We start from the raw sequence: 72,089 nt of genomic DNA, 5'->3' as shown, positions 1-72,089 counted from the left end.
TAATGTTCACATTTTTAAATTTGTATTTTTATTGTTTTATTGCCAGCAGCTGCTAAACACATTCGCATGAGCAGCTTCTCAAGTGCGGGGCACATTTAAAGTCTGCAAAGCCCAAGTCACCTGAACAGTAGAGATATGCTAACATACCGAATATAACTCTGTCCAAAGTAATATTAAGCCCTCACATTGCCCTGACAGGTGGTTACTGCTGGAGCTCTATATTGGAAAGCCATAAATCACGCTCAAATGAATTTTGCTTTGTTCCAACTGCTGCTTTGAGAAAAACAGCCAGCCACTGACAAATGGGCATTTGATTCACACCCTGTGGTGCAGTTGACATTGTCTGCCCCTGTAAATGTTTATATGATCCTGAGCATGTTGAGAGTCATAGTCACAGTTTAATATAATTCATATCCAAAAATAAACAAATAAAATAATAGCAGTGATCGGTCATCAACACAAGGTTCATGTACATTAAACTGATTGCTAAACGTGTTATACAATATGCGGAAACTTTGTTGAATAGTTGATTGTACTAATTATACTCTGTGAGCACATTGACAACACAAGCCAGAATCTACCATTTCCTGCATAAATATGCCTTTAATATTTGAAAACACCCATACTGCAAGACAGGGCCACAACCAGAAATAAAGACTGCTTTAACTAATTCCAAACGGACACATTTTTGGTGCTGGCATACTCAATAAATGAGGACTGTGTGTGATCCATCAGTCTTGCTCCTAGTCCTTGAACAGAAAGCCAATGTGCTGTCCCAGAATTGACCATTTCTCTAGGGGAGCTGACAGCTGGGGGGAGGGAGGTCCATGTCAAACTCGCTTATCAAAGGCTTGCTTATCTCCGGCAGTGCGGACAGGCAGCCGGCCGTGCCGTCAACACAGGACCCCCGTGTGACCCTCCGATCCATGCATGTGTTAACACTGAAGATTCCACGTTAAGGTTTTGGCATTGAATGCTGTTGGTAGGCATGTTAACAATCAAATGCCACTTTTTTCAGAAGATGGGGGAAAACTACTGTAAGCATTTTCAGGTACTGAAAATAGCACTTGCCTCTTTTAAGCTATGTAATATTAGTATCTTAATTCTTAAGTTGTGATAATCGATAAATATTTTAGGCATATGTCAGAAAATTCATGTTGCATATAGAAAGTTTTTGTTATCAGAGAAAGTTTATAATTTATTTGACCCAATACTTTAGTCCCATGAGTGCACCGGTATAAGGAGCAACATCTGAATCAATAAAATCCACTTATAGTTATCTTCATCTTCAGTATCTTCAAAATATGCATATTCATATAAAGAAACAGAGAATTCAGCAGAATGCTCACACTAATACAGGAATATTCGGTGCACCTCAAAAGTCATGTTTGGGGCAGTGCCGTTTCTGGTATTCAGAATTCTGTGAGTAATATAACTCAGGAAAAAACTAATAAATAGTACTTATTTTTTTAAAGCTTGGTACTGTGAGAATAAGCACAATGTATGCCATAAATGAAAGATGCTCTTGCCAGTTCAGTTTCCATTACCATATATTTCTGAGACCTCTGGTGTACAGTATGCCATTTCCAGGGAAACTTCAACTTCATATATTAATGTTTGTTCACTCTAATTCCTGTTGTCAGTGAGAAAGAGCGCTGTTCTGTGTGAGTGTAGGTACATTAAGGCATCAAATGCAGATGGTAATATTTTTGTACAAATATCTTTTACAAAAATGAAACAAGATCTAAAACCTGAAAATGAGTGGACATGTCTATAGATAGGCACATTGAACACAGTAAACTGCAAGTCTTTGTTAGATTTGATATCTGTTCATCTGCCTTGTGCATTCATGTCAATGATTTCATGCCCTTGACAGTGATGTTGATGTCAGTGCAAGTGGAGCAGACCTGAAAACAGGATATAAATGCAGTATTTTTAATGCATTCCATGGTTCTGTCTCCAAGGGCACTCCCAAGGGGCAACAGAACTTGCATTCCACAGTGAATGACAAAGCCTTTTTATGTTTGCTTGCGAAACAAAACATTTATCCGTATCTGTGTTTGCATGCCACTGCCATATGTACTGCAGAGGCCGTAAGTGTATTTGCCTGTTGGCTGTGGGATGTTTTTGCCATCCGACTGGGGGAGAGTTATTCCAAACAAACCTGGAAGGTGTTCCCACATAGAAAACAATCCATAGCTCTCTGATTATTCCATATCTTAATGTTGCCATATGCAGATTCTACCAAACCAGCGTTGATGTTGTTTTGTTGCAAATGTTTATCTCACAAGTAAGGACACATTTTGGCATGGCAGGTGTTGCACATTACCGGGCAAGTCAGTTATTTCAGGTATGCCCTTTTTTCAGGGAGAGTTTCGGGTGAAAAACACCACAACATGGTCAAACCTGCAGAGAAACATTACAGCATCCCATCTGCAGCTAAAGAATGCTAATTTAACATTAGCGTGACACTCTTCCTTCTGGTCTTCTCCAGTCCTTACACATGTATGTCAGGAAACATATCACACATTCTGTGTGAGGAAGGAATGTCCCAGGCCTGTAAAAATGATAATGTCAGGGTATGATCCCCGTTGAAATTAAAATTTCCATCTGTGGCAATGAAAGCAAGAGAGAATGAAAGACTAACAGCAGTGTGCTTTCACCTTACGCATTAAGTAGGTTTTGTATTCTGTATACATAGTAAATGTCCTACTTTATGCATAACAACATAAATAAATTACTAAACCGTTACTAATTACTAGCTGTTACTAATCTATCAACATGCTCTGAATTTGTTTGTGTATCAATGAACACAACAGGTGTACAATCTCTCCTGAGTGCTTATTGTTTTATTTCTCAGAACATTCTCAGAACAGTAGATATGAGCCCTGTTGTGAGAGGAATGCTATGAATTCAGAATATTAATTTCCTCACCAGGAAGCCATATGTCTGCCATCTCTGTCTATTTGATCTGTAATGCTTTCTGAATGCTAATTATCTCAAGGGTCTATGTGTTTGGGCACTGCACCTGTATGCACAGTAGTATAGTACCTGCTGGTGTACATGAGTGTACATTTTAAACATTCTGTATCAAGTCAGTATGTTTATGTATGTGTGGACATATGCACCTGGATTCTAACCATCTCAAGAATGCCTGTGTCAGCCAGTTTATATCAACATGTCTGTGCTTGAGACAAGCAACCATAACTCTAAATGTGTGTGATTGCGTGTGTGTGTGTGTGCGTGCGTTTCAATGTGCATGTGATGGGGCAGCTGTGTACCATGTGTGATTTTATGTACAGATGATTATATACGTGACCTCAGACAGTCCCTGTCTCTGGGGCCCAGCCAGCTCCAGAGGGACTGAGTGATGGTTATCCAGCTCTTCCTGGTGGGTGGGTGGCCCAGTTCCTTTGATTCTTTCCCTCTAATTGAAGAGGAAGTGATTTTCCCTGGCACTTCCAGTGAAAGATAGCTACTTGAGTTAAGCCACCTGCCAACCAGCAATGTTTCATTAGAAGATGTGTCACTGTTCAACACTAGAAAGTGTCGCACAAGAGGAGAACAGCAAAGGACAGACAGCAGACACACAATATCAAAGGTTTGCAGTTGAAAAGTATGTTCATTGATCTTATCCATTCATTTATTTTTCAATTTACAGGCTTCGTTTTAAGGCCAGCCTTGATTCTGTTTTAATTGTGGATTTTTAACAGATTTTTAAACATCTTCAGTATCAAATAGAGGCCATCATTCTGTAGTCTGTACCTCTTATAAAATTTTTAACTTTTATCCCCTTTGCTTTGTCCATAACTTTGATTTTGACAAATATATACAGAAATGACTTTTTTCAGTATCAAAGAACTTTTGCCAGCGATTACTGAACTTGCTAACATGATAGACAAACGATTGATTTCAGTCTGAAGAATATAGTGGGTATACAAATCTTCTTCTGGTTTATATTCAAGATTTCAAGTTTTTGAAAATTGCACGAGCTGAACCTGGCTGCTCAAGATTTATTGATTAAGTGAGTTTGGTGTTGCAAGATTGGCTTGTTTTGTAATTCTTGCCCATTGTTCTTACATGTCACCTCACTTCTAAAGTTGGTATGTACAATCCAACTGACTTCCTTTAAAGCTTGCTGTCATTTATATGAAAATGGCAGACTTCATTTCCTCTTACTTTTCTAATGAAAGTTTCTTCCTTTTTACATTAAACCATGCAAAACATTCTTTAAATTGCTGGCCATATAAATGTTTCCCTGTCATGAATGCAAAGACAAAGAGAATCTCAAAACCAAACGTGTATGTATGATTCCTTCTTTCTTTCACTAGTTCATCACATTCATGTACAAATGTTCCTTCAAACACACTTGGGGCCTTCTCGCACATTTTCAGCTGCCCATTATTGAAACGAGCGGCAGTGTGCGGTAGGTGGTGGTACTAATCTTTACCATCAACCCCAGGTGAGTGCGATAATTTAAGAACAGAAAAACATTCGGTATTCAAAATGGTATTTGTGTTGTAGGTTGCTACCTAGCAAGTATAATGCTACTAGCCTACAGTTCATTGTATATTAGTTTGCTTGCTAGCTAACTAGTTTCTATATTATATCTCAACGGCTAGTTACAAGTTGCTAACATTCAATGGTGCGCTGAAAGCTTACCAATGGCTAACTAGCTACTTAGCTGACATAATTTAATAGTGAAGCTAGCTTAGTTGGCTGCGGATAGCCAGAGACCTCGTTTAGGTATGGCACTCATCATATCTTGGACTCATAGCCTTTTTGTTGTTATTGATTAAAAAAATATGAGTAAAAAGTGATATCTTTGTGACTTTAAATAAAGAGGAAGAATCTTCTGGAACCTAGGTAAGAAGAGGGTGCATTACCACAAAAGTCATGGGTCAAAGGTTCCAGTTCTGACTGTCTGACTGAACTAGGCTTGCATAGTCTTTTTCTTTTTTTTTTTTTGGTCACTAAAAGATTTCAGTCTTTTTGTTTGCCGATTTCATTCATACCAGGCATGAATTGATTCTGCAGCCACCAGTTTAACTCACAGAGTTAGTCCAAAATCCTCTGAGCTGCACAATCGTTGTGTGGAAGCACAATGTGAGAACCACTGCTACAGTCTCATAAACAAATTGTTGCACAACAATGAAACTGCTCGCTCAAACAGAAACAGTTCAATGGTTTAAGACTCCATAACCCTTTTAAATCCCGCCAGTATTCAACTCAACTGCAGGAGACAACCCTAACATTTTGGGATTTACATTTGCACTCAATAATTTGCATGCACTTCAGCAGGACCTATTATGTAGGTCAGTGTTTTTGTTTAGGGATTTTTCCCTTGACAGACAGTGGCACTATTCATCTATTTCATTGCAAAATGATCAGTGTGTCATGCACCTGTGAATTAGAAATGTAAATTAAACCCCCAGGCTGCAGGAAAAGGTTACATCTTCCTATTTCCATACGTAGCCCGAAACACAAATTTAAAACAAATGTTTGAGGCCTAAGTACTCCCTGTAAGTTCCACAGTATACCAGCCCTCTCTTCTGTGTAAAGGTATGTTTGTGTGTAGGCCTCATTCTGATACAAAATTGATTCTCTGTTTTGCAGAGGTAACTTTTCATTGCTATTCAATATATATGCAATATATATGGTAGTAGAACAGTGAAAGATACAACAACAACCACAACATTCATAGATTACAGTGGTGATAGAGAACATGTGCTTCATCAAAAAAAGAGAAATTCTTATGTATGATTGGGCCTTTCAAATTGGACAGGTAATGAAAAAAGTAAAATTTGGGAATTTTCTGATAGAATAGTTGCAAACATTAATATTACTGGGAAGTTGAATTAAAAAAGTATTTGAACAAATATTTATTGTATTTATTTTTAAAAATGGACCTATTTTAATCTTTATTTTTTTAATAATTTTTTATTTATTTGGTATTAAGAACTGTGAACATATTATTATAGTATTGTTTTGACATGACATTTTAGAATTATATACAATTATATAATTGTACATATACTGTATGTATATTGTATGTATACGTTACGTACCGTATGAGCCTACAACAAAGCTGACTTAATTAGTCTAAAGATAAGTTCATCATGAACTGTTCTTTTCATTAAATTTAATTGGCAGATTTGACTGAATATAGATCTAAATCAGGGCTAAAATTCTTGATTTATATCAAGCAGACAAGTCAATTTCCCTTACAATTGTGTTTCTGAAAAAAAATATGACAAAACATTTTACCTGGGTTTATGTCTTATTAATACTCCTCTATTAAATAGTAATACTCTATTTAAAGGTGCCCTTTAAAGGTGAATGAGCCTTTTTGTTTTGAGTTAACATTTAAGGCATTAACATTTTGAGGCACATGTGAAACAGTTTACTACTAAACAGCAGGCGCTGGCACCACAGCCGACAAAGCCTACAACAGTATTTACTGTGCCACCTCCTGAGGGCAAGTCAGACGCTAGCACACACACTGCCTTTTCAGTCCCGACTACAGAGACATCGCTGTCATCTGGCCACACTGGCCCACAATGTAGCGATGGAGCCTTAGGGCCAGGGTCAGGAAATGCATTTTTGCCAAATCATTCTATGGTGGGTGCTGGGGGGGTCAGGAAGGGCCTGAAGTTACACAGCAAAGAAGTGGAGCAGCCATGTGATGGTGTCTCGCCAGAGGTTCGGGTTGCCCTGACCCTGCAGAAGGACGGGAACCACACTGACACGAGTGTGGGTACGAATGACAGACTCATATGCGTCAGGCCCTCATGACCCTGATAACCTAACTGACACGCTTGTCATCTGACGTCTGGCTCTGTGACGTCGGGCAGCACAAAGCATGTTGTGCCATGCTTTTCCATGCATTTATTCAGGGAAGCAATGCAACATTCATTTTAGTCTTATAATCGAGGGGAAAATGGTCACTGCCAAACAGTAATAATAATAATAATAATAATAAATTCTTCTACTCATAGTTTTATAAGTCTTTTATGGCGGAATGGTAAGGACTAAATTTAGTTATGTGGGAAAATACACTGGTAACAGTTCAGTCAACGCTACATTATCAAACTCGATAGACCATTCACTTAGACCAAAATGCTCATTTTTACACAGACCCACTTCGTTTTCCCTTTAGGATTCTTTTCTGAGCTGAAAGTGGAACAGTTTCTGGAACACAGTGACACAAAGGTGCACACTTTAAGAAGAATGTAAAAGTTACATAAAACGTGGCAGCACGTAAAAAAAATGCAACATGTATAATGACAGGCTTAAGATAATCTAAATTAACAAATGGCTGATGTAGCAGGTGTGCATCATATAAATTGACTCTAATCCTCACAGCACAAAGAAAACAAAGGACTGTGTCTTCATAACTAATAGATCTGTCCCTGTCAAAAAGTATTCAGTCTGTCTGATCTCTTGAGCCTAGAGCTAGCAGCTCCTGCTCAGACAGTGTGTGGGAGAGAAAAAGACAATTCTAGTGGGGCTGCCTTATTCTTCCAAAAGCACAGACTGTACCCATAATGAGAACACAGACACCAGCATCCTGTCTGGAGCCCTTTCTTCAGGGAGAGAGAGCAAACTGTGACTGGGGGATTTTGGTTGCTAGGCCCAATGTTCCAGCACTGAAGGTCAGGCCATTTCCTACCAGTACTCCTGCCGCCTTAAAGAAACTCACTTACACTTAAGTCCCTTTTCCTTTGTCATACTGGAAACAGCAAGTCAGCCTGTAGGTGGCTCAGCCCAGAGTAATATCTGAAACACCTATGAACCTATGGCCTTACAACCCATCTGGTGCTGGCCTGACTCCAGAACACACAAGAGGTGTGGTTTTTTGACATGAATGTTACGCTGTGTCAGACAGCTAGCTACAAAACTCATAAAAAAGGTATGCAATGAGAGGTTTTGCTCAATAACTCAGACAGAGTTGTGACAAGTAATGTTGGGTAACATTTTCCGTGAATGGTCCTTCATACAAGTTATATAACAACTTCTTAAGCACTGCATAGCACCTTCATAAGCACTGCATAGACATTCGTAAAGGTTTAAATTATACATGACATATACTGCCCTATGCCGCTTTTAAACTGCTACGCTGTAATAATCAAGCTACTTCCCCAAAAGTGAATTTCATAAAAAATACAGGTAGCTGTCTACTGTTTACCACACAGCAACATTTTTACTGTTAATTCAACACAGTTCACACATACCAACATTTCTATTTGTCAAAGGTTTCTGTGGAACTGGCACATTCATCAAAAAATTCTTTATTATCATTATTATCAAGCAGTGAATATAATGTTTCAGTATTAGAGAAGTATAATTGCTTTTTGGAAACAAGTAGAGAGATTTCATCATATTCTGTATGCTGAGATTATATGGATGTATTGTGTTGTCCAGAGGGAGATTTTTAGAGGGAGTGCTAATGTTAAGATTCAGAGTGCATCCACACAGAGTTCTCCCCTGATGGGCGATGGAAATGGCTATCGGAGCAGCTCTGAACACTGTGACTTTTACGCCCCAGTTCACATCAAACTTTAATTGGAGTTCAAAGGCCAAGGGGATGCCAATTCTGGACAAAATGGATGGGGTATTGGGGGCAGGAGTCACGGCAACCTTGGAATGGCCCACAGAGAACTGTCCACATCAGGTATGTCTTCTCACTACAGCAATCTTATGGTACCTGATTTTCCACAAAGAGGTTTTACTTTCTCTGATTTTATGATTATTGAACTCTGTTTTTAAACTGCAGCTTTCACACATGAGGGTACTCTCTCCACCTCCCCCAGGCTGACAGTTCTGCTTCTCTTAGACCTTAGAGTGAAAAATGCATGACCAATCATCCCCAGACATATGTGTGACAACAGGCTGGAGTTGAGAATTAGGAAAGGCTTCAGAACTGTGCTATAAAAAAGATTGTAAGTGTTTCTCACAGAAGACAACATTATACAATGCAATATAAAGAGGAGGCATATTAAATGGCAACTGTGGTGTATCAAATGTACTGTAATGGCCTGATTATTTATACTTGGCAGGTGATATGCCACTTTAAAATATGTTTTCAGGCTTCTGTTGCATCACTGCACATGATGTACCTTCTATACAGTACATACTAGTACAGCTTCTACGAATTAGCTAATATCCATCGTCTTTTGTGTTCAAAGAGTTGGATTTTTCCAGAAATGTTTCCGTATCTGTGCAGCTCCCGCACACCCAAGTCATTTTAGTTCAAGTCATTTTCAGCCTGCCCGTAAACTTAGCATAACATAATAGTAACAGTTATCCAGTGGCTCAGCTTTCCCCGGGAGGTGTTTGAAAAGGCCCTGTTTCATTAATGTAGCTAATCCATCTGCAAGGTGGGGGGGCGGGGGTGGGGAGGTGTGCTCGGTACGCCTTTCACAGGTGCAGAAGCTCACTGTTTGTTCAGCTTTCTTCAGGGGACAGAGGGGTAATTACACATTTAAACCCCTTCATATTACACAACAGCCCACTTATTGTACTGTCCAAAAAAAAAAAAAAATCTACCAAGTTCCAGTGATTGGGCTTTTAGAGAACTGGATTTATTTCCAAACAGCTGAGTCAGTGATTGCAGTGTTGCATTCATGCATTGTTCAGTCCAGGGAGAATTAGGGTCTCTTTTACACGGGGCCTCGCCAATGACTAACCAATAGCAATTCAGATCCCAGCAAATTAAATAGACGCCAGTTTCACACATTTGTTAGTATGAATGCACTGTAAACAATATGTCAGCAGCGTGGTTGCTTTGACCATGCCCCTGGGAGTGTTGGGTGTTTATCTCGCAGTGAAATGTTTATACTACAGCACCTTTGTCTGCAGTCCACTCTCTCCACAGAGAGAACTGAAAGCTGAGAATAAATGGCTGTATTAAGTGTCCCATTAACAGCCTCTGTAATACCGGGAAACCTTGGTTGTCAAGATGCCCTTTTTGTGACTGTGTTAACAAAGTGTGTCCCCTTTCACAAGAATACTCAACAGGGAACTCAGCACAAGCAATTATGACAGTGTTGTCAACAACGACCCTCTGAAAAGCCCATTGTAGTCTTGCTTGATAGGATAAAGATTTCTGTTTCTGGTTACAACGGTCATTTTCAAATTTAGAAAAATACTGAAAGAAAGACGTTATGTTTCTGGTACATACAGTAATGACAATAAAATATGGGGTGGGGGGGGGTGCAGATTGCACTTTGCCGGACCATTTATTTGGAAATGTAGATGACAGGAATTACGTTTTAAAAGATGAAATACTTTGTTGACAGGGACTATTGATAGTATGCTGTGGTTGAAGGGAAGTTAAACACTGTAATTTTCATAAAGACTGGCCAGAGTTCATTAATGCGCACTAACTCCTTTCAAACCTCACACCCTTCCCTTGTATGCATTTGATTTAATTTATGCGCCCATAACGACTTATCTGACAGTCTGAATAGTTGATTGATGTGAGCTTGTTCTGGCTATGAAAGCCAGAGAATTAAATATGCACAATACAGCCACTTAGGATAAGGAACTAAGAAGAGAGAAATTAGGTGCATACAGTATGCAAATGGTGTGAACGGAAGGGGCTTGTTGCTAAGGGATCAAAGTGAGACGTAGAACACAGGTGAAATTTTATTGTCTTTTCTTTCCAAAGCTGAATTTTTAGAATGTTGATGAGCTTATTTATTTATTTATTTATTAGCCTTGGAACGGGGAGGTTAATCATTTGGCTGCATATGATAAGTATAATCTATTTTTAGTTTGTCAGTGCATTTTTCTGTTGACCTGATTTGATGTGCATGACTGAATTGACCCCCCTTCCCATGGTTTATTCATCATTTTGCTATTATTAGCAAACAGTCATTACCCCTAATTCCCTTCAGAATACACGTTATCTTATTCAGTGCAGTCCATAAGTATTTGGACAGTGACACAATTTTTCTTGTTTTGGCTCTGTACTCCAGCACATGGATTTGAAATGAAACAATGAAAATGAGGTTAAAGTGCAAACTGTAAGCTGTAATTTAAGGGTTCTTACATTCATAACCAGTGATCCATGTATGAATTACAGGCCTTTTATATATAATCCTCCTATTTTAAGGGACCAAAAGTAATCTGACAAAATAACATAATCTTAAATAAAGTTGTCCTATTTAGTACTTGGTTGCGAATCCTTTGCATTCAATGACTGTCTGTGACCCATAGCCATCACCAGATGCTGGTATATTCCCTAGTGCCTGCATTGCAGCCATCTTTAGCTCCTCTTTGTTTTGGGGGGATTCTTGCCTTCAGTCTTGTCTTCAGCAAGTGAAATGCATGTTCAGTTAGATTCAAGTCAGGTGATTGTATTGACCTGTCAAGATTTGGATCATGAACAGTTCCTTTCTTTCTCCACACTTATTGCTTGCCAGCACTTTGGGACAGGTCAATACTCTTCTTATCTGTCAATCATAGTTTGTTCCAGATCTCTACAGTTCTTTTTTAATGTACTTTTTGCTAACTCTAACCTGGGTATTCTGTTCTTGAAGCATGCCAGTGGTTTGCATCTTGTAGTAAACGCTTTCAGGTTATGTGGGTGTAGTCTTCTCTTTATTTTAACATTTGACACATCTATGCCTACATCCTGAATAGTGTTCTTGATTCTTTGGTCACCCCCTATAGTGGTCTCTCATGGTCTACCAGGTTGTTTGGTATTGCTTATCAGTGCATTCTTGCTTCCTAACAATGCACCAAACAGTTGATTTTGACACAGCCAGTGTTTTTGCTATGTCTCTGACTGATTTATTCAGATTTTTCACCCCATGATGCCCTGCTTTACTGGCATTGACACTTCTTTGGTCTTTATGTTGAGGCACAACAGCGACAGACTCTAAATGCAAATGGCACAATCAACTTTAAACCTTGTGTTAGCTTATGCATGAACTAATGATGCAACAACATACAGCTGACCAAGAAACAACTAAGCAATTATGTTTACTCCCCCAAAATGGCGGGTATATGTATAAAAAGGGCTGCAGTTCCTACTTGGTTCACTTGATATGGATGTAAATGTCCTCAAACTCAAGATGACAACCTGCACTTTAACCTCAGATTCATTGTTTTATTTCAAATCCAATGTTCTGGAGTATGGAGATAAAACATCAATAACTGTCACTGTCCAAATACTTATCGACTGCACTGTATGACGGTCCTTATGCATATTCACAATTTAAAATACCCATTATAAAATACCATTGAGGAGGTCATTTTTGCTGACTAGTCAGTAGTGCTTAATCAGTTTTTTTACACAGACTGTATAGTGTGACATCCAGTTAATAACGACAAGTGACTAGCTCCTTTGTCTTTGAAGTAGTCGTATTATGTTGTACAGGTTGAGACACATGCCTGCTATAGGAGGTTCCTGCTTCTATTTTCCACTTCACACAGACTTGTTTGTACCCAACTCAGCTGTTTCAGCTGGGCCTTAGGCTAAAATACAATGAAGAATTCCATTTGCCGTTTGATTTTAGTCAATCTGTCATCAGCACAGAAAGATGAGATATTCATAAACACAGGAGATGGAACATTTCATTAATGGGGCTTTTGAGTCAGATAGAGAGCGAGATAGAGATAGAGAGAGAAAGGGGGACAGAGAGAGAGAGACAGAGATAGAGAGAGAGAGAAAGAGAGAGGTCCTTGCCTAAAGGTAGATGGGGAGAAAGGTGAATGTGCACTGAGCAATAACACTTCTGCCAACCTGTCGGTTATTCAATCTGAAGGCATTAACCATGCTATTAAATCCACTCTTTGGACCACAGCTCCTCTGTACTAGCGTCTTGGTGGAGGGCATTGTTCAGATGATTTCATGTGACGGGTTTCACACTATTAATGGGAGATCAGCTGACGCTCTGTGCTTTCCCCCCTCTGAGTCGCCTTGGAAGGCACAGCATTATTAACAAGAGCTCCTTCCGCCACCCTTGGGATGAAGGGGAACCTGCTGGAAATTATGATGGATGACGGGCTTTACACCGGGGAACAGCAGACAGATGCCGCGGAGATGATCTACAAAAAAACTAGAGCTAGAAAAGATTGGATCGTTACCCAGATTTATATTCCTCTTCCATTCCCCGTTCTAAGGCTTGCCCGGTTAAACACTCAAAGGCCCGCACAGGCAGCGATATCATCTAAAGTGTCATCACATACATCATAATCTTAAGAGCATGTCCGGATGGCTATTGCAGCAAGAAAGCCGGATTGATGAACGCACACAGACCATACAGTACGTGTAAAACTTTCCGTACAAAGAGAGAAATGATGCAGACCTGCCGTAGCAAATCAGTAATTCTGAAGTGCTGGTATTATGGCAGGATAAACCACTGGGGGTATGCCCTTCACTGACCTCCTGAGGGCACTGTGCCAGGCCTGCTGTTCTGAATGTGACCCAGCCCGGCGTAGAATGCCAGTTTAGAACGCTGCTTTAAAAATGAATGAAGCGACTATTAAACAATCTGGAACCACAGAACCAATAGCCAGGAATAAGAATATTAAAACGAGTAATTTTTTTTTACAATCTGCAGAATTTGACAAAACAAAATAAGAAAAAATAAAAAAGTAAATACAATAAAATGAAAAACACCAAAAGGGGCTTTGGGATATACAAATACACACTGAAGCAGGTGGTTCTCAAATTAAATTTGCTGAATGAACTGCTTGCGAGAGATTAATAGTTTGATAGTGCTATAATGGGCGCAGAAATGTTTTTGGACAGAAGCCAGAAGAATGTCAACAACACGCAGATTAACTGCGATACATTATCCTAACGATAAAGCATCATGCACATTGGCGGAGTTGTGCCAGACTGCTGTAGTTATAGTTTCTCGGTGTGGTACGGTTGTATATCTTCGGGACTGTAACACTCACCACATTAAAACCGCTGTTTAAAAAACAAAATGGTTTAAAAAAGGCCCTTCGTTCCCAAAAAAATGTAAATCCAAGTTCATTTTGTTTCATTACTACCCGACAAACCATTGCATTTAAGAAGATTAATACATTTCAAATGCTGTTTTAAACATGCACCTGTAGAGTTTCTGTTCTCTTTTCAATTCTGTAGGCTCTATGTGTACGATGTTACACTTGAATTTTGAAGCTGACAAGTGTTTTCAGAAATTATTTGTTTTTTACCCAAAGATAGTATTAGATGTGGCCTATAGTTTAAACTTGGTCTGTGAAAAACAATAAGGCCTAAGTCAATGACTGCATACATCTGTGTCGCTCGCCAATGACAAAAACAGATTCTGGTATGTCATGCCTCACCACATATAGGGTGGAGAGGAAGAACAGTGCTGACCACAGGTTGCCAGGCTTCCATGCAATCTCTAGGCGTCTTCCTGTCCTGCTCATTCCAGTCCATAGCCCATATGTTCCTCACAATCACTGACAGATGTGGCAACGCACACATCTGTCAGTTTGCCTCTGCTAGGCAAACAAAGGAAAAAACATGCACTTGAATCTTGGCTAGCCAAATATCTACACATGTCCTTTTCACAGAATGGCTGTGATGACTGTTAGCATCAGGAGATTTCCATTTCTCATGGACTCCCCCTTCACATGTACTATTTTTATCAACTGGAGAACAATGCATCTGGGAGCATTTTGACTGCTGGGTTGTAGCATACAAGTGGAAAAGGCCACTCACATGGAACATGGTTCCCCATGCAGTGAGCTTGTAAATGTTAATCACTTTAGCAAACATTTCCCTGTCTCCTACGGACAACATGATATTCCATGCTGATCCTAATATTTCAACTTCATTTCAAGATGTTCATGCAACATGCTGCTGAGCTCACTGCGTCATGACTCACACTGTAATGACTGTTTTGAATTGTGGACGGTTTAGCAATAGCCAGGCTGTCACCTTGCTGAAGTGGTTCTTTCTGCAGAGAAACTGCACTAGGCATGGTGGAGATCATGAAAACGGTATTTTATCTGGGCCTGGTCCACAGACAGCAGTTAATCAGCTAAAATAACCAGGAGTTATAGTTGTTCTCAAAAACCCATTTTGTGATTTGGCTTTTATTCAAATATTCAGAAAAATGTTTGTTTAGACTGGTTATTCTGATGGCCTCCGAAACTAGATATATGAATATTGGTAATTCAGAACAGGCAAATATGTATTCTATTCTTTTGAAACATCAAATGTGTCATTTAGGGCAGCGCTGTATTGTACTATTTTCCAAGAACTGTGAACGCTTTGACTTTGGTCGATAATAAAATATGTAATCAGTTGTTTTTTGTTGTTGTTGTGCTATTAGTCCTATATAATTTCCTTATCTATGTATTCAAATTCATTGAATAGAACAAAGAACAAATTAAATAGAGATTGTCAAACTCTACTGACTAGGCTAGCCAGGCTACAGTAAATGTACAGTATGGATATAATTATTTTCAAATCTGATATCAAAGATCCCATTGAATAACTAAGTTGCGTTCTTATGCAGCTAATAAAACAAAGTCTGAACATGGATAAAGATTGTGAGCAACAGAAAATGAGACAAGAACATCCTCCTTCCAATTAAACCCAGGAACACTGCCCTCTTTTATGTTTTAAGCCACATGTCACAGATCAGCAAATAATTACTGCCTAGGTGGCAGCTTTGAAAATTGAATGTAAAACACTTGAAATATGTTGACAGACAGATTCCCATTAATTAAATCCACTTAATCGTTTTTCCCCCAGAGGGGGGAAAATCCTGCATTTCCACCTAGAAATGCAGGATGGATTAGCAAACTTTTTTTTATTAGTTAGATAATGTAAACCTACATTATCCTCTACTTTTCATGAATTGTCTCCTAGACAAAAATATTAACGTACACACATTAAATACATTTGTAATCTGCTCCAGTTTAAAAAAAAATGAACAAAGCAAGACAATGCAAAATGCATACTGTATTATACCTGATTAGACTTTTTAATTAAAAGCAGAAGAAGGCACTTCAGCTCCCTCTCATATTAAAAAAAAAAAAGAGTTACATCTAATGAGGCAGTCAAATTATGGATTTACTGTACATATGGTATGTTGAGATTAACACTACTCTTTCTCTAGCTGTTTCTTTTGCATAAAATGTGTGCGTGGTACATCGGTTATCGCCTGGCTTTGTCCTCATTTAGAATTTGATTAATTTCAGCTTTTGACCCTTAGCACAGTGCTAAGTATTCTTTTGATTCAGGGCCTAATGCAAGTTCAAAGCAGCCCAGTCTCCACTGTGTGAGACCCACACGCAGATCCACCACTTAAACTAAATTACATACAGCGCTGAAGTGCCCCGGTAAGAGCTTGATCCTGCGCAATCATGTCCCCCTAAGTGTTTAAAGCCAGAATGAAGCAAGCGCGGTGAGCGGCGGCGTGCGGATTCAATCAAGTCATTTCTTCCGTTGTCAGGAACCATTTTGATTGACAGGACCTGAGGGCTTAAAAATACATTTGACAGAAAAACAGCACCGATAAAGAGTTCAGATATAAGACTCAGATTCCTTTTTTGCAGGTTCAAACTTCATTCTCTCTCTCTCAGCACTAATACAGCCATTAACGGCACTGAAAGTTCGCAGAACGCGATCGGCGCTGGCGTGGCTACAAAGGCTGCTGCTGAAGTCAGTTACGGGCCGGGGCCCGGGGCCCGGGGTGTCTGGCTCTCAGCGAACGGGGCGCAGCAGAGGGAGCGGACGAGGTCACGCTAAGCAGCTCAGCAGATGTCAAGGCTGCCGAAATGAGAAGAGCAGACTGAGTTACACACCCTGTGGGACTCCTTTATGTATATTTTATCAGCGCCAATATGGCGTTAGTGTCCTTTTTTATATCTTGCACACATCACTCATTACGGCTGTACCCCTCTCAAGGTTATATTAATAAAACAGGATTTACTTTCACGTCACCATAAGGATGTAATAATATCACTTGTTGCAGATGAACATCCCCCCCTTCTCTCTGGGAGATCTTGGAAGCTCTGTGCTGTTCTATGAAGTTCTTTGGCCACGTCTTCTGGGATTTATAGATACGCTCGACATCCCTTGAATGTGCAAGGCAGCCAGGCTGGGGTTTTGATGACCCTGTGAAGCCCTGTCTGATTGAATGTCGTAAATTGTTGAGGTTTAATATTCAGAACGGCAAACAAGGATGAAAGTGGAAAATAAACAACACGCACACTAGGCTTACCAACCTCACAAAAAAAGCAGCTATACTGCTGACAACAAAGATTTTGTTTCTCTAGCGCTGCAAGTGTTTAATTCAGTGTGCGCACACAAGCCAAAAATATGAGAACACAGGAAAGAGATGCATTCTAAATGCCTTTTTCAGTAATTTTCCAGTTTCCCTCTGAAACCATAGAGCATGCTTGACCCGGTCCTGCTTATTTTTATGAGCGCAATGCAATAATAATGATCTAAAGGATGTTTTGTCGGTTGTCTTCGCGACTGAGGCTTCCAATTGCAGATGACACAACCAGGTCAGGAAGAGCCTAATTCAAACCTGTTGGCCGCAGGCTACACTGGCCTGGGGAAGGAGGTCACCCCAAGATTACGACTCACAGAAATATGGAAGATTACTGCAACTGATGCCAATGGCTGCTTTGAGACAAATCTTCACCAGGAGACCCTCCAAACATCTCAATATTTGGTTTGCAATAAAACTGCACGCTTGCAATGATCACCGCTTGGGAATTTCACAAAAGCTCTGTCACACATTTTGTATCCGTGTGTAGCTTTATGAAAAAATAAAGCCAAGGGGAAAAAAAATAAAATCAACACTCCCATCGGACAAATGAAATCAGCCTTGTTGTAAAGGACACTGGCTTGGCACGCATTTTGATGCATCCAACTAAAAACTTTTTATTTCTTCTAAGACTGCAGATGACATTTAAGGTAAATGTTTTTATTTCTTTAAATATTTAGCTCGTCTTAAATTGGCGTGACTTAAAAATGAAGCCCAAAAGAATTGCAGAGCATCAGAGGCCTTGCTCTGGGCCTTCCCTTCGGAGACACACAGCACCCACACTTTAAATGCAGCGCTCTCCACGTTGAACAGGATGCCTCTGATACCTGCTTCCCCTGGCACCGTCCAGCTGTATGGCTCCAGCTGACTCGCTCTGTCACCGGGCTGCTTCTTCCCTCTGCCTCACCATCTGCACCATAACAACTGCCTCTGTCTGGCACTCCGCTGCAAAGCTGTCACTCAAACATCTGCTCGGAAGAGATGGGACAAAATGGCCCCTGATTATGCACTGCCATTCTCTTCAACTGCAAGCGAAATGCTGGGACATAAAAAATGTTCAGAAATGTGAATAAGAGGCTCGACCTTGTTTTATAAAGTCTGTTGAGGTTGAATATGAAATATAAATGTGATAATATTCTGCAGATGGATCACAACCCCTGTCTGAAGCTTATTTTTTTTAAATTATTATTATTAGTCTTTCAATGTTCGTTACATTCTGCCATGTTTGCTGGAGCCTTAACTTGCAACACGAGGAACAATATTGTTAGCCTTGCTCACAACTCATCGAGTGACAATAAAGTTCTGCAAACATTTAAGACTGAAACGGCTGACCTTCCACAGAACATTTTCTTCATGTTGCTACCTCAGTCTGAGCACGGTGCTGTGTTAGCTTTCTTTCATCATCACTCCATCTAACGTTCTTTTACCAACAGAACGTAATTATGTGCTGCATTCCCTCCCTTTCAGTGCAGTCGGTGGAAAGAGATGAAACTGGTCTGCCATGCGGCAGACTTATGAATCTGCTAACACAGAGTCATTTTATGGGGCATAGCCTTACATGTTATAAGGAGGACTCCTATAAAGAAGGAGATAAGAATCCAATGCATTATATTGCTGCAGAGAACACTATATTGGAGACATAAATCATGCTCTCCCCCAGCACATACATATTCTCCCAGCTGCCCATGTGCAATTCACAAATGTCCTTGACATTAAATAGGTTTTTCTGCCAGTTTGTTCATTACACTTGTTATGTACAAATGATTTATGTGGCCATTGCTATACACAAGTGGCAATTTCAGAGGTCTGTAGATTTAAAAAGAATATGTTTTTTTTTCTGGCTCTAAGGCTGAGAAAGGGTTCCAGTGTTGATTTCTACAGCCCTGTGAAATCCATTTGTGTCATATTGACCTGTGCAGGGTAAACATGCCTCTGAAGATTGAGCTTACGACTCAAAAGCAGATTAGCTTCTTTGAGCCGCAGACCTAAATCCCTGCCATGTCTCAGCCCTGAAAATAGATTAATTACCATCAGTGCTTTTGTTGCCTTGTTATTTCTAAAAACCTAGGTGTAATAAGGCTGTTTTCATATGGCAAGCCCTAATGGTACCATAGAGTGATTCTAGAAGTGACAAATTGGTTTGCATGAAAAGAAAAGACTAGATGATAAAAAAAAAAATAATTTCCATGTGACAACCTACATCATTAAAAATCCAATGTATGCAGGTAGATGGTTTAATATTTTGGGTGTATCACATTATTTTAAAATGTATAAGAAATTATATCTATATCTATATCTATTTTGTGGTTTGTTTTCAGAGAGGTGAAAAGACCTAGATGTTTCGGGCCAAATAAAAGCTTTTGTCATAAGCTGAGTAGACGGTTTATCATCGGGCCTCTATAGGCAAAGCACATTAAAAAATATGTTTATTTAATCGCTACAAAGAAGCCCAATGGCATCACTGTGGTAAACATGTCTCACAGAGAAAGACCTATTTATCACCCAAAAATAGCTTGTTTAAGAGTTGGAAAAACTTGTGGCTTCAGACAGACAGCTGAAGAAAATTATCTTAAATGACAATTTTTCCAAAACTCACCGCATTGCAAACTTCAATCAGGGCATGAAGAACGAGGCCATGTCTGTTCTGAAAATCTTTCCAAGAGTTAGACAGATGTGCTCTGACATTAACTTAAAGACGTACAAATTGCACCTGAACTGATATCTGACCAGTAAAATAGAGAAAATCCATCTGATGTTCACGTTTCAGTTTGACAGTCTGACAGAAACCTTTTTCACACTTACGTGAAAAGGCTGTGATTTGCCAGCTTGATGGATAATCCAAAATGCCAGCACTGAAGCATAAAAGATGTCACCAACCCCACTGGCAAAATGACGTGTCTAACACTACCATTAGTTAGCCATGTTTGTGTCTCTCGGTTTATCACCCCTGTTTGCATTGCATGGCCACTAATAGCAAATGATCCATCATGAACATTCAACAGATTTGTCAGTTACAAAGCTTGGGTTCTCATCCTTCCTCAGAAACCAAATCTCAGTACTCTTAACAACCCAACAGTCAGCACATAGATATTTTGTTTAGACAAATGACAGTTTAATATAGGTATGCTGCCTTTTCATTCCCATAACACAACTTCAGTATTTTTAGACACTCAGAAAACAAATATTACATTATAATAATTTTTCCACTAATTACATTGATACAAGAAGCAAAACACATGGTGTGTATATTTGCATGTATTTCTAGAAATAAATACATATTTACTTCTTATATTAATTAAATTTAGCAAGCTGCAGTAGCTAGGGCATGTAAGCTAAACCTTTTGTATCTTACCATTGAATCAACCAATTTAGCTATCAAAGAATTTAAAGTTTATTAGGTATTCTTACAAGTTATAATGGATTTTGTGTCCTTCCATGCCATAACGGTGTCATTGGGTTGCCAGATGCTTAAATTTGGGCGGGATTGTCCAGCCTGCAGTCCTGACCAGGCAATATAAATGTCCGGTCTGAACAATTGGTAAAAAATGTACCACTATTTTGAAATGTTTTTCTTCCATTTCTACTGTTTTTATCCCCAACCTGCCACCCTACCCTATCACCCACTACCCCCCCCCCCCCCATTTGTACAGGTGACATATTTGTCTTTTTCATTCGATTTATTTTTATATTCTAGATGCATTTATATGAAAACAAAAGAGTAGACAGGTGAGACAGATCATATCGTGCAAAATGCACATGCTTGGCCTGTTCAATGCCTCAGAAGTCACGGGAGATAGAAGACACACCCACGCACATGCACACAACCAAACAATCTCTCATCTCAAAGCCATTCCAACACTACATCTTTCTTATGTTTAAAACAGAAATCCCTTTAAGCATTCATTATGCTCCTATGTCACTGAATTACCTCATTTATCAGGTTTAAACACATTACTGTTTTTAATCTACATTGGTTAGTCTGTCCCCTCCTTGGGATTAAGCCTGGTTGCTCCATTCTGGGCTTGCTCCGGGGAAGGTCAGACAGCTTAATCCTGTAAAAACAGCTACGGCTGCTCCTCCACCGAGAGACTGTTCAGAAATCATTGAAACGCTGTGAGTTCATTTTGAGGCCTGGAAAAGGTAAGCCGATAGACATCTCTGGAAGCACTTGGATGTAATTTAAACAGGAATATATAACGAGAAGCACATTTGCAGAAATGATTTTGCCATAGAGGCACACCGATATAGTATGGCATTTCTCCATTCGAGTTCACTAAGATCCATATCGTTAGTAACTCTTACGTATCTTTAATGAATGATCTCACCCAGATTTCTCATTACTTGCCTGCTCCACCATCAGAGCAGATGTGTTGTCAGAGGCCTGATCTGTGTGAAGTGCAAACTATTGCAGGAGCAAGTTCCAGCAGAACACATCTTCATAATCTGAGCAAACATCTGACCTCATTCTGTGGAGGTTACCTCATATTCTGTACAGTCTGGAATGAAAATACACGTAAAAGAGATTTTAATGCAGATATGATTGATGTTTTTATTTACTTTGTATGCATGAGAAACAATAAAAAGGAAATCCCCTGCAAACAAAAAGAAACCAGTGCCCTTTCAGTGTCAGTTGCATGCAATCCTGATCTACATTGTTTTTTAGCAAGCGAAAACATCCATAACTGCAATGAGGGTGTTTTCATTGTTATCACCTTGGGCAGGTGTGTGACAGCCTATACAGCTTGGACTTTGGAAAGGGAAGTTGACTTGCTCTCATAAGCATGTTCTTTCATAGGTACACCCATATTGTCTTTCTTCAGGTTTACAAACTTGTCTGGCTGGTCTTATGTTTGCCATTTTATGAGGCCTATGTGAGATTCCTTGCTGCAATAACAGATTAATTTAACAAATAAATAAATAAAACAGAGCTCTCTCCTCACAATCTTTAATCAGTGAACTGCCATGTATTATACACACATCTACCATGTCCAGACACTAAAAGCTTACTGGTATTGTATCATTTTTATACCATGATTTTTCTTTCTATGGCCTATGACATACACTACCACACAAATCACTGCTGTGACATTTAAGTTACTCTCTCTCTATATAGGCAAGGGTCTCTCTCTCTCTCTCTCTCTCATTTTTGCTCATTTCTTTGACCAGTTTTTATAAACATGTCCTCATTAATACCTAATGCCCTTAGGCCCAAACGAATTACAAAGCTGAGAGTGTTTTTATTCTGTACACCGACAGAAAACTGCAGCTCTCTTCTGTCGGATCCATTCAAATTGATTATTCATAACTAAGTTCATACCACCCACTGTGAATACCCTCATCACCTTTATGATAAAATGGAGAATTGAGTCATAGTGCATGAGGCAAATCGTGAGAATAATTGCATGTGGGTCAAGACCACTTTAATCATCTCCACCCACGCACCTCTGCTCCATGTACAACCTCAAACAACGGGCTATTTCCTTCAGCGAGTGTACTGTTACTTCAGGGTGACCTGCAAGGAAATGGTGTCCCTTTGTAACAAAGTGTCAATGAAAAAGAATATCTGGACAAACAAACCCTCATATTTCTGGAAAATGAACTTGTGAGTAAAGTTCATTGGGTCCTACAGTACATCTACAGTATGCTATTTTCACTGAACGTGTGATTAAAAAAATATATATATTTGGGGTTTTCTTGCAAGCTTATGTAATGAATTCTATATATTAGGTATTCTGAGTGGAGTGAGGTGTATGGGGAAGCAAACTTTGAAAGGGAAAGTTTGTACTAACTATTGCAATTAAAGCAGCTGACCTGAAATAAAACCTAATGGCGTACACAGATGTAGCACGCTTCCCCAGTCTGGATAATGAGAACTTGATTCATCCACTACGCCTGCTTTTATTTCCCTTCAGAGAACAGCAGTGCAGAGGCCCCATAAACCTTGCAAGAGAAGGGGAGGTGTACTGCTATCCCAGTGGAGCTCCGCTGAACAGGGTGGCTTTCCTATAAAGCGCATGACTTCTAAACCAGGGAGCCTACAGCAGTGCATTTCGTACCCAGCTGGAATTCCAGATAGCCTTGAAGAAGAGCATCACAGGAAGAGGAAACAGGCAAGAGGAATATTAGGTGATTAGGGGTATGATTTACAAGGGCTCTCGTTAGAATGTTATTTTCACTGAACTCAAAACAGCACAGCTGCCATAGACATAACACTTCTGGTAAGATAAAGTACTGTGTTCTTTCTTCAATGTTCACATTAAGAGTGGCTCCTTTCCCCATACTGCATACTGCATTCGCATGAATTGACAAAATCTTTTTCCTACTAACCCCCCAAGTTTAACTGAACTGAAAGGGAATTGACCTACATTTTGATGTAAAACTAGCATTCTAAAAGTAAAAGGATGTGACAGTCTGACATTAAACACAGAGCCCTGCATTTTATAAGCCCCATGTAAAACATGCCTGTGTCTGATAATGAGCTGGAGAGCGATGGAACCCGTTGTTTGCTCTTGCCTGTCTCATACATCAACCTGGACACAAACACTACTAACTCATTCAAAGCATGGGGCCAAGACCAGAGCAACCAGGACTGCAGCTTCAGAGGAAATCTCAACTCCATTACCATGAATCAAGGTTCTGATTAATGGTTTCATATATCTTACCTATACATAACTTCTTTTTTGAGAAAAACAAACAAGCGATAATAAAAACTTCTAAAGATATCACTTATAATTCATGCAGTTAACCATCATGTTGTAAAGCAATTTCTCATGGAATTTTAAAACACACTATTCCCAGTTTTTTGTTCAAATTGCGTCAACTTGTAATTGTAATTGTTCAGGTTTTTTATGTTCCTTGTGCTTTGCTCTGGCCAGGTTTAGCTCTAACTATATGTTTTGATTTCATCATCTATTGAAGGTCAGCAGTTTTTAACATTCAGGCTAAGTTACATGTCCAGTAAGTAATCAGCTGTTAAATATTTGCTATTCATTTAGCAGTCAAAATTTAGAGGCTGACTATACAATCATTTCTGACAGTCTGATCAACCACTAAAATGCAAAGGAAGTAAGCTTCCCATTGTACATGTCTCTGAAAGCTGTAAGGCTTTGACAGTTAAAAAAAAAATCCTACCAGATCCAACCGAGTAGTAGCCACAATACACTCATTTTAACATATTCCTTCCCGAACATGCACTATACTGAATACACCATTACTAATACATGGTCAAGGAAATTTACCTTGGTAACATGGTAACAAGTGTCAGTGTCATGCAAAAAAAGTAATTTTGGGTTATTTTTGCATTTTTAAAGGTTTGTATGTTTTATCATGCTTGTTTATTGTACATTGTGTTGTATTTTATTCTATTATGAGAGTTTCGTAGATATTGTCCAGAAGAAATAGAACATAATTTTGTTCAACGGAGTACAGTTCCTGAGAAAAGCCAGACACTAACCAAGAAAATAACGTCTACTGCTGTGGATCTATCTCCCAGCTGTATTTTATTTTCGATGCAGCTGAATTAAAGTTGTGTGACATTTTACTAAGGGAGAGAAATATAAGTCAGGGGAAATTGACATTTTCTTATCAGACTACTATATAATCTGTATTTCAGTGTGTGACAAATGAGGTCATTTTTCCCACATATGGCAATCATTATAGGATTTAGAGTATTTGAAAATGTTAAATGAAGGTAATAAAAGCAGTAATGTTCTTAATCGATCACCTGCAAACATTGATTAATCCATGAAATGCACATACTCACACACAAGGCAAAACCAGAAAAAAGGTTATAGCCGTGTTGGGAAACAAGTGTGCATGTCTGCTACTGAGAAACTCAGATAATATTACCTGAAGTGGATAAAAAAATGAGTGCTACTGGGATACCACAAAGCAATATGTCAGTCCAGAACATTCTGTTTGGATGTGGTTCATCCAATGTATGTGACCAACTGTACAGAGCTAATGGACTCTTTTTAATACAGTTAAAATGACCTTCATTAGGGCTGCTTGGTGGCTCATCCAGCAAAGATACTATTTCAGTGAGTGGACAGTTCCAGTCTCTGGAATAGTCTGGTATTAGAGCTGCACAGTGCCAGTTGGGGCCAGTAACCCCTCAGGGCTTCCCAGGAAAGGTGTCTCATCATCACACACTACAGATCCTCTATGGTCAATCGGGTTCCACAGCCTGCCTGCGTAAACTGTGTGTGAAATGTTCTTCTCGGTCTCAGTATCTGAAAACTTTAGCAATGAGCCTGAACACACAAACCCAATTAGGCATACTAAATCTGGGAAAATAGGGGTAAAATAATACAAAAATGCCTTAGTTCACTATAAAATAGATCACCATGTAAGGGTAAACAATTACTAACACAAGGGCACATCAATAGCTACACAAAAAAGTACGTGTTCAGAAATTAGATCAGATAAGTAACGTATTGTCTTTTTGCACTACGTCATTTCATTGATTTTCCTCTTGAGTGAATCGTACTTGATTGGCTTTGGTTTAAGCAGTGCTTGCTTTATAAGCCAGATTACCACTGACTTCCCAGACAAACATGCATTGGTGGCCTGTTTGTATGTGTCGAATGAACAAAGGTAATCTGAACTATACTACAAGGAGTGCATTGGTTCGTTTCAGACGATTAAATAAACCCAGATACTATTTCCAGACTGCCTGGCCCCTGTAGACAGAAGGGCCAGTGAACAGTACAATAAACAGCAGCTAATACCATCAGCTTAGCCTACAGAGTCAGCCAAGTCTGTCTAATACACTCATTACCATTCATCACTGGCTTGTATTCCACAAGGATGTTGTGAAAGATTTCTTATGATATATTTTTCCATGGTGACACTATTTAATTCTTTGGCTGCAGACAAATGGCTGAGCTATGCAGTTTGATTTGCTGAAGGTCTTCATTTGGATTTCTTGGATTTTTAGGTATGCCCAAAACCACAAAGCACATTTTTGTGTTCCAAACAGCTGCACAATCCTCTTTCTTTGGGGCAGACAAGCCTTTAAATATGGTGCCTGTGGCTGTAACTCAATTTACAGTACATTATCTGTTTCAGTCAAAATTGAGGTAAATTGTATAATGCGACTCTGTTTAAAAACTATTGTACTGAATAGTTATTCTACAACGTATGCTGGGAACCATTTAAGGACAGTGGCTCTCTGTGGTTGTGGGCCCTGCTGCATTGGCCACAAATATAAAATCTGTCCGTGTGACTTACAGTTCCTTTGGACCTTCCGCCAAAACGTATTGTCCCTTTGATTGCTTTGTCTTCAGTTGTAAAGCTGAGATGCACACAGACCTGCAAAACTGCTGAAATGGCACACGTGAGGCAAGATTGTCAACAGGGAATATTCTGGAACCCTCGCTACCACACTACAGCAAGTACCATGTCCTGCAAGATGGAAAATGGCTCACTGTGCGGGAATTTATTACCATTGTCTTCCCACTGAATTGCTGCGGTGAAGTGTGTTCTCTTTTAAAATCTATAACCGCACGTCCCATAAGAATGCAGAGCATGTTCAATAAGACGTGGAGTGTTGCTGAGGGTGATGATGCTGGACTAGAGCATAGTAACATTTCTACGTTCACCGTGAACGTCTCCACGGCATTTTAAAACCTAACGGCATTGCAAATTAAAGGTAAGAGAGCGAGCGAGGGGCAAGGGGGGAGGAAGCAGGATGGGGGTTGGGGGGGGTGCCAGATACATCTCAGCAAATTAAGTGACAATAATGAAGCAGTAATAACCATAACAAAGCCATGCAATGTCCTAGATAAATAAATAAATAAATAAATAGTTGTCCAATCAGGGTCCTGGACGTGACAACCATCAGCACACGGGTGCTCAGTAGACCCTACCCTAGCTTCTCTCTCCATACTGCATGTCCATCTGGTCATTATTGCCATGGTTCCCAAGCTACAGACAAGTGGGACATTTGTGATTAGGATATTTATTGTCTGCAATATGAGAAATTACAGTTTAAGGTGCAACCTCCCCTCAGACTCTAGCAACGTCATTAGTTCTTACATACAATACACCCTTATACCCTTATCACCCTTACCTGTAGAATCCCTATTCTCTTTGTACTGTGTGTGGCTATATGGCATTGTAAAGATTATGCTAAAAGCTTTTTGATGGCCAAAATCGCTATGTCTTTAGCTACTTAAAAGGTACAGTTTTTTTATTTTAATTTACATTTTCCTCCTTTTGAATCTTCTACAATCATTTATCATTTAGTTCAATGGGGTTACAGAAGTGCTAAGAATGCAGAAACCTCACATAATAATCTTTTCTGCTTTAAGAACCATCCAGCTGTTACTTCTAGTTTCTTCAACGTATGCCTTGTGATTCCTCATCTAATTTCAGCCGTTTAAAATTTTATCAAAAGCTTTGATGAATACAAATTTGTTAATTCCAACACACATTATAGTGCATAGCTCAGACAAGATCAGATAGGTTTATTCACGTTTTCATCTTTTATTAGATTTACTTCTTGTGGTGCTTTCTTGCCAAGCCTATATGCCAGAAAATGTCATCTTACACATGGTTGCTAGAGGGCTACAAAAAGCAGCAGGTAAACAATTAAAAGCAGTGGAACAAGCTAAATATCCTTAGGGCTAAAAGTGTTAATCTAGCACGCACACTAAAAAAATAATTTTCTTCTCCAACAGCATTAAGATGAGTTAAAAAAAATAGTACAAAAAAGGTTTCAGAAAGTGTACGGACTATCAGAAAGACACTTCACCTGTTCGTATTTTTTTAGTCCCGACTATAATAAATTAAACACACTATATCAAGTGTACTATTTGTAATTATAATATCGTGAAAGAGATGAGCCTCATTACAGATGTTTTACATTTTAAGTTACACTAATTACATTACAAATTATGTTATAAATTCATAGAGCCTAAATTCAGTTTTTCTCCTGTTTTGTTTTTCTGTGATTCTATAGCATCTTCAACTCCTTAGAAAAAAAAAATACGATGCAAAAAAAGACGTTTATATAAAACACAGTAGTTTCTTTGGCAAGACTGATCAATATAAGAAGGAATCTTAAAAAAATGGCTTACTGACCAACTGTAATCTTTTTTTCATATTTCATCAATTCACATTTTTGCAAAAACAGAGGGTTTGTGATTTTGTTGAACAGCTTTCCATGTATTGAGTTTTCTCTGTTTCATGTTGATTTATAAATGTTTCTAGGTTACTTACGGGAGAACAAAACTGCGCATAGGATGAGGATAGCATTAAGCCAACACATCTGCATAATGGGAGACTGGTGCTTCTGGATAGTAACCTGGAATATTATTTTTATTACTGAACATCTAATGATGCATCTCCTTTATTGTCTTGAGTTTTCCTTACAGCATGCATCTGTCCTAGTATCCTGCAGGTTTACATTTCAGGTAACGATCACGACAGCATCATTTGCCGGGTGGTCATGTGACTTAAAGACTGATTTCCAAGAGCAAAGCAATAGATATGTTTTCTGTGTATTTCAGCATCCATAAGACCATGACACATATTTATGGCTTCTTCAAGGCATGCGGCCACATTTTATAAACAAATACATTTTTGCTTTTACAGCTTAATCTATATTACGCATTTCAGTTTTCCCCTATCTCTCAGTGCTGATAGATTTTGTTTCCCATTGGGGGCTAAATGATTTTTTTTGATATACCACAGAAGGCAATTTCATTCCTGTCATAACAAAACATTATTCCTTCTGGAACCCACAGTGGATTGGATCACATGGCGAATAAGAACCTGACACGGATTGACCCTGCGAACATTTGATACCACAAGCTTTGGAGACTTCTGGATATGGCCCAGACAAGCTTCAACTGCCTGTAGAAAATCGAGGTAATCCCGCAGAGCTGACCTCAGTGAATCCGTGTGCTAATTGATAGCACTTCTCTCCACAGCCTTCAGCTTGGTCATTTATTTTGAAATAATTTCACTCATAAGTTCATAATCACAGAAAAGAAGATCGGCACAGGAATGTGTTGATAAATGGGAGTCTAAAATGTGATGATAGGAAAAAAGACAAAATAAAAAGACAACTTGCTTACAAATGGAACATCCATGCGCAGACTTGCTCAGCAAAACACATAATAGCACTGATTCAAAAATAAATTATAGGAGAGCAGGCAGTCTGCCTTCCTTTAGTAAATATATTTTTTTACTTTGTTCAGAAAGAATTCAAGTAGAGAAGAGTTACAGACAGAGATGGGATCACAGCACAGAATGTGTCATGGCAGAGGATTGAACCTCAAACTGCATGGGGGGGAATTGCTATAGCTTGAGATGACGATGGAAAAAAAAGACTTGAATTTAAAATGTTCACACACACAAAAAAAACTGCACAATACAGTATATTGCGAAAACAGAAAATAATGCAATGAAAGAACAGATCTATTAATGGCAATATGTGCACTAACTGTAGACTAGCTTGCTACCATGCCTGTTTTCATTAAGCTTCTTATGTAGAGGAAAATGGAATAAAACCACAGTGCGTTTCTAGTTTAATACACCATGGAGTGCTGTGACTGTGGACACTAGAGGCACACAAACCAATTCTCAGAATCCGTTGGCCTACTTCACCCCAAGTATACTCACTATAATAACTGTAAGGCTGGACATTGATAGGCATGTGTATCAGCTAAGCACATCATTGCTGAAAAGACGTGTCACTGGTCACATGTGTAATGATAATTTGAGGGCAATTTTGCTTTTTATTATGCTAGTCCTCTAGGTTTTAATTACTGTTGCATTTATGACTGGTTACATTTCAAACATAATATATACAGTAAATATATATATATACATTGTAGCATTGTTCTGCAGAGAAGGAATGGGACTACTGTATACAATAGATATGTTATATATTATTATATATTTTGCATTGTCTCTTGCAATCATTGTTCTTGTTCATCATCCACTCATGACTCAAGACCAGAAGATGCTTTTTGAGAAGAGGAAGTGAAAGGCAATACAGGGGATTTTAAACTCGCAATATTTCACTACAGAATACTTAGCGGCACTTTATGGAAACCATAAATCCAGTTTCTTAAATCTATTTAATGGCTTTTTCTATAGCCCAGCATAACCCCAGGAGTTCAACTGCTGCTTCCTCAACTGCTGACCATGAGGATATCCAGTAAGGCTACCCACAGAAAATGGAAAGAAAGATGTAAACTTATATTACTTACAACATATAATTTAATTTTATCTACATTTATAGCAGTACATGAATTAGCTGACCTTTATACCCATAGAATAGTGAATATATCATTTGCTGCTTTGAGGAGAACAATAAATTATGTGGAATAAATTGAAAGTTTTTTTTTTCATTGAGTAGAACCACTGGGACTATCATTATGTCTATTCCGTGGTCTTACAGGGTTTGTTTAACATTGGCACATTTCTTTCACCTTGAATGTCTAGTGACAGCTTTAATGCCCCCCAGGTCCCACACAATTGTAGTTTTTCATCTATGTTATATTATTTGCAGACACTTCTGGGGTTATATCATAATAATAACATTTTCACCCTCTTAAATCAAAGGTTTTATCCCTGGAATACTGACAGAACTCTCAATGATGCCATTATGACAGTCTGATATTTCTGCAGCGTATATAGGTACTGAAATCTGTATGGGGACAGGATTATATACATTTAATGTAGGTAAACAAGATGTGAGGCCCTTTGGACTCTCAGAATTGCATTAGCTCCACCTAGCAATCGGAAAAGGGGACCATCGTTGCTCAGAGACTATGGATTTGGGCTCTGAGAAATTGCTTTCTAAGCGCAGAATTTAAAGTGTCGGGGCAGAACACCGTTAGAACAAGCTCAATGGGCCCATTTGCAAGGATTTACCTTTACGGCAGTATTGATCCTCCATAAATCACTCCTGAGTGGCAGACGGAGCATTTCGCCATCTGTGGATAAGATGACAGAGCGAGACGAGGGAGCTCTAGAGCGTTAATTAGCCGCCCACCAAACTACAATTCTTCAGGAATTCTGCCACAGTTTTTATGCAAAACAGACTCGTAACACCACTGAACACCACTGAAGCTTATGTTTTTTTTTTTGTTTTTTTTTTCAGACTGCCAATATAATTGATTATAGGGTTTTCACTATACCATATACAGTTATTGTGTATCATTGTGTATTGTGTATCGGCTAAGGACATGTTAAAATATGTGCATATTATACATGGAAAAACAACACCAGCATTTAAATAAACAAAGATAAGTCATCTGTATGTCAGTGATCTCCTCCTTAGGCCAAACATCTTGAAATCACGAGGCATTGTTTTTAAACCTACATTTGTTCTACATCAGCATTAGCGCATATAATATATAAAATATATTAAAATGCTTATTTTCTGGATTTTTTTGTTCAGAAATTTAAGTTAAGAATGCCATGGAAATATATATTTTAGAGGCAAGAATCTCACAATTACAGCAATTACAGGTAATTCAAAGAAATGGGTCCAAGCAAAACCTTCTGAAGCTGTTATTACATATAATTACCAATGAATCAATAATTGCAGCTGGAATCAGAGATCTGTTGTGAGCTAAATTAAATAGTAATTATTGTATTCCCTTTGGATATGAAACATGTTTAGTCATATTCTGTATACCATATCATCATTTCGATAAAGCATCTCACCAGCCTTTTTTCAACAAGCGCACAGAAATTGTGGTGTCGAATTGAAAGTAAATAAAGACAATAGTTGATGGATTGCAGGAAGTGCCTGTTGTGCTATGAATATATCTTACATTGTATGACTATTTTGTTGGAGAAGCAATTTCCATATATTTCCATTTCGCCCCATTCCATTTTCCATCACACATCACTGTATGTTCAATTTTTTATTCAATTCTATTTTATCTTCCCCAGAATATGCATTTTACCAATCAGACAAGCTCTCCATTTTTTCACGCAAGTCTGCAAATTGAATTTGATCGGTAGACATCTGAAATTATGCATATGAAATTAAAAATGTGAATAACTCCTACAATATACAGTGATCTGATTTTCAATAAGATAAAGGCTAATTAGGACACTTGCTGCAGGCTGCAGTTCATACGGGGCACAATGGCTTACTGGCTGCATGTAGGCTTCATTGATCAGACATTCACGGGGAGTCATAACAAGCACAAATCCATATCAACATGAAAGACTGGGCTTCTCAGGCAACTCCCTGGAATGCCCACTACACGGATTTTACTTGTTATGAAGGAATCCCATGACTGTATAGAACAAAATAAGTGTCCATATGAGGACATTCCAGGGATTGCAGCCTGTCCACATACGCTGTCAAGTTAGTGCACATATTCCTTCGCAAAGTGTCCTCTGCAAGTGTTCTTTTCCATTTACCTCAGCTGTAATTAAATTCTGCGTCTTCGTTTTTCTTTGATTGAGTACATCCGCCAAATTGTGCAGGGCGTAATGGAAGAGGAATTCTTAGTTCATCTGTTTTATTTGCAATATGAAATCCATGTGCACAAACTGGGACTTTCACCAGAGACCATTTTAGATATTTGCGGTGGGGACAACACATTCAACCTCTGTGAAATTACCAACAGATACAATTATTTCAAAAACTACTTTCACTGTGAAAGGCAGTAATACAATAAGCCCTGACCTGAACTCTGATGTCTTCAACAGTAAAGACAGGAACCCCCCAGAGTGCATTGGACTGGTCGGAATGTAGTTATAATAAGGTACCCACAGCGGAATATAAGAAATGGATAAGAACTGTAAGGAAAATAGGTCCCAATTTACCATCTTCTCAGGCTTCCACATTTACGGCAGTACCTGGATTCAGTGCAAAGAAAGCTTCGGCTCCAATTTGTGACTTTCAGTGAAATTGCGTGCTAAACTAATTGGACTACCTTTTTTCCTGCTCATCAATTTAATGTTAATAAATGTTGATCTGTTGATCAGGTTGGTACCACGTCCAACAGACATGGGTCCTTGCAAGATAGGCACCCAGAGGCAGGTCCCCACATAGCTGTCCTTTAGATTAGGCCAAATTCTAGTCATGGTCTAACCTTTATCATTTGCAGTTTCAGTAGAGGCATCTGTGTCCACAGATAAATATTATTCCCTATTTCGAGAACAAATACAGAACTTATGCGGAAAGGTCTGTTAAGAAAGTCAGACAAACTTGTAAATGCCAAACAAACAGCACAAGATGGTTTAAACTGCAGAGTCCTCTACGAATTGTAATATATAATAAGTAATTTTTTTTTCCTGCATTGCAAATAAGGTCACTTTTCAGAGACCTTATGAAAATAATTGTAAAAAAAAAAAAGCAGTGTCAGCGTAATATCCCCACACCACAATCGCAAATAATTCCAAATCTAATGTGAAATCTCACTCCAGCAGCTACGGTCAGGAGGATGAGTGCCCTGAATCAATGAGGGTTTAAAGGATAATACAGGAAACGCACATAACCGAGAAGCAGCAAGAAACAAAACTGTCAAGCCCAAACCTCCTTGGCCTGAACGGCTTCCAGTGAGACCGTTTCCGATGATGCAGAGTGCTGGCGAGCGGGTCCAGCACTCTGACTCATCGCCAGAGGCGCGGCACCGACCCGTTACCGACGGCGACGGCGAACGGGACGGGCGGCGACCCTGGAAGCGGTCCCGGTGCGGGGGGGTGTCGGGGCTGCGGTGCTTCGAGAAACCCTTTAACGAGTTAACCGCCCCCGCCGAGTCCGTCTGCGTGCCACAGCGGCATCAGGACCCCTCTCCGTCTCTGCCAGGCTGAACGCCGCCCGCACCCACAGGTCTCGTTTGATCTGCGCTGCCATTAACGCATTCTAACGAGGCCCAGACCTCATCAAAAAGCTCCGCGTTATCCACCGCCGGCTTCCTTCTGTGGTTGGCTCCTGATTGAACTATTATCCATTAAAAATAATGCCATGCGTGTTGTGTTTTCTTTTTTTTTTAGACAAGCAGATACATCATGAAAAACACCGCGTGTTTCAAAGACGGAATTATTCACACAAAACTTGCTTTTGTTTTTCTAGCGTATTAAAGCAAAGCCAGAAAGAGCCTCCATGTACACACACTTAGTGTCACACACTAATCAATCACTTTCAATCCACGTGGCATCCTCTTCGTATTCTTTCAGCGTGAGCCTGCTGTAATACGAACCAAAGTGGGCTGGAGTTGATTAGCATATATCTGCATACATTTAACATGAGAAACAGTGAACTCACTGACAGGATTTTATTGCAACATTATTAATATCTTCATTTGAGAGTGTTTTCTCATATTACATATGGAGTGAATATAATACAGAATAATTAATGTAATGTCTCATTGACTACAGAATTGCTCCATTTGGATGATTCAAGTCTTTCTTTTTCATTTTGGTACTTAAAAAAAATAATATGACAAATAATTGAATCAAGGAAAATACAGGGAAAACAGAGAATCAGCATATCTATTTCATGTTTTGTATTGGATATTGTATTGTTCATACCCTGTGGTAAGTCTATATCTTGACTGACAGATGGCACATCCAACCCAAGCATTTCTCAGTTCTGTATCCAGTAATATACCCCACATTCTGAAACAAAATCTCCGCCATGGTATTGCCGACTACAGTGAGTAGACCCACAGGTGGGTGTAAAATTGGGCTTAGGTTCACACAGGGAGGGAAGCCTGAAGACCCTGCCTTACTGCCCAAAAGCAACTCCTCGAGGTAATCAGAAGTTTGCAGTCTAAACGTGCATGGTGTGCAAATGTTGAATCCTTGATTCTGAAGCTTTTCAAGATGCTGGCAAATGCATATGGGATTTTGAGTGCTGCAACTGAAAAGGTAGTATTCCATTGTTTTGGTGCAGCATTGAAGTGTTTTTAGGCTACTCAGTGAAGAATATAACCTTCTCTTATCCACCTACATCTATGGCAATTAACAGTCTGAATAAATGGAACATTAGAGTAATGACCAGGTACCTTTGATTAATAGTGCACATAAAGTGTATAGTCAGCTGTGCATCTGAATTCAAAAGGAAACACAATTATCTTTTAATTTCATACATTTACAGCCTAATGTGGGAGACAGGCACCCCACTGAGCTCACCAGCTCAACATTTTCCCTCTTTAAACAACATTGATACCTCTCACATAAGCAGGAGTTCTATTTTATTTTATTTTATTTTATTCCTCACATAGAAGCCCAGGATTGAGTTTGTTAACGCAGGGAAAGCAAACCTAATGAATAATCAGCTCCAGCAACAGGCCACACAATGGCTTCTATTCGCATTCCTGCCCACACCCCCGCCTTCCCCCCAACACTCAGCCACCTACCACCGAGCACCAACCTCCTCCAGCTGCTTCAAGGTCCTAATGACAGACGAGGCCCGTCACCCGGGCCTTTGTCATTCCCGCCATTGTTGGGAAGAATGCACCCCTTCTATTACAGTGCTTGGAAGTCCCTTTATGTTCGCCCTCTCCCTTCTCTGCATAGAGCTACTTCAGAGGGGGGGATTAGACCCATCACAAATGAAAGGGCATGGCCAGCCAGCAGGAGGTTAACAAGCAGATGACAATTTCTATCGCCGGGCGGCGTGCCAAGAGGCTCGCCGTGGTGTCAGGGCGGGTGTCGGACCCTTACCCCCGCAGAATTACGGCACAATGGGAGGAGATGTCGAGGCGCCCGTGTCCCGAGCCCGTTTTGAGACCCTCACGTAAGGGGGCCTGGAGACAAGCAAGGCCCTTCCCAGAGGGGCACTACGGATTCCACTGGCCTCCTGTTCAACCTTCACGACTGTTTAGAGATTTCCTGCACGTTGTGCAAGGCAGTTCTCCGAGAAAAATGTGAATGTATATTGTCAGGAATGTGACTTATGTTGCAGTGGTTTTTCTCTAGAGGAATGCGCCAACTCACATCTGCATGTCTCAGGTTTGCAATTCAAGCCCAATTTTGCATGCGTGAAAAATGTGTGCTCTCAATGAAAGTTAATCTCCAATCCATAAACATGATGATTCAAAGATGGCATACTATTCATATCCATAAGCTCTGGGAGTGAATATGAATAGCCTTCTATCTAAAAGATGAGCAGGAGCATTTATTTCCATTTGTTTTGCTGAGATTCTTAACATTGGGTAAAATCTCAGCATATTAGTGTTTGTCATTAGTTGTGAATTACCAATGTAAGGAAGATCTCCTTATCCAGGATGACTTACATGGCTGATAAGAAACAAACTATTTTTAAAGGTGAATATTTACCAAAGAATTAAAGGTGTATTAGGCCTACATTGCTCAACTGCATGGCAGCAAAAGTCTCTTTCCAATAGTTTTTTTAGTCATGTTTTCAATCACTTTGATTTAAATGAAACTGACTTTCTTTTTACCGCTGAATCCCTTTTTTTTAAAGCACAGGCGTAACTTGAATGAAATTGCCTTCACAAGTGTGAACAACAACATCAAAATAATTTATATGCAGCTACAAAACCTTTCTTCTTTCATTATAGGGAAACCACAAAAACAATGAGATGAACATTAAAGTAGAAATCAGTGGCTGCAGGCATGTCTCCATAATTCAACTACAAGTGCGTGCATGTATGTGTGTTTGTGTGTGAGCGTGCGTGTGAGTGTGTGTGTGTGCACGCATGTGTGTGTGAAAGAATCCAATTAAAAACTGTAGAGTAAAAGCTTTGCATGGATTGGTGGCTCACTGATTTGGGTTTTGGGGGTTCCCTCTTCAAGGAGGACAATCATTCTAATCTTAATTAACGCAAAAACACACAAAGTTGGCCCCTCTGTATAATTAAGCACTGCAAGTATTCTCTGTCAATCCCAACATGCAAATCCTGTCTCTGATTAGGCTCCATTCACAGCAACACCCCTCCCTGCATTCCCTGTCATTGCAACCATGCAAATCATGTCTCCAGGCTCCCTTCAGAGTTCTGCTCTTGCACGGTCAGTGAGATGACCCACTGTGCACACAGGGAAAGGAAATGTTTGCCTTCTAACTATTAAAAATTACTCAGAATTAGCCTAACCACTAGCCATTCCATATTAAGCCATACTGTTTCAATGTTTGTGATACAGAGAGCTGCATAATTTTAGGGACACAAACATTGTTTTTTTTGTTTTATGGCTCTGTACCCCACAAATTTAGATTTGTAATCAAACAATTCACATGTTAAAGAGCAGATTCTCAGCTTTTATTAAAGGGTTTTTTCATAGGTTAATCAAATCACACTTATAAACTGGAACATGTCAATGAATATGTAATAACATCATTAAATAATTATTAAATTATAGCAGTGCAACTTTTTTCTATCTGTTTTTTGCCCTTATGATACCAGAACTCTGGACACCATAAAAATCTGTTCCATCAACTTAAACAGAAAGTTCGTATGCAGCTCCATCTTAAAATAAGAGAACCTTTCAGTCATTACAAGGCAACAAAGTAGAAAGAATCAGCATGCCGAAAGCGTCCTCAAATCCCATGACAAGTGTTCACAGGCCATCCTAAAAATCTTCTTAGGCAACCATTTCAAAAGGGTGTGACAATATGTTTTTTTTCTGTATCGTTATTACATCTTTACCGAATAAACATGCACAACTATTATCGCCATTTGTGTGACATTGTAGTACCCATGATGGCCTGAGTGTGTCCTTTCACAGTGTCGTAAATGGATGCAGCTTTAACTTAAAACGGATGGAAGGGATGTCTGCTCAATAAATCATATCTGGTGAACGCGTTTTCTCTTCTTTCGTTTTGTGGGAATAAGTGAGCAGCCAAAGACAAATAACTTTGCTTTCTGTGGATTATGAAAAGTTTTTGTTTCCAAAATCAAGGGCATGTGTGCTATCAGAGAGTATTGGTTTGCACGTGGTCGTAAGCACACACCCCAAGGCATTTCCCAAACATATGAGAGCAATTATGACAAGGAATGGAAGGGGTGAGGCTCTCCCTGTGGCAGAGTTCATGGCCTGGTGTGAGGGAGAGGGGAGGCGCGCCTGTGGTAGAACAGGCCTCCTTTATTTGTGAAGCATCAGGTTCCATCCAGCATCTGCTCTCAACAAAGGAAGTCAGGGCTGGATGGCTGTGTCGGGTTCCCCAGAGGTACATTACTCTTAATGAGGAAACAACTTGTTGTTCCGCTGTTTTCAGGAGATGCAGTGGACTTCCTCTGACCTGACACAAACCACCTCTGTACGTTAACTCCACTGAAGTGCTCACAAGGTGCTGGAGTTCAGAGTTATTATTTTGCCTGAAATCTGAGACACTGATGTTGTAGTTTTGTAAGGTTAGCAGCAGTGGCACTGCAAAGGCTGAAACTGTCAATCATATAGGAGCAATTCAGTGCTGTGGCAAAGTGTTTCTTTCACTTTCTTAGCATCGAGTAAGCAACTGCATTTGCGATTCTACGTGACACAGAATGATTACTTCTCTTTTGTCAAAAACAAAAAACTATACGCATAGTATAGGGTAGCTGGTCTAAAATTGTTCCAGTCGTGTCCCATTTTAACACATACCACCAGCTATTCAGTCCACCGATTTCAAGGTAAAGACAAAGTAAAGAATGTGCCAGGCTCAGCTCTAGCCTTTCTGCTGCCCTCGGCGAGATTTCATGGGGGGGGGAGGGGGTTAGAGCAATTGGGGACCAGGGATGGGGATTAGGAAGGTAGCAATCGCAGTTGGGGGAGGAGTTGGTTGCCAGCTACCATGGACGCCGCATATGCATTTTTATTTTTTCCCCTTCATTTCACGCCCCCAAGACGGACAAAGAACACCTTATTGTGTTTTAAACACGTCAAGCTAATAAATACTTGGTTTAAACCACGTGGGGGAAACATTAAGGAACATTACAGCATTAATCAATGTTATTATTCTTTATTTTTCACTGTTGGTCATTTTAAATGGGCTTTTGCTTGTAGAAATGGGGCATGGTCAAAGCTTGAAGGAGTTTAAGAGTACGTACTGCATAGGCCATAAGCCTGTATTTTATACTATCTGAAAAACAAATACAATCCTGTTGATACAAATAACTAATGTTACCCTATAGTTACAAGTCTGACATTTGCCCCTCAACTCCTCAATCTTTCACACTTATTTACAAAACTCTTTCAACTGAACATGAAGCGAAATTTATTTCACTGGCACGTGCCAGCTACAGGAGAAATTCCAAAACAGTTAGGCTATATGATTGCCTTCTAATGGGAAAACATTTGCCGCCAATGCAAAACATTTTTATTGTATTTATTCATTTATTCTTAGGAATTTGGCACCCAAAACAGGGCTGAACCAATGTCTAATTCCCACTCTGATTTGGAAAGTCCAATTATCAGCAACCGCTGCTACGTTCATGCAGGGACTCCATGGCTCTCATTTGATGACACACTGTTTCAAGTGTTTCAGAGGCATTGTGAAATGAAACAGGTCTACAACAAACACTCAGTATGTTGAAACCTACATTTCCACATGGGCACTTGCCTGCAATTTCCGCTGCCATTAAAGATCAGTATAGCTTGACATATTCAAATGTGTACGAGTAGGTGTGAGCAACCTTAGTTTAGCATATGTGCTTAAGTTTAGTTAATTAAGACACTGAATAGAGAAATCAACCAAATATGGATGTTTTGTGTTTTGTAGTTGATTCTTCCCTAAAAGACTTCACATGACTGACAGTACATCTGAAAAACATTGTCATAAAATTAGCTAACTATGGATTTTCTGTTACCAAGATGCAAACAAACAAGCTGAATGTAGCGACACATCGCCAGTTCTCAGATATCAGGATTGACCAGCTGCAGTATTTCATTAGAGTTGTTCAGATACCACATGGATGAGCACGAACACAGGAATTCATGCACCATAAACTATTACACCACGGAAGAGATCACTCTAAATTAATTAGCACTAATGAAAAAGATACAACAAAAGGTTTGTAATTGTATTTCCACAGATGTATTTTTTTGAGTTCCAAAGGGTTCATTTCAAAAGAAAATGAATAAACTCAGTAGTTTTATATAGTAAGCAGAAAGTGAAACTTGAGAGCTTGAAAAATGTTATATTTTTATTGGTTAGAATTGGAAAACTATTTATGTAAGAAATACATAGGGCATTGCTCAGTGCATATGAGACCAGCTATGACAAGCCGTATCTAGCTAATTTATTAATTTTAAATCAATAAATCAATGTGAAAGAGAGATTTATGCTGACAAAGCCAATAAAGGGAAGGGTTTGTTAAACTTGTTAAACAAGAACTGGAGGGAATTGTTAAAATCACCCATATTTCAAAGTCTAGTGTCATATCCTCAGCCAGAATAAGAATGGGGAAGCTAAATGTCTTTTTGTTTTCAAATCCATTCCTTACTGTTATGTTTCAAAACTCCATGCTTGTTTTCAAAGCCTATTGACTCACTATTGACTGCACAGAAAGAGCAACATGTACTGTTTGTACTTGTACAAACCTGTTACAACTGTAATTCAGTTTGTATATTTGCATAGCATTTCACTTATTAAAGGCAGCAATGTCCAATAGGAGATAGATGCAGTGCATGTGATTTGCTAAAATTGCTCTTGATGAGAGCATCTGCTGCACTGTAAAATGTCCAGCATTAATTCAACTCTAACAATGTTAATTCAACCCTAACAGATAACATTTGTTCCCACTCCGGTGTAGATGACAGTAAGGTAATGCTCAAGGGTTTAAGGGTCACTGAGGTGCTTATATCAAGTAACAGCCATTGGTGGCAATAACCAAGACATACCCTAATAAGCACATTTGCTCCCCGAGTCTGCAATGACTTATCACTGGACTATTCATCCACACAACCTCATTGGACACATGCAATATTATAGATGCCAACTCCCTAACCAATACAACTATACTGTATCTATTGTATCAACTGGAGAAGAACCTGAAAGTCATTTACCTGAAAGGAAATTTGGTAAACCTCATGCACAGTATTTCTCTCATATTAGACATTGAACATAGCTAATGGTTAGGGAACTGATTCTTCACTCAATAAAAGAAAAGGGTGATTGTGAACACTCCACCTGAGCATGGATAAAACTGTAGTCAGTGTTGTGAACCCAGGCTGAAATAATCATGTCGAAACAAAAAACCACTTTGACTCACAATGTCATTCATAAGGTGCACAACCTAAGAAAAGGAAAATGTAAAGTGAGGCCGACCCATAAAGATCAGGAATGTGGATGTCATCCTTTCTGGAAGGGGCCCAGACTGACTCATCCAGGGGTCAACAAAGTAGACATCATTAGTGTACAGGGGAGAGTGACCACGTTGATTCCTTTCAGGAAACAGATGAGAGAATAGAGGTACAGACAAGAACGTGATGAAAGGGGGAAAGCAGCTGGATGGGTGCACTCAAACAACACCAATGTAATATATATCAAGATGACTCTTTCTTTTTTTTTTTTTTACCCTTTCTAATGAATTGAGATAGAGAATACAGGATAGTTTACAATTTCTTATTGTGCGTTTCTAAGGTTTGAGTCAGACAATTGGCAACACCTCCAAATGATATCTGTGGAAGATGGCCATTCCAAAGAGAAAGACACAGAAATACCAGAGGCTAATCGATCTCTGGGGACCAAAGGCATGTGCCTGTGTTCATAGGACAGTGTTTAAAAGGATGTCAACCTGGGAGATCTTTAGGTACATGACATTTTGAATGTGATTGCTTTCAGGATCTCCATGGGTGCCTGCCTGTGGTCTAGTTCGCTAGTGGAGCAGTTTTCAACCCAGCATGCTGTCAAAATGAGCTCACACTACTGTTAATGTCTATATCAATGACCCTCCATCCTCGCCAAATGACATAAAAAAGCCATTACTCCTTTGGTGCCTAACAATATCTTGATCATTCCGTAGTTCATGTTTACCTAAGAAATGCCTTGGGTGTTCTCTAAACAGAAAGATTTTTATCAAAAAGGCACTTGGCAGTTGAAGAATAGCCTTTCATCCCTTTGGTCCGAGTCCTCCAAAATTAACAGCTTCTACCACAAAGGTTTTGTCAGCTGGGTTGTGTCTACTGGAGGAAAGGGGCCTTTGCAGCTGGGTGAACAGAGGTGGGTTCAAAAGAAAGCTACAAAACACAACTAATTATCTGGAGTGTGGTCACACGTAACAGATTATGCTCTTGTTTTATTCTAAATAACTGAAAATCTTAACATATCCTGCAATGCAATAGCCTTGAAAAAAATTGCTGTGAATATGAATATGATGTGAATATGAGGGTTTAAAAAAAAATTGTGACAAATGGGTTTGTTTGTGCGTTTTCTTTCAAAACGTGATTACATTATTTTTTTTACATAGTATTTATATTGCATACATTTATACAGCAGGACATCTACTAAAGCAATGGAGGTTAAGTACCCTGCTCAAGGGTACAACAGCAGTGTTGTCCTACGCGGGAATCAAACTTGCAACATTTTTTTTAGAATTTTTGTAATGTTTTGTAATTGTAATATGTATTGTAATTATGATCTGAGCATCTTGCAGTTGTGTTTGCTGTATGTCTCTTTAGGTGAAATATACATTACATTGTTTCCATGTTTGTCTACCTTTTGTAGGTTTGTCTACCATGGTTGCAGGTATTTCAGGTATAAATGTCTGTTTTTGATCAGAGAAATTTCAAACACGGGAGTTTCAAACCTGACTAAGTACATTAATCTGCTTTCCCTTGAGGTTGTCCTTTAGTAAAGTCTAAGTTTATGAGTCAAATGTTTGACATTAATCCCCTTTTTGAGTTGGTACTTAAGTAAGGTTGTAAACCTCTGAATCAAATGAAAAAAATATCAATACGGCCTTTTCAGCAACAGTGCCAGGATTAGTAGCACATCAATAGAGCTCTGGCACTTGGTTTAATATGGCTCTGTAACGAACAAGCCAATTGTGCAAGGCCCTCACTAAAATCACACCGCCATGCTTTTGAATGCAAGTTCAAAGTTAGTGGGGACAACTGCTGGCCCAGGGATAATGACAATTATGTGTGTTTAATGACCCCAGTAAAGGTCTTCACATTTCCAGAAGAGTGTCTGGTTAAATGTGATTGTCTCTTCATATAATTACAGTGTTGTGGGAAAAAAAACTATTTGCCCCCTCCTGATTTCCTGAGCATCTTGCTGTTGTATTTTCTGTATGTCTCTTTAGCTAACATATACATGACATTGTTGCCATGTTTGTCTACCTTTTGGAGGTTTGTTTACCATGGTTGCAGGTATTTCAGGAATAAATGTCTGTTTTTGATCAGAGGAATTTTGAACATGGGAGTTTCAAACATGACTAAGTACATTAATCTCCTTTCCCTTGATGTTTGTCTACCTTCTGGAGGTTTGTCTACCATGACTGCAGTTATTTCAGGTATTTCTATTATTGCATATTTGTGACATTAAATGGTTTCAGATCTTTAGGGAAAATGTAATATTTTGGAAGTATTTTGAAATGGAATGTTATGGATTTATTAAATAAGATGGAGTCAGTTCATCATGCATGCAAATATCAGCCTTTAACAGATTAGGCCTTCTCAAATATCATAACAAAAGAAAACACTCTCTTCACACAGAAGACCAAAGGGGGCAGCCTTAATCTTAGGAAGGAGGTGTACCATGGCTGATAAACCTGTTAGAGATGATAGCCTTCCTTTCTGCTGCAAATAATGCAAGACTTTAATGCAAGGCTGACAAGGAAACAGAAGCAAATAAAAGTATTCAGTCTAAAAAGGCTGACCTATTTTTTACCGAGATGATATAAATCTCATGACCAGAGGCAAAATGTTAACCGTTTGTGTATCAGCTCACATGAGGAAAGGGGTATCCACATCCTGCCCGGCTGGGTTCTCATATAAGGATGACACAGGAAATATACTCTCAGCATGTAGGACAATAAAAAGACTAATTGTGCATTTAATAGCTCACATCCTCCCTAGGTGCTGAAAAGTTACTTTCCTCTCACTGTGTGTTTTACCATCATAAATCTCTACAACAGAAAACATCATAAGCATCAGTCCAGTTTCCTTCTCTCCACAATGACTGAAAATGAAAGCCAGCCATAATGATCTATTCAACAGCCTGTGTTTTATTGTCTCGCAGATGCTGACTTTCAATTTGCAGTGCCACTGAACAAGAGCAAAGTAAAGCGCTAACTGCTAATTAGAGGAAAGCATTTTGTTCAGACTTAGGGCTAATTTCAGTAGCTATGAATCAAACAGACGTTTTTCCAAAAAGAAAATAGTGACAGCAGTGCAGCAGTGAAAGTGTGGGTTCCTCCAGCATAGCTGACAAGCCGCTTCGACGTTGAGGAAGATTCTGGCTAGATTCCCATTTGGCTGGTGAGATTAGGTTATGTTGAGAATGGTACACAGTCTTATGACATCCCAAACTTCCAAGTCCTGTTAAAGCTCTGGAAAATGTCTCAGGCATGTAACATTCTGTTTATTTTATTTTTATTTTACTTTTAACTTGAAGAACAAAATTTAATAACATTCCAAAGCCATTACTGCAGTTTACATGAAAGACGATATTCTAGGGACATCCAGGAACCACAGGTAGCAACAACTGCAGTCAGGGAAATGTGTGTAGATTATGGCTGGTTTTCCTCTTGTATTCTGAAGCAATGTAAAAAGAAAGCAGTGTGAATGTACAGGCATTGGGCTGCAAAGAGGCTGATTGTGTAACTGCAGTTGCATCAGTGAAACATTTTCAGGTAAAAACTATAGCAACATGAAAACATCACTCCATTTAAAACTTGGGGTCAAGTCATATAGACCTCACGGTCCATCTGCTTCCAGCACACACCCCTGCTGTGTTGTTCAAATGCTGTGATGTGACTGCTCTTAAAGGATTACTGATAATTATAAGTTTTTAAAGAGAGTACAGTGGTTTCATGAAATTGATTAAGTGGGTTCATCAAACACTCCCTGAAGAAACACTCCTGAGGCCCATTAGAACTTCTGAGATTGTTAACATTTATGCCAAAAAAAGTATGTTAAAAAAGATAAGCTGACACTGTTTGTAGTACTGAACTGCAATCACATTTCTGTAAATGCGACATCCCTTAAGTCTGGCAGTTCATAGGTCATGCTACAAGGACACGCCCCTCTGTCATTCTGGCTGTAGTTTATGGCAGTGCTGGAGACTTGCCTGAAACACGCAAGGCCAGGTGTGGGGAGATGTCAGGCTGCTTCTCTGGGTTGTCAGTTAGCTTTCCTCATGTCAACAAATTTCACACTGTGTTGTTGATAAGATGCACAGGGTCTGATTTTTACATGTTTTCTGTTTGGATTATACCATCTGAATAGGATTAAATCCTTTATTTTATTTTATTATTATTATTATTATTATTATTATTATTATTATTATTATTATTATATTATTTTTTAAAGGATTCAGATCATTTGGTCCAGATTGATCTCATGTTGTTTTGGTAATACAATTCAACCTTTAACCACGATTAGCATTTTGGATTTTTAAGAATTGAAATATAAATGTATGTAAATTACATTACATTACATTACATTATAGGCATTTAGCAGACGCTCTTATCCAGAGCGACTTACACAACTAAATGAAAACCAAAATTTTGGGATAATCGTGTTTCTAAAGGCAACAAAATTAGAATATTTTAATTCAATTCATGTGGGGATATTAAGTAAAATATATTCCATATTATATTCATGAGTATCCATTGCCCTGGTAGTGGTACAATGTATTCATTAGCTCTGAAGGAAAAAAGCTATTAGCAAACAAGAGTACGGAGAGAAAACCTCACAGAATAATCTCTGCTTTGATGACTGCAGCAACTGTGATGCACTTTATCACAAATACACTGCATTATGCCTTGGTTACAGTGCAAGATTATTGCCTATTATAGCTAGTGCTTATGAATATTAATTTGCTGACATTTGCAATAGTCATTGTAGCGTCCCGGCTGAAAGATGGCCCGACTCTCCAAACTGACGGTTCATAAAGCTGAATCTGAATAATTATCTGAATAATTTGAATACGTTGTATCTCCATGAACACACCATAAGAGCTAAAAGGTGAAAATAAACAAAACAATTTCTTATGTAATGTCAAACACGGCAAACTGTAGTCTTGTAATAATGTGCCATAAAAAATAAAAATAAAATAAAAAACATTTGAACTCAGCCAAATCATGTGTAAACCTTACACTAATAATGAATCGATGTTTACATTTCACTCATGAATCTCTGCTCAGATTGATGTAGGCAGGCCTATTTCCGTAATGAAACCCCTTTAAATAAACCAGTTAGCATAGAAACTAACAAATACCATTATAAATTAGGCTATAGCCTACATGCAACGCACGTATGAAAGTTTTACACATGCTTAGAATTATCTACTGCAACACGCATTTTAACAGTTCAGCATTTAACAAAACTAAGCAATAGAATGTTAATCACTTGTGAACAGAGCGCATATACATCGGCAATGCAATGAGCTAAAACAGCGGCCTTGTTAGATAAGACTCGCTTACAAATCTACCAAAACTATACATTAAGGCTACGATGTCACACAATATTGATCACAATATGAAACGAAACATTTACAAACCTTGTGCCCATATCAGCCAGGTGCTAAACAATAAAAAGAAATATGATTTTGTCCTGCTTTGAGTTTTTCCACAGTGTTTTTCTCAATCTATCTAACATTACGTCTCAACTTCCTTTTTGCATCTACGACGATTACAGGGAGGCTCATTTCAAATTAAAGGCCCACTAATGCAATTCCAATACGATCACTAATACGAAAATATTCTTATGAGGAAACAAACAGAAAATAACAAAACATGAAATTATTGCAAGGTTGACTATATTAGGCCAAACATAATGGTCAGTTACGTTCATGCAGTGTGTTCAAAGCCTCACCTATTAATCAGACTTTGTGCTGATTTTTGTTCCCACCTTTACTACTCTCCGGTGTGCAATAATCATCACTTTTAGTCTAAATCATATCAGACAACTCGTTACAGATATAAAATTTATATAACGTGTTGTACGTGACATTCACATAATGGAAAGCATTCACATTCCTGTGGTTCCTTGAATCAAAACCGCAGAATGAGGAAATATCTATGCCTCCCGGTTCAATTGGGGCATAATTCAAGTCAATGTTAACTTAAGCTTCCAGGAAATGCATCATTTTGTACCAGGAAAGCAATATAAAATGCAGTATCCCTGCAGTTAGCATCTACTTTGGCCCAAGTGTACATTCAAATGTGCATACTTCTCATCTACAGAATGTCTGCAGGGGGTCATACCCAATGGACACATTCATGACCTTCCACTCTGAAACAAAACAAAAGATGACATTGTGCATTCCATGCATCCATCACTGCGTTGTTCACCTTTCAGACAACTATTTAAATTTCTTGAGAATCTTAAAGCACATTAAAGAATAAAAAAATGTGTAGCTTGGTGAATACATATACATTGAAGTTACCAATGACCCCATGGATGAAAACCTGTCTTTAGTTTTTTTGGAATTTTTCAAAAGTTTTGAAAGGATAGCGATGAGAATGTTTCGTTCTCCCTGGCTAAATTACCCTATTTTAGCCTTACACAAGTGTCAGGATTTTCTCCGAAGTGAATGGGCTCAGTGACTTTGTGGAAGGGCATAGTCATTTTCTGTGTAATTGGAATACTTTGTCATTCAGGGGCATTGTGTCTGGGCTGAACCAGAGAGATTAGGGCCTGGAATGTCTGCAGTTCTGAGGCTCTAAAGCAGCAGTCAGGTTTTATTCAAAAGCAGATGAACAGGTTCCACTAAGAATGGCCTAACGTATTTCTTTTACATTGCCAAGATCCCCAATTCAGAATGGAAGCTAGGTGTAAAGGATGGAGATTTTTTTCTATCGGTCCTGTCACAAAGTCCAACAGACAGTGCTTACAGAGACACAAGATGAGGCTTATCTGATTAACGTGACATGAAGAGTGGGAAGAATGCATTATCTGTGCGGTGGATCCATCTGAATGGCTGGGAGAGGCATCCTGCGGGTTGTCAGAGCTGCAGGATCCCTGTCTTTGGTATTCTCATTCCTCCATCTCCGGGGCACACAATGAAATTATAAACCTTGCTGTGCAATTACCATGTGAATTACTGCTGTCTTTCTCTGGAGTGGGGCATCCACGGGAGAGCAAGCGGGCTCGGTGTCTTCCTCCTGCTCGTGTCGAGATCATGACTCAGTGGCAGAGCCGCTTAAACAGAAACCACTGCAAGCTGACTTTGTGTCATTCTGATGGTGACACATTTTTAATGTTGAAAATCTCAACTAAAAAGGAACATTTGTATTATACATCATTTTACCAAAATCCATTTCCATTTCCTTATCTGACAATAAAATGCTCAAAACGAAAGACAATCAACTATATCTGTCTTATTTTCCCAGTTACTGTTGTTTGGAAAGGTATACAGTTGTCAATATCTTTCTGCAAATTAAGTGAATCCTTTTAGTTTTGCATATGTTCTTGAAGCGCAGGTTTTGCTATCACTGGTTATGCTGAAAGCTAGTGTGGTAGTTAACAGAATGGTGTATCTATCCCTTAAGCGTTCTTTGTGATTAAAACAGATTTTTCTAAATGGAATTTATCATTTAAATCTTATCATTTAATAACACAATGTAAATAAGCAGTGTGCTACTTGCCAATTGATTAATAAGATTCTTGGCATGGTTGTTATCATCAAGGAAAATGAATGAAAACAGTTTGAGACCAATGATCAGTTTAATGGAAAATTTTCCACCCCAGCAATTTTCAGCTCACCAACCTGCACTGAGCCTAAAATGTCTTCTTGTGATTGCGAGTGTTAAATAGAAACGATCAACTTCCATCTTGAGAGCTAGATGGTCCAATACCATTCGAAAAAGGGAAGCATTTTGCCATTATTTATTTAATCTAAGCACTTTGGAATGCTACAGTATATATTTGTGGCTTTCCCAGAGATATGGACTACAAGTTTTGCAATCTTACAGTGTTTCAACTCTCCTTATGACATGTGGGTCTCCATCAGTCCTTGTGCCAAATATGAAAATAGAGCATGCATTAATAATTTGTATCAGTATAAGTGGGTGGTCCCAGCTGAACAGTGAGATCAGGCCTAAATCTAAATTAGAATTTGTGAGAGGAGACCTTGGCATAGATCTGCGAATGCTTTTGAAAAGAAAGAATTTAGGATATAACATATTTTCATATTAAAATCTGAAGGGAAATAATAAGACATATACCATCAACCCTGGCAGAGCTGAAAATTTAAGTCTAAGAGAACTGCAGCATGCCACTCAAAACACATTCAGACACAGTCCTGGAACCGCTACCACATTACTATCCTCTCTAGTTACTCCCACTGCAGACATAAACATAGCACATGTAACATTACCATATTTCACCATGGTCAAATATGTTTTGTTTTGGATTCGAATACTTTTCTGTGCTCTGTTTATCTTGCCTGGTGTAACTAAGCCTGCCAATATGACCAGAAGGCGGGGTTTGCACTTTCTGAGAATATTTCATTGGCTCTAATACACCAGACAAGATTATTAAATCATAGAAAAGTATTTGAATACAAAACAAATATGTATTTGACTCAGGTCTGCTGTGAGTACATCAGCCATGTCTGATGACATGATAAACAACATAAGAAGGATAAACAACATGTCTGAAATTATTATCATTAATTTTTTTTTATATTTTATGCTATTTTATTTTTTGCTTAGAAGCATGAGGCAGTTATGCACAACAATTCCCAGATTACAGATGACAGATTATGAAAATGTATACAGATCTGTTAAAACAGACAAAACAGTGTCATTATTTGCTTTTTGGTGGGCTTTACAAGAGATTTCTTTTGGGTTTATGTCAAATATACATTATTCATGGTGAGCTTTTGTCTATGCACATTTAAGGCTTATCAGAGTCTAGACATAACATTCAAACAATCCCCTCTAAAGAAATCAAACTATCTGCATTATGATATAGCCTTCATCTGTCAGACAGAACTGCCATTACTCAGCTGATGCATGAAGACAACTCATGACTATCTTTGTAGTTTTACTGTATAAATCCTATGCTAATATCACATTTAAACTATGATTATTGCTTTTGGCAATATCTCAGAAAAGTCATATGGGAATCACTCTTGAATTACCGAGAGACTTGACCTAGATTTGAATTATTTGGATTAAAATTCAACTGACACAGGGAATTCCGATCAATTATGGGTCAGGTTCTACATTTTAACAGATATGGTGAAGGAGCCAAATCTTATTATAATGACTGCTCTCAAATCATCTATATCAATGTTTAGTATCATACTCAAGATCAGGGAAAAGTAAATTTACATTCAGCTTAAATACAGATGAAATACATGCCTCTTCTGTATATGTGACTACCCTGGGATAATCATTTTAACTTGGTCCGACTCAAAAACTCATAGTCATATTCAGATTTGCGTAGAATACAACCTAGACACCTTGTAGCAATAGGTTCCTAATGCCAAATTTAATTGAACTACATTCAAAGTGTTACCTTTCGCACCTCAAATAGAAAATGGAACCGAAAAGGTGTTACTTGCATAGTGGAAATGTCTTGCACACGTTACTGTGAACAGGTCTCACGGTATCAGGTAAAAATAAAACTAGAATAGTAGTATTTATGGCCTGTTCAAATTAGCACAAAACAAAGCAGCTTCACATAGCTCTGTAGCTGACTTCCTTTCAGTTTTTCTTAACACCAGAGGTCTGCGTGCTAATCTAAAAAATCAATGGTCAGTCGGAATCAGCAGGTCACTGCGAAAGGGGGGTTCTGGGGTTTGTACAAGCATACTTGTATCAGAAGAAACTTTCAGGAAGCTTGAAGCTGAAGGTGAAGGAATAGACAGAAAAAAAACAGAATGATAGGAATCACTCAGCAGCACTTTCTGCTCCGAGGCAGCTGGGTTTCATATCTGTGCTCAATCTTCCTTCCTGTTTTAAATGTTCTTCCCCATTTACAAATAGCTTATAATTCCGCAAAACAGTCAACGTACCAGTTCCATATGTATACAGATTTCTGACTGAGAATCAGGGACAAGCACACAAGTACCAGGAAGGCCTTTACAAAACAGGGACTTTCTCATCATAAAGTGGGAATGAGATTGGTTCCCAGTCATTATCCCAGTTATTGACTTTGGTGTGTGGTCTAACTGACTTTAAATCAGACATATGCAGAATTAATACAGAGCTATCTACCAGTACTTAGAAATTCATGAGGTATAACTAATCAGCTGGATTTGAATGCATGTGGTAATAGATTTTATGTAGTTACTGTAATTGAAAAAACGGTTATGAAAACAGAACTGAAACAGCTCCATACATGATTTATGATTTGTAAATATATATATTGCATACACCAGGCAAGGGATTGGAGGCGGCATGCCAGCTCATGTTAGTGGTTAGTAAGAGGTTAGTGAATGTAATTAAAAAGTACTGAATAGGAACCACAATGTATATTTGTTTTAAAAAGTATAATTCAGGCAGAAAATATAACACAGTATAAGTAAGTAAACACTCATCACAAAAATACAGCACCAGCAACACAACCAACAGTTAACAGATTGTGTCCTTGTGTATCATCGCTATCATGCATATGTAAGTAAGCAGAATCAGAGAACTGATTCCAGATTAAACGGAACTAATTTACACCTCTTAATGTCTGTTTTTGCCCAGTTCTCCTCTGAGAGGGAAAGGTCTTTCTTGGCTGCAGCTACTGTGCACATAGCCTGGTGCATACATGTTGCATATGATCAACACCAATAATCAAGTTCAGGTTAATCATTAGTGATCTATTCAGACAACATACATAGTTACACAATATTTTTCATCGTCTATCTCCTCCTGTTATCGCATGACAATACTGCATAAATGGAGATAAAATGTGTCATTGGTTAATTCTATGACCAAACCTGATTGGAATTGAATCACTGCATCCCGTGATTCAGGATTGGCACTCTTGATATAGTAGCACAGATCTGTTTGGCATCTGTGTGATTCAGAAGCAACGTGATGGGAGATTCCTCTTTCTCGGGGAGTTGTTTTGAAAACACGGGGGTGGTGGCGTACCTCTGATGGACTGCTTAAGCAATCGTAGCAGCTGCCCGTCACTTGGGCCTAGTTGTGTGTTTTTAGTGGCGCATTTGCAGGAGCCCCCCACAGAGACGGTGGGGGGGGGTGGGATTTCCTGCTCGCATGCACTGGGAACGTGCCCCTCGACCCCCGACCCCGCTCCTGATGGTGGGCGTGTTCTGCCTTTAATAAGCTCCACTCACAACAGAGGCAGGCATGGCTCTAAAGACCCTTTGCATCCACCTTCTAACTGGGGAGATACATTCAAATGGGACTCAAATGCTCATGGCAGGGGCTGTGCATTGGGAAGTGATATAAGAGGTTGAATTTTATTGTTTATTAGCTATAATTCAGGGAGTACCTGAAGAACAAAAAAAAGACCCTGGATAGCCAATGTTCATGAACCAGAAAATGCTCTAATAGCATTTTATCAGCCCCATGGAACTCAATCCAAACCCATGCTGTTCCTGACAGAATGAGGCCAGTTGTGCTACTGCCGCCTACCAGTCACACTCAAGGGATGACAGTACCCAAGACTGTGAGTCTGCGAACTTCCCTGGAGCTGTGGTATGGTCTCAGACAACAGAATCCAGCAAAGCAGAATAACTGGTATCCATTCGGCCTATACATTGAAATGAGATCATTGGTGTTGCACAGGTTTTCATTTACATTCACTGGCATTATGTGTGTGGACATATGTGATTGGTTTGTTTTTGATTAATGAATTGTTCCACACACTTCTTTTGCCCTAAGTGATTTGACCTGCTGTGAAAATCTAGAGAACTGGAACAATAGTTACTGAAGTCAGCTTCAGTAGCACCCCCCAGTTGTGCAGCTAAATAGCTTCACTGGGGAGGAAAGGACACAGACCCAAAATTCAAAACAGCTGCTGGGTGTCCTGTTTAACTGTGCTAATTATAAACTTGGTGGGCTTCCCCCGCTCCATCTGGTCGTGTGCCACTTAATTAGGGACGCTTTTAATTGATGAAAGTCAGCACACAGAAAACATAAAACTACAGAAATAATTAGCATTCTGCCTTGGTAAGTTTCTTGGGGACGATTTCCAGTTTCATTACTGGTAGTTACTCTGTTTTGTCTTAATAGGCCACATAAATTTATCAATGTCATTTTTATTCTATTTTGTTAAACTGGTTTCCTTCTGTCTTTGAAATACTTTGACAATGTCATGTTCATTGATTTGTGAACTTGGGTCTTGCAACAAAATCATCACCGCTTCATAGATGCACATTATTTTACTTCCCTGATCTGATAATTGTGGAATAACTTTTGAATATAATTTTTGTATCATGTGTAAAATTTGAATATCCTGTTATGATTCTGATATGACTGTAAAAACATGAAGGAATTCCATGAGCTACAAACGCTCCGTTCTTCTTGATAAAGTGTACAACGCTTTTCCCACACTCGCTATGGTTTCCGATTTACAAAGTTGATAAAAATGTTGAAACACTTAATTCCATCTCCAGTAAGTGATTAACAGATAACCCATAAATACTCAACACACTATTAAATTGCTCTTATCAAACAAGGCTTTTAATACATGAAAACTCAACTTAAAAATTAGACAGTAAAACCACTGGTGACTAAAACACTACAACTGCTACCTGTTTGAATTAAATAACCACTGCTGGATTTAATTTAGGAATGCATTCCTAAATAATAATAATAATAATAATAATACATTGTTGTTGTTTTCGATGTGCTTTCTAAAATCACATTTAGAATCTCAGAAACACACCCTTTATGATGTATTACCCCAATACAATTAATTAGTATAAACTCAGGCCAAATGTTTATGGATAAGGGTGAGGTAATGTTTTTGCCTTTGTCTATACCTCACACATCCACTTGAGACCCGGTGAAAGAGGGCAGATCACTTCCCATGAAAATCCTGCTGTGCTTGACATTTCTCCTGACGACATCACATTCAGGGGTCACAAGCTTCCCAGCTGAAGGTCTCTTTAAGAGTTCCTGGGCCACTAGAGCCAGTTAAATGGTTTTAAAGGGAGGGGTCACTAACCTTTGATCTTAGATGTGGTGCAGAGAAAGATTGCCCGATCTTTATGTCCTCCTCAAGTGTCCCAATATAGGGAGAGACGAACGAAGCAGCCTCAAACTCAGCTCCTCACCTCCTTTCCTCCACTCTCCAACTACCACTCCTCTCCTACCCGGAAGTATGTGGAAGAAAGGAGGCAAGGAGCCGAGTTTGAAGCCACTTTGCTCATCTCCCCCAATATTGGAACACTCGAGGGAGGACATAAAGATCGGTTTCCAGGCCATGGAGGAGCAAGGTGGTAGAGGAGGAAAGCAGGCTGCATTTTTCAAGTATTGGGATGCACCCCCTGGCTATGTGCAACTGGAGCTTTCCTTTCCTCAAGGATTACAAGGCATTAAGGAGGTCAGTGGACGTGGAGCTGGAGACCAATGTGCCAATATTGACAACCCACTACGGGATTCCTTCCCGTTAATTACATTTCCAGTTCATTTAGAGAGGCTGATGAGAAATCACAGTTGCTGATAATTGAAAACATGCTTGCTATTTGATGATTGAATTTGACACTTTTTTCCGTCTTTAGAGGGTTGGAAATCTTTGATTAGTGTTTTTTTTTACCTGCTTACTTCAATGGAGAAATAGTGCTTGTTGACAGGATTTTACGTTTAAGTAGTCTTCACAGTTGTTTTGAAGTGCAGTGAAAATATGTGATCCCCATCCCCTAATGAAAAACTATACATCAAGGAAATTGCAAGGCAGTTGCCTTGACTTTCTCTCATTAAAAGCTCAAGTGATGTTTCAAAAAAGGCAAACAGTTTATATGACAGCCTCAATGACACACAGAGGTTGTAATTAGGTGTTCTTGGTGAAAGAATCATGATGTTCTATCTTCTTATTTTACTTTAAAGATAGGCCCCTGCATTCCTGTGGATGATAAGTAGCGTGGAAAATAACAGTCATACAGCTAATAATTACAATTTTACAACTTAAATAAGCATTATTTGAATCAAGCAGTAAAACCTTATCATACTGCAAGTAATAAGCATTTTGGTCTACGGCCATGAAAACACATTTTAAAACTCATACCTGCCATAAATTATATACTCTATGACTGTTCATTCAGTGACAAATATCACTCGTAAGTTCAAAAGAATGTAAACTTTATTCTATATCAATTGAGGCGTTCATCAATTAGAGAAAGAAAAACATTTCATGAAGTCCTTCCCAGGATTTCAATCTACAGATTTCATATAACAGAAGTGATTGAATATCTTTAAACTGAAATATCAAGTAAAAAGACAAGTAAATCACGTAAATATTTATGAATGTGCATATGTGTGGAATTATATAAACAATTATTTTATATTATGGAAAGCAACTGAGCTAAACTATGATAATTGTAAACACATTCATTCCTTTCATTTTGAAATTAATCTGAAATATATACGATCTATGATTAATATTCCAAAGTTTTCATTTTTATTTTGAGATTCTTTGTACATTATTATGTAGTGGAAGAAGTCAAGGTGAATTTTCAACGTAGCTTTAAATTGATATTCTGTGGCATGCATATAAGATCCAATAAACTGTTGAGGGAGTGCCTAATCAGTAACACCTGAAGGTTCACAGTTTATTGACTCCTGTCTGATTATGTACATTTTTTATCCTGAGGACACTCACTGATATCCAGTCCTATATTGACTTTATGTGCACATGGTAAGAATGTCAATTGAGTAAAAAATGCATTGGAGCATTTTTACCCTCTACAGCCTATGCAAAAACACTAAGCTTCTTTGACACTTTTATTCCAAGATAGAAATGATTCTACATTCAGTAACAACATAAACACTTTCCAAGACACCATCAAATAAAATATCATTTGAAAATAGTGTTCCTTTCTCTAATTTGTTTGCGTATCTAATTTCTCTCATAGTTTTAAACCCATTACGACAGCATGATAAGTTGCTTGCTGATAATGACTTTCAGAAGAACAGTTTGCAATAGCCAGTTGAATCAATCCCACTGAATACTGTGACATCATGTTTATAACATAAAAACTTGGACATCTGCCTCTCTTCCTGGCCCCCAGCTCTTACCCCACACATTAAACATAGCTCCAACTGTCTTGAAAACGTACAGTAACCCAGGCTGACATTCCGTGGTCCAGGTCATTAAGAGGGACGAGAGAATTCCGCCCGAACAGGCAGTTCCCTGTATACCCTTTCAGGAAGGGAGCAGATTTCTATCCGCGGAGCACGACAGGAGACGTGGACATGACAGGGGAGTATCCTGCATCTTATCCACAAGATAAGACATGCAAACTCTCATCCTGACAAGCTGTGCCCGAGGCACTCAATTCTGCTTTTACAGACCTGATCCTTGCCGACTTAATGCTATCTCACTGACCAGACCCAATGTGGAGTTCATCTTTTACCATTCTTTTTGTAGATTCCCTAGGTGACAGCCTTTTAAGATGCATCCCACCATTTCCTTTCTGCCACGTACATACCTCATTCAGGTATCTCTGAATGGATAGCTTTTAGATTAAAAGCCTTTTGATGATTATCAGCCTGTGATACAAGCAGATCTCAATTCAGCAGAGGCAAAGTCAGGCATAAAACACCAGCTACAGTAATTCAACAAGAAAGATACTTTCCTTGTGTTGACGTTTGAGGTCTTTCTGTGTTAACGACACGATTATTCAACAGAGGAAGTTTTTTGCTTTTTTTTTTTTTAAATGCAGTAACACAATAAGCTGGTAATGGGTTGGCAGCTGTGAGATGCAGACGCCAGGCTGTGCCAGCTCAGTGAAACAGGATGCGGGCAGCACCACCCTTCTCCACCAGTGAAAGGAGCAGCTATTCACGTCCACAAGCTGAGTCGCTAAATCGTGTCCCTCTTTGTAGTCCTCCAATCCATGAGACAGGCCTGCACCAAAAGACCCAGGCCACCTCTGAAGCTCCTCGAGCCTCCAATCAGATCTCCACCTTGCTGAAGGCCTGACGAGCCCCATTTCCACCAGACCGAATTCGGAGTAACTGAATCCCTTTTCTACAGTTTAGTGCCAATGAATGAAGCCATTGTTCGGTCTGGATTAAGGCTCTCTTCGTTATCTGGGCCTGATTGCCTGGCTTCATTCTTTCCCCTTGTTTTTTTCTGTCCGCTATCTTCTGAGGTGCAGCAGGTGGTCCTGGGCATGTCTCCAGCTCCCTTGCAGGCATGCAGATGGGAGAGTGACTCTCAGCAGGTATGAGATGGATGGGGAGCAGGGTTTGCTATGCCCCCCCACACACAAACGGTAAGGCCCGGCACTGTGAAATCGTCTATCCATGACCCCCCCCCCCCCACCACCACCACCATTTCCCTCCCATTCATCCCAAAATTCCACACATTCAAAAATCCATTGAAATCTCAGCAGGGAAATGGGTATCCAATTAAGCACCAAAGAAAAAGTATTGAAGGCCACATTAACTTTGAAACTTCCCAATCAATATCCCATTATCATCTGCACGCCCTACAAGCTTGTAATTATGAAACATTTTCCACTGAGAAGGGGATATTATCAAAAACCTGTGTTTTGGAATCTATTTCTGCGCTAAATTTGATTGCATTAAAGGGTGTATTTTTAAGGGGTTTCATACAAAATCAATGCTATTGGCCTGAAATTAACTTTGAGTTTACAATGATTCCTGATCATAAAGTCTATGATGCAATTCCGTTGTATTGTCTTGTTGTATTAAGTTTGTCCTTAGCTTTGACCAGCGTATTTGAAAAGATTCTTTGTAATTTAATTTAATTTAATGCTTTTTTTCCCCCAAATAATACAGTTTCTCTCATGGAAAAAGTAAAAGTTGCATAAATTCCTTATTCCATGCAAAACACTGATGCCGGAATATTGGTATAGAAGATCCAGATGTCTTACAAATTTCAAAATGTTAATATTTCACAATGCACATGCAATGTATAAATACATAATGTGTTAGACTTAATTAGCTTTTTAGTAAAAATTAGATTTAATCATGATTATTCTGGTTTAAATATGTTTTATCCATCACAGTTGAATGTAATCTAACTCTTGCCTCTTGCCATTTTTCTTTAAATGTGACCCACAAGTAAATGCCCACACAGTAAACTCAGAAATCTTTAGGTCTGGATTTGCACTGAAAAAGTAATACTAGTCTTTATATACGTAAGTCAAAATGAAGGATACCTTTCAAATAAATCCATGGATATTGTTTTCTTTAGGAGTTCCCTTAAATGTAGTTAAAATGCAATATAAAATGTTAGGAATGGGGAAAATGCACTCTACCAGAGTGCTGCAGAGTTTGACTCCCCGGAAATGAAATAAAAACCGAGTTAATCGCTCCCCACCACCTCCCAGGTAATACATGCCAGCAAGGTTTCTAAATGCTGCATCATTGTGTCTGTGCACAATTCCCCTATCTGTTTACACGCTTATGCATGCATCCTGAAATCCCATTAGAGTGCGTAACACCCTCATCCGTATGCTTGGTGTTATTTTGGGTGCTGGTAACTTGATCCGAAGGCAGTGTGCTGGTGACCAGGTTTAATCCTTTAGAGTCTTTATTTCAGTGTATGTGGGGCAAGAAGAGCCAGGCATGTGGCAGGGTCTCTGACTATGTAATCATCTCACACTGAGAGACAGCAGCCCAAAACACTGGGGCATGAAAGGTATGTGTGTGTGTGCGTGTGTGTGTGTGTGTGTGTGTGTGCGTGCGTGCATGTGTGTGTGCATGTGTGTGTGTGTGTGTGTGTGTGTGTGTGCGTGTGCATATTACAATCAGCCTGGGGGAAAAAATACCAGCAATATATAATATCCTTTGATCAGCCTTCCCCCATATTCTAGAAATCTGTAATTCAAATTATTCAATTTCCATGAAGGTACAGTTAATTTATAAATACCCACAAATATCCAGACAAATTTTTCATTTCGGTCGATTTGTAAAGCATCAACCCTCATTTGCAAAGTGGCCATAAAGGGAATGCAAGAAGCGACACTCCAGGATTCATTTGAAAGTATTGCATGCGCAGCTAAATTGGAGCCCAATGACTCCAAATGGCACGTGTGTGACACGTGACACATTGCGCAAGACAGTTTGAATACGGTTGATGGATCTGCGTCGCTCTGGGCTGTGTTCCTCTTTCTGACACCGTGTGCCTTTTTTTTTTTTTTTTTTTGCAACGTGCCAGATTAGCTGGTAGCAAATCTGTGGGACACGCTTCCCGGTGTCAGAGGCCTGCGTCTGTGTCATAAATGTAAAATACGTTTTAAGGGGATTGTTAACATACCAGGCATGCAGGAAATTCCACTTCCTGGAGAACTCCATTAGCTGACATTAGGGGCAATAGTAAAAACACACCTGGACTGATTAAGAGCACTTTACAATGAACTGACTGAGCACACGGCTTGCCATAGCATGCAGACATGCTCTGCTAGGTGAAGAATAAGAGGCAAGAGGTAAAAGGACCTGATACCAGAGGGCTGCAGGTTAGAAAACAGCATGAGACATTACTTATGTAATGGTGAGCAAGGTCATGAACCATACCTGCTGTATAAATTCTGCCTAAATTAGTAATATTCTATAAATGCATGTTCCCCTGGAAAACAAGGATGAGTAAATTATTAAGTCTCTAGGAATGAGAAAAATATGATTGAATAATGTCAACATATGCGATAAAATGTGAATCATTTTATTCAGTTATGCACTGAGATAAGGCTAAAACCAGATGAAATATTAAGCACATTATCTATTGTTGTCTATGTATGCTCTCTATTATAAAAATAAACTAGCCTTGCCAAATGTGTTAAACTGGTCTTGGGTTTGTGAGTTTTTTAGCAATAATGGAAATACATTGCTAATTTAGGCCCTAATATAGGTGTAGAAGGTATACCACATCATGTCTGTTTTTGAACATTTAACCAATTTTATGCAGCCCAAACAAAACAAAACAAAAAAATAATAATAATAACAAAACAAAAAATAATAATATTGAAGTTGCCCCCCAAAGCTGGGGCGGGGAGGGGGGGGCCGGAGTGGTGGGCATTATAAAAAATAACATTAAAAAAAAATAATTATGCAGCCTAAGTCAAATAATGTCGTCAAGAACAAGATCAATTCCTCATTTGGACTGATAGGCCTATAAACTTAAAATTTGTGTAATTTCAGTTGGGTAGTCATTTGTTTTTCTCTTTGGTTTCTTCGATGAGTGAATCGGTGCATCAAAAGCAGTCTTCCTTTGTTCAATGTCCTTTGAAAAGGAACACTTAAGCAGCGCTTGATCTTGTTCACAGACTGTAGCATAGATTGCATGAGTCACCGATGATGGTTCAGCCGAGGGAAGAGCAAATGAAGCTTGTACACACTACACACACACACACTGCATACGTGCGCCATTCGTTTTTTGTGCTGCTGAATTCCCAGTGAGAACTGGTTTCTGTAACCTACTTTGTTTCACATCCTCCACCCATCACTGGTATGTAGGATGAGGTTAACCAGCCAGTGCTTTGATAAACCAGCCGTTGGAACCTAGGTTAGCTCATAATGAATGTTACAATTTTTTCCCACGATACAATGGTATGTCAGGGCTGCTGAGTCATGCAGGTTTCCACTGAAGTGGAAAATAGAAAAATGTATAGGGGCTTTTACCTTTCAGACTAATGTTCTGGAAACAGACTATGAAAACCTTATTATCAAATCTGTCCTCATAATAGGCTAAGGGGCGTTTAACAGTTGTATTTATTTGATGAGCTAGGTAAATATTAGAAGCTGTCAGGTAAGTATTTCATACATTGCACGTTGAAGGTTCTCAAAAACACTGAAGCATGTATTTGCTCATTTCCCTGTCCGGGCGGACGGTGCTGTGTGTGCTGACCTGCAGTGGTGTTCAGAAGCCAGTAAAACTGGTGTTTCTCAACCTGCCTCTGGGAGCCATTTCAGACGGGAATGTAAACAACACGCTCGAGCCCCAGCGCTCAGACGGGTGCAGGGGATGGTTCAGCACAATCTCGGGTTTATGAGACGCTGAACACTGCCGGGGAAAATGCACACGTGTATAAATATTACTGATGTGTGCTGGGGTACAATTTTAGTAATGTTCAGGGGATTGGTAATTGAGAAGCATTCCTTGAAGAGATATTATGTGCAATCACTATTGGGCAATTATAGGGTGAGAGAAAAACACTTCCTCTAGCAGTGAAGTCCAATAAAGGCTTTTACAGTCGCTGATTATGTACATCTAAGCAGAAAATGAAGAGGGCCTTTTCATGTTCTTCCCTCATCCCCCACAGTTTGCACATAAAGGTCATGGTTGTAAAGGTGACTTAAAAAAAAGCAGAGCTGTCTGTTGCGGTTTCCCTTGTTCCTGAGAGACATGCTTGGCTAAAGCCAGGGCGTAGATAAAATGATTTAAGTTTCTCCATTACAGAACAAAGTCTTAATAATTCACGGGATTTAACAGAGGACAATGAAAGTCCTCTGCACCTTCTAAAGCTGCCTAAAAATGTGAAAAATGCAATAATGACTCAGGCACTTCCTCATTCCATTAAACCATGTGATGGATGTCAAAATATTTTTAGGGTTCAGTTTCAAGGGAAAAGGCCTTACAAAGCGCATACTAAACTGAGTGCAATAAAACAAAACAATCCACATAAAGTGGATCATAGTAATCACGCAAACACTTGCATTACATGAGAACCTATTGCCCCAGAAATATTCAAAGAGGTGTGAGCAGCATGCTAGCTTGCCATTGAAGTTGTAAAGCCATAACATTCAACAAAAGACAACCCAACATAATTTACAGTAAAGAGAAAAACTCTTTGATCTTTATTAGCCATGAATTTCACATTGTGAAAAAAAATCACTTGTACAAAGTAATGTCAAACTGCAGTAGTCCAAAAAAAATCAGAGCAAAAGTAAAACTGACATTGAACTGTTAAATCACCATTTTTGTGAATTTTACATATTGTTGTGCACATATACAGAACTTCAGCCAGAGAAAGAGCATCTCAAATTGGTCTTAAACAAGCAGGTGTCTGACCCCCAAAAATTATGCAAAAAAAAAAAAAGGGGGGGGGGGCGCTCATTGTTGACTGTTTCTACGGTAACCATGGGCCTAAATGGGAAGAAGCCTCTTATCTGGTGAGGAGGATTTGAAGTGCAGTGTGCTGTGAATGGTTTTGGGGTCAGAGCTAGGGGACTGCGCACATGTGGAATGCCAGAGACAGAATTTCCCAATCAATTCCACAGCACAGGCTTCCCTGATGGAGTAAGCTACGCTCCCATTTAAGAGGGGTGGGGGCAAATCTACATACTGCAAAGCAAAGTCACCGCAAATAATTCCTGAAGCCCTTCAAAAATTGCCACTTGTATTACAACTGGGTGATGAATCTCACTTTCACCATGAACTAGACAAACTTATAAGACATGTTACATTAATGATCGCAAAAGCCAAATGAGAATCACTGCTAAACAATTTACTGCTATCATTTGGACCGTTTATTAAATTTCATAATTACACTAGGCTTGAACATTTCAGCCTCAACTGAGGCTTTCTGGGTTGCTGAATATTTCCATTTTTTTGCTCATTCGTAAATATCACAATTTGTGCCAAGGCTGACAAAACTGCTGCAAAACTGATAATATGTAGTAGGCTATATTTAAAAACCCAAATGTTTCCTTTCTTCCTTTAATCATGGACCGTTCTGTAAATCAATGACAATCTGTGCTGACAATTAATGGTACATCCACCCTAAGTTATAAATTGTAGTTGGATTAAACAGGGGAAGAACCGTATTCACTGTCACGCAAGCGACCATAGGTCATATGACTCATTTTAAACTGCAGTGACACTCAGACATACACAGCCATAACACATCACAGCTGTTTCCTAAGACATCTGTTTCGTTACATTCCTTGTGTTACAAACGGATGCGGCCTTCTTCCACAGTTGGCATGCATCATCTCTGGATCCAGCCATAAGAAAATTACTGGCCATTTTTTTAAATCAGACATACCCTAATTCCACATTTTGTTTTTGCTTTGTATCTACCTCAGCTGGACACCAGGGAGTTTGGGTCTGAATATTTTGGCACAGATGGTGATATTATGATAATATTATGACATGATGTTGAGGTAAGCACTTATCCTGGGAGGCCAGACCCCAACCTAGAATTAATTTAGATCCAGTCAATTTCTCATTAACTCCCACTCGAGAACCTGCCACTTACGCTCTGGGTTATCTGACCGCATAGAGAAATTCCAGTTGGATCACTCCTGAGACGCCCCCACGTTTAACTGACCCGTCACTGCAATCACATGCCATGCAAGAGAGGGGGAAAGGCAGCAATTAGCTTCGTATCCCTCTTCCCCCCAAAAAGGGTTTCCACTTCAGAGAAACTCAAAATGTGCAAAACAACAGCCCAGTCAGAACGGGCCACAGTGAGCCATGCGTGGTACAAAACAAAGCATGGACTTCGATAAGAATACAAGCCGTGAAACAATAAATAACGTTTCATCCCGAAAAGTAAACGTGTTCATAAAATAAAAGAAAGTGAAAAGACACAGATTCTTCTTATAAATAAAAGCTAGAACATACATTAAAGCCAGGTCTTAAGACAAGCATTCCATTTCTGCATTAATAAAAAAAAAAAACATTTCACAAGTTCCTTTTTTTTTTTTAAAGTGTTGGTTTGGAAAAAGGTCCTTCTCAATGCCTCCCAGCGTTTCCCACCTCCAGAGTCTCCCTGCTATGACCATATATGTGCTTCCCCCCAGGCCACAGAAAGGGTTCTCTCAAGGGGCTTCAGCTGTAGCTTCACTCAGGCAAACCTGTCATGACACGACCCCGCTCTTCCCCAACACAGCTGCTGCTGGCACCCCGGCCATTCTCAACTTCACACCACGCCGGCAGGTTCCACTCAAACTCAAAGAAGGCCTGCTCACGAATACCCTCAGTCCTTCAAGAGAAAACCACCTCTCCCAAAGTCCCAAATCCTTTCCTTGCTGGGCGAATAAAGGGTGACAAGTGTCCTCAATCAACAGCCGTCGCTCAGACGTGGTTTGGCTCGCCTGCGATCGGGGTAACGCTTACGCGCCCAAAGATGAGCCGCAGAGACGAGCGAAGCGTGGAAGGGAAGGGGGCGGTGCTCCGGCGCGTCCGTTTCACGCTCCGCCGTAGAGCGCCGTCCTCCGGCGGCTCCCTTTGGCCTCATACCCGTCCACCCGTGACTTCAATCGTCCATCCTTCATGCTAAATGCTAAAGTCCCTGTGCAGCCACTCAAAGCTCTGAGAGAGGACGGCGCAGTGCGAGGCGTGGCACATTTGTCTGTGCAGACACCGTGCAATTAGTCTGAAGACACAGGCTTCAAATGTGCCACGTAATCCCGGTGGCATTTGTCATTAACATCGGTCTTGCGGCTAATTAATGGGCAGAATGCAAGGCATGTTCAGCTAGGTGCTCTGGTACAAATAGGTTTTGATGTGGGTGAAAACAATAAAAGGCATGCAGTGATATCCTTCTCAAATGAGTGTTCAGTTGTTTGAGCAGGAATGGACTCGAAACCTCACTTTCATATAATTTGTATGTTACATGTAATGCTAACAATACAACTACCTTTGTTTTTGCACCTTCGTCTGTATACCTATTATAGAAAATAGGTTTTCTTGACAGCATTTTATTTTTTTGTATTTGTGTTTTCTTGACTGCACAGGGACTTTAAATGTATGCGTGTTCACAGTTGAAATCCAGCAGATGCATTGCAACAACAGGACAATCTATGGAAAGAGAAAACAAAACAAACGTCAGAGGCCTTAGAAACTAGCACTGTAAGAATATATATTCAAAATGTAATTTATAGACTGGTTTGAACTGTGGTCCTATTGGCTCAGTAATTGGAGGCCACTACCCATTTGCAAGATACTGCATTGAAGGTATTTAAACTACTTCTAAAATCTGACAATTTATTAAATCACTATTTATGAGTTCATCTACAATCCAACAAAGATTGCCAACAAAAAACACATTCGCGAGTGCCAAAACAAAGATATGCACTGGAGATGTTAAGCACTAATAAAGCATTTGTGCACTCTGCTCTTCTGTTTTCTTTCACTGATATCTTCTTACTATCTGTAATCAGATTACTGCGCTCTGCTTTAATAGTAGAATTTCACAAGCACCAACATCCACAGTAACGCTGATACTGTGCCCGATTATTTCTTCTGCCTTAAATCCCCACTGCAGCAGATTTTATGGGCTCAAAAAGTCAATACGTAATGCAATTCTAATATCCATTTTAAAGATGTACTCTCCTCCCATGTGGCCTGCAGGAGAACAGGGCCTCCACTGCAGCATCCTTAAGTACACACAATGGGGGCTCACACAATTCAGCATCCTCCGTGTCCCGCCCACTCCGCCTCCCTGAAGCATTCTTTAATTTGGGGCTATAAAAATGATTTGTCATCTCTGAAAGAGGTCTGCTGTGTTCCCAAGTCACACAGAAAGAAAAAGCAATTAGCGGATGATTGCCATCGCTATCCTCCGCAGAGCACGGACAGCGAAAAATCCCCCCGCCCCACCATCTCTCCCCCCACCACCCCCAACTCTCACATACCAATAAATATTCTGCAGGCTTGCCTTAAAACAAAGCACTCTGTACGGCAATTCACTTGAGGTATGGGTTATTCAGCTCGGGGAAACTAATAAAGATAAATAAAACTCGCATGAAACCAGGCCCCGGTCATTAATCAGTGATCAGGAAAGTATGCAGCGATAAGTGGGTCTTTCCTCTGAATGTGCTGGGAAGGGGGTTTTCTTTCCCAGTTCTGATCTGTGATTAGGCGAGGGCGAGTCACAATTTCGATTTTGGACAGGCCCCTTGTCAGCGGTCCAAGGTGAAACCTCAGACGACAAAACAAACACGTCCCTGCCCCTCGCCTTTCCCCGGCGCGTTTTCTTTGTGTCAACACGGCGATGCTGTGGCAGAGGCCGCGAGAGAGAGAGAGAGAGAGAGAGAGAGGCGGGGCAGCGAGTAAACAGTGCTCCCGGGGGCCGCGGAGTGACCAGGGCCAGTGTGAAAACAGAGAACTGCGGGGGCAGCTTCCCCTTCCTTTCCCCTCCCTCCGGACCCACCGCCGGGGGACAATAACGCCTTTCCGGGGGCCCCGGGCAAAGCCGCTCACCGCCGTTTTAAGCGCGTTAATAGAGCGTCACAAAGGGACCACCACTTTGAAATTTACTGCCCAACCTAGGTGGGCAGCATTCCATAGGAAAACAAAGGTGGCAATGGAATTCCTGTCAGGGGCTCACAATACCCCCGCGGCTGAATAGAGTCCCGCAGGGGTCCATGCCAGACTGGTTACTAATGGTCTGCATATATTGAGAGGCTTGTGCTAATCTATTCCATCCCTGCTTTTGCAGTGTCGAGTCATTCTCGTGTGCTAACCAGATTTGCACAAATGCTGAATAAGGTTTCTTTGATATCAAGGAGCCAAAAACAAGACCCACATAAAAAGAAATTTTACAACGCTGCATCTAGGAAATTATATGAACTTTGAGACAATGTTGAGCAGCCTGGTTGATCCCCCTCCTGATCACCAATAGTACATTTAAAAAATGTATTTACTGGGGATTAAACCCAACTAAATAGTGTCATTTAATTTGTGATTTCTGTAATACAGAAGCCAATGAATGAAATACTTCCAATACCACTTCCATTGTGTCTGTTTGTCATAATCTAACAGGCTTTAATACAAAGCCGGTTAGATTATGTCAAGGGGGAGCAGGAAATAACAGGGACAGTCTACAATATAAACATTCCAGACAGAAAGGCAAGTGTGGAACCCATCTGTATAGAACTAAAAGAACACCCCCACCCTCCCCAAATCACTTAAATTAGTTTCTGATGCAATACAAGTATAGTACTCTACAGACTTCCAACCAAGTCTGTCTACAGTCTAAGCGCACAGCACAAACAAATCAAATTAAATTCAGACATCTGTGAATGTATTACCCCTAGCAGGCTTTTTGCAGCCTGCACACAGTGTGGCTCTCTGGTGTTACACCACTGGGAACAATTATGCTATTCCAATCTATTGCTTTCTCATATATTCTACTTTGCCATTTTGGCTACTCAGTGCCTCATAATTCAATGAGCCATCTGTCCAGCCAGCATCTATCTACTGAAGGGCAGGACACGGAAGCACATGTCCGTGAGCGCATCTTTGTCCTGTTATACCAGTGGGCCATCCAGGTGAGAGTGCACCACACACTTTCTACAGTTGCTAACTTATTAATGTAGTGTTTTTCATAGCAATGTAAGAAATGAATTGACCTCAAGTGTCTATCCCCCTGTCTGTGGCCGGTCCCTCCCTCCTGTTCTGGCTCGCACTGAACAAAAGCAGCCTCCCATGTAATTGTCAAATCCTCTGTAAGGTAGGGTTACAGAGAATGGCAGAGGCAGGCTCACCTCATTTACATTTTCCTATTGACTTTACATTGGTTGCGATAGAGCCACCCTTTTTCACAGGGAATTGGACATTGCCTAGAGTAGTGGGTAGCCAGAAAGCAGTCCAGCTAGATGATTGCTGGGCTATTGACCAGATGGATAAAAATGGCTAACATTCATATTCATGGATACAATCTGCCACACCAAATTAAATCAGAACCACATTACTCTACCACAAAAACTCAATTTCAGTTTAATTCAATAAGGGGCTTTGTCCTTGTAGAAACTATAATGGGTAAATATGATAATTGTATTTCTGCAGTGGTCAGTCTGCAATCTTAACCATGTATAATCATTTTATTGCCATGTATATGGAGGTCCCTGAGTGAAATATATTTAAGATACACTTTTGCAATGTAACGTCTATTCACTGATCAATTGGTTTCAGTTTCATACCTTAGAGGAGCTTACGCCGGAAGATGTTTCCACGTGCTAACGAAGGCAGTGGGGATAAGCGAGTATGGCACAGTGGTAATACTATTCCAGGTGTCCAGTGTGGGGTCATAGCAGTCAAGAGTTTTGCACCGCTGGGTACCAAAGTAGCCACCAACTACATAGAGTTTATTGCCAGAGGCCACCGCCTGACAGCTCATGCGCTTGGCTGTGACGTCGCCCACTTTAGTCCACTGGTAGTTCTCGCTGTTGAACTTGTAAGCGGAGCATGCAGAGAATTCAGTGTCTCCTCCCATGACAAAGATCTGGTTGCCAAGGACGGCAGCAGCAGTGTAGCGCCAGGGCTGCGGGCACGTGGCTGGCACAGTCCAGCAGTTTTCCAGCGGGTCGTAGCACTGCACTTTGGGCAGCTTGTCGTGACTCACGCTGGTGCCACCGAAGGCGAAGAGCTTGAGTTTGACGCTGACCACCGCCGCGTTGCTCACCCCTTCCCTGAGCGTAGCCACCATGGTCCACTTGTTAGTGGCCGGGTCGTACTGCTCCACCTGCTTGAGCGACACTGACGGGGAGGCCGGGAGGCAGCCGGTGGCGGCCGTGTGCCCGCCCACCACGTAGAGGCAGTGCTTGAGCTCCGCTGAGCCGTGTCCAAACCTGGCGATAAGCATTGGCGCGGCCTTGGACCACTCCTCGTGCAGCGTGTCATAGACCCACACGTCTTTGGACACCCCGTTCTCGGAGCCTCGCCCCCCCGTGACGTAGACCTTGCAGCCGATGGCGCAGGCGCTGAACTCCTTGCGAGGGCTGGGGATGTCGGCCTTGGGGATGATCTCTTTGGCCTTCTGGTCCACCAGGTACAGCTTGTCGCACATGAAGGTCTGGCCGCCCAACAGGAAGAGGGCGTGGCTGGTCTTCCTGGGCCGGGCACACAAGCTGGTCACCACACCATCGTTCTGCAGGATCTTCAGCTTGCACCGGATGGCCTCATCCACCAGCTCTTTGCTCTTGGCCTGCTTGTTGATGAGCTCCTCGGTGGAGACGTTCTCCATGAGGAAGATGGCGGGCAGGAGGGCCAGGCGCACAGTGCGCAGCAGCTCGGGGAGGTCGCAGTACCTCCTTTCCAGGTCGTAGTTGACCCAGTTGAGGGCCGATTCGTACACCAGCCTCTCGTCCTCCGTCTCCAGCTCCTCGTGGGAAAGCAGCTGGACCAGGATGTCTTTGGGCAGCTGCAGGAAGTCCTCTGTCTTGCAGATGGTGGGGAAGTTGTTCAGACACATGCCCCAGGAGAGCTCCGACAGCTTGGCGCACTGGTGGGCATCTGACAGCAGCAGCATGCCCAGGCAGTTGGTGGGGTGCAGATTCTTCTCCAGAAACTCGGCGCATGCGTCCCGGATGTCCTGGAACTCCAGCATGTCTCCGGCCTCCAGCAGTGACTCGGCGTTCTCCTCATTGATGATGACACGGGAGGAGTAGGCGTAGTCCAGCAGCAGCTCCAGCACCTCGGGGTGAATGGAGTCGTGGAAGTTGACCTCACTGGCTTGGCTCTCCAGCAGGCCGCCGCTGAACATAGCCTCGAAGTAGCGGCTGCAGGCGGCCAGCACGGCCCGGTGGCAGGGGAAGGAGCGGTTGCCGGCGTGCAGCAGAACGTCGGTGAAGAGCCTCTGTTGCCGCAGAGCGTTCAGGTGCATCAGCACGCTGTCGGCGTAGGATGACTTGTGGAACAGGTAGATGTTCATGGAGCCCGTGCTGGCCCGAGACTTGCGATTCTCATGGACACAGATGGACATTTTCATTGAATCCTACAAACAGAAGAAATTGAAATGGTTGAGACAATGTCAAGTCAAGTCAAATCAATAGAGGGCAGAAGATTTCTGACATGCAAAATATGTCCCCTTTAGCTTCTCATATTAAGTCACAGGCAATTTAAGTTTGACTGACAGACAGAATTTACTCCTTTGATCACAGTGCCAAAACAAAGTCAAGCACAAGCCAAAGAAAAGATGACTGCTGGTCAGACAGCAAACAACTCCTGTTTGCATTTCTGATGTTGGTCCGGGAATCTACTTGAGTCTAATCACTGCCAGGTGGTCAAAGCAGAACATAATGCAGAAGGGGGTGGGGCTGGAATTTTGAGGATAAACAACTCACAAAGCTGCAGTCACACTTTGCAGCTATTATTTCTCAATGAATGTCCACATCACCTGTCTATAACAATTATCTAACACCTGCAACCCTGTAACTGAATATACCGATTTAACAATTATTCCAATTTTCATGCAATCGATATCCACCTCTAAACAGCCACATTAACATTTCTCCCATTGAGCATATCTGGGGTCTATACCAGTTTTCCAAATATACATACCCCCACCTATTTTCATTACATAGCCTACATTAATGACCCGAATCTATTGCATCTGATGTTCCACCGTATACATTCACATTAAGCATACTGCACACGAATAGCAAATACATATTAACCATAAACATACATATGTTCAGGCCAACAGTTTTAAAAGTCAAATGAATGCAACAAATTCTTATGAGAGTTAAATTTGGTCGTAGGCTACATAACGCAGCATGCGCACATACGAACTGTAACGTGTATTTTCGCATTTTCCTTATTATTATTATTATTATTATTATTATTATTATTATTATTATTATTATTAATAATAATAAATTATTTATTATTATTATAATCATTATTGCAAACTGACATAACACGTCGTGGACAACTATGTTAAACATCTAGGATACATCGCACACCGCAATTCTACAACACGCTGACCGCTGATCATTCAAAAACTTGTTCTGCCACCAAGTTATTCTAAAACAATTCTCCATAAATTATCATAAGCGAATGGATATTTTACAAATACCTACCTCTTTGTGTTAAAAGTAGGAGTTCAAGTCGGTCTCTTTTAGTCCTCGAACATGCCACTTTGGGAAAAGCCACGATGCTGCCAAAACTGAATAAAATGAATCCAGTTTATTCGGTGGCGTAGTTTAAGGAATTGCGGTCTTGAAAATGATTTTTATCTCTATATCTTTCGTTTGGTCTGCAAGAGGTTGAAAAGCACTGATATAACTGATTCGGTCTGGGATAAAAATTTCCAGAGCTATATCACGTTTGTTAACCATGCGAAGTCTATAACAAAAAACGATCTCCAGCTGGCTGTCTCACCCTCAGCTCTGGTCGTACTATCAGTCGGCCAGCCCGTGTGGATCTCCTCGCTTAAGTCAATGGGTGTGTTTTTAGTATTGTGAGGGAGGAACATTCCTGTGTTGAGGAAGAAAATGGGTGGAGTATGCAAAGTAGCTAGCTGGGCCAGGAGGAAAACAGTAGATCAGCCAAGGGAAGGGGAAACGGGCAATAAAACTTGAGCAACCTGACAGCAGTAAACCCTTCTATATACCTCAGAATTTATTATGGACAACTGAAATATTTTCACATTGTAAGGGCAAGGTCATCGATCAGTATTATCATATTAAATTCTAATTTAGGCACATAGGTTTATCGATGGAGACTGGACCATTTCTGTAAAAAAAAAAAAGAAAAAGTAAAAGGAAAACAAACACTGAACAGTCAATGTAGGCTATAACATTATTAATCCTGCGATATACCTTAAGTCAACCGAATCATAGTTAGGCTACTTTCTCAAATTTAATGCTAGCAAAATTGTATCATTTTATCTCCATGAATGACATAACCTACATTGTTTTGCAGGAACTTCAGAAACACCGCTTGTGTAAGAAGTAA

The 72,089-nt window shown here is 39.9% G+C and overlaps 1 protein-coding gene across 1 annotated transcript; it reads right to left on the bottom strand.

The window, feature by feature from the left end:
• Positions 1-62,227: 62,227 nt before the first annotated feature.
• On the bottom strand, positions 62,228-71,578 carry enc1 (ectodermal-neural cortex 1). The gene is made up of 3 exons (XM_064307717.1): positions 71,213-71,578; positions 68,333-70,125; positions 62,228-65,207 (listed from the first exon to the last, which is right to left on the bottom strand). Exon 2 carries the CDS (start codon positions 70,117-70,119, stop codon positions 68,344-68,346), a length of 1,776 nt encoding a protein of 591 aa, XP_064163787.1. The 5' UTR covers positions 70,120-70,125; positions 71,213-71,578; the 3' UTR covers positions 62,228-65,207; positions 68,333-68,343.
• Between the last annotated feature and the right edge of the window lie 511 nt (positions 71,579-72,089).

The sequence above is a fragment of the Anguilla rostrata genome, chromosome 14 (assembly GCF_018555375.3).
Source record: "Anguilla rostrata isolate EN2019 chromosome 14, ASM1855537v3, whole genome shotgun sequence".
NCBI classification, from domain to species: Eukaryota; Metazoa; Chordata; class Actinopteri; order Anguilliformes; family Anguillidae; genus Anguilla; species Anguilla rostrata.
Note: the sequence above shows the minus strand (reverse complement) of the source record. Positions and strands in the feature narration are given on the sequence as shown.

Coding starts and splice junctions, on each gene's coding strand:
- enc1 (XM_064307717.1), bottom strand. CDS start 70,119: ATGAAAATGTCCATCTGTGTCCATGAGAATCGCAAGTCTCGGGCCAGC.